The sequence below is a fragment of the Mytilus edulis genome, chromosome 14 (genome assembly GCF_963676685.1).
Source record: "Mytilus edulis chromosome 14, xbMytEdul2.2, whole genome shotgun sequence".
Taxonomy (NCBI): Eukaryota; Metazoa; Mollusca; class Bivalvia; order Mytilida; family Mytilidae; genus Mytilus; species Mytilus edulis.
Window position 1 is genome coordinate 41,808,089 of NC_092357.1, and position 72,089 is coordinate 41,880,177.

General features: G+C 33.7%; 2 protein-coding genes across 2 annotated transcripts; both read left to right on the forward strand.

Moving 5' to 3' along the window:
• Positions 1 to 21,447: 21,447 nt before the first annotated feature.
• Positions 21,448 to 37,447, forward strand: LOC139502589 (trimethylamine monooxygenase-like). Its single transcript, XM_071292117.1, has 6 exons — positions 21,448 to 21,627; positions 25,393 to 25,643; positions 29,073 to 29,211; positions 30,538 to 30,674; positions 34,898 to 35,075; positions 35,996 to 37,447. The coding sequence occupies exons 1-6, from the start codon at positions 21,568 to 21,570 to the stop codon at positions 36,668 to 36,670; spliced, it is 1,440 nt and encodes a 479-aa protein (XP_071148218.1). The 5' UTR covers positions 21,448 to 21,567; the 3' UTR covers positions 36,671 to 37,447.
• A 12,444-nt stretch (positions 37,448 to 49,891) lies between these two features.
• LOC139502593 (4-galactosyl-N-acetylglucosaminide 3-alpha-L-fucosyltransferase 9-like) lies at positions 49,892 to 62,451 on the forward strand. Its single transcript, XM_071292129.1, has 2 exons — positions 49,892 to 49,978; positions 61,168 to 62,451. Exon 2 carries the CDS (start codon positions 61,178 to 61,180, stop codon positions 62,324 to 62,326), a length of 1,149 nt encoding a protein of 382 aa, XP_071148230.1. The 5' UTR covers positions 49,892 to 49,978; positions 61,168 to 61,177; the 3' UTR covers positions 62,327 to 62,451.
• Positions 62,452 to 72,089: the final 9,638 nt, after the last annotated feature.

Here is a 72,089-nt window from a genome sequence, read left to right on the forward strand (position 1 = left end):
ATATGAAAAAGAAGATATGCATTTGTAACGTGTGTGCTCATTGCAAAACATAATGTTGTTGAATGTTAAGAGTTTTATCAGAAATTACAATGGAAGGGCTTAATGGAGTGATAATTCCGGTTTCTCTAAATGTGGTCGAAGTGCTCAAACCAGATTTTTGCGTCAATCAATGTATTTGCAAAACATCAGGACAAAGGAGTAGGTCCGGTAAGGGCCGATTTTGGCCTCAAATTTCAAGTTCATCTAACGAAAGTTTTTGGACAATTTTTAAACACTTAAATGTCTATTTCAGTTGATTCGATTAATGTATGTGAAAGATTTTAACTGGTTAAATTTAGTCATTAAAAACGCTCTGATTCCAGCTTAAATATGAAAAATCTATCAAATATGCCAAAAAACGTCACTTTTCAGATATTTTTTGTCAAAAATGAAAGTGGCCGCATCCGTGTTCATCCTCAACCTTTATATATGTTTTGTATTATCATCAAATACAACTTACGTTTCAATATCATGAATGAACACGAATGCGGCCACTTTCATTTTAGACGGAAACCGTCTAAAAATTAACCAAAATGCTAAAATTTTGAAGATTTCAGTAATTTAGCAAAAACAGCTCATATTTATGTAGCAGAAGCATTTTACTTTCCAAAATATAACTTAAAGATTACATTTTCACAATTTTCTAAAACTGCTATATTTTGGGGCCAAAATGGGGTCTTACTGAACCTACTCCTTTTGTGACCAGTTCTGTCATCCAAACATTTTGAGAAAATATAAATAATTGTTGGGTTTAGCTTGTGTTAACTAAGAATAATTCAGTAAAATTTATTCTTGATTATTCAAACTCTTCTGTTTTATTTCAGTAGTTAGACCTATCATCAACAAAACTGCTCCGGTGTTCAACGCTTTCAATTGTTGTTTTTTTTTTGTACATTTCATTCTATTAATTAATTTCAGGCACTTTGTAAAATGGCTTTTAAAATATAACTTTTTCGTTATGTATAATGAATGAATCTTGCAGGCACTTTTATATAATGCCTAAAGTTTTCACGCATTTTACAAAATGCCTAAATTTAGAAAATCCCTGTAACATATACGAGTTCGCCTATCAATAGACGTGAAGTATTTTGGTGTACCATTTTCTTTTATTTCTGCAAGCTTACAAAGAGAAAACAACAAAAAAATAAAACAAGACAATTATGTGACCAAATTTAATCAGACTTGTATAGAGTAATTGATTTGGTGGAAGAAAATTCTCGTTTGATCTTTAACATTTTCCTGAACTTTAACCGTAATATGTGTCGATAAGATATTTTTTATGCATTGAGCACAAAAGAACTCGAGTATGAAATGAAACGAAATTCTGTATTCCTAATTAAAGAACTATATTACAATAGATGTATCAATACAAACTAACAAATTGAAATAAATACGAACTGGTGCAAACCAGTACAAAGAAGGATAACTCTATTTGTTTAAATCTAACTTTTATCTTTTTCCCCCAGTCTTTTCTGAAATATTTTTATTTAAGACTGAATAATGTATGAAAACTCAAATCTTCTTTTGTAATAAGCCAGAAATAGATTCATATATTGCAGTAATTCCGAACATATTTATGGACCCATTTCCCATGTAATAACAGGAGATCTTTACATCGTTCAAGACCGAGAGTTAAAATCATTCCTCAGTAAAGGACCTAAATATCGTCCCCCGTCAATTATTAATTGGAATGAGTGTCGTAATATCATCCACGACTCACTCCATACTTACTGTATGAAATGGATAAAACGGGAAAAAGCTGACAAAAAATCTTTGGACTCTTTTTTTAATTCAGTAATGAAGATAGTTGATATACGTATTCAACATTTTAAAGAACATTTTACTATTAACAATAACCACAATAAACCTATTTCTCGTATCAAACATAAACTAAAAGAACTAGCCAAGGAATTTGTTTTTGTCCCGGCCGATAAAGCTGCTAATAAATTATTATTGTTTGACGTAAATTTTACATTGAGGTTCTGAAAAAGGAAATCACCAATTCACCAACATTCCAACTGACTCCATTTTCAGAAATCGAAATCTGTAACAAACATAAACTTTTAGTCACCGCTTTACAAGCAGAGCCAAATACAATGAAAGTCCCAACTATGTATTGGCTTCCGAAGCTACACAAAACCCCTTTCAAATATAGATTTATTTCGTCTTCAAGCCATTGTTCAACTACTAAATTGTCTATTCTTCTTACCAGCACACTTGGTACAATTAAAAACCTGATAATAAATTGTTCAAATAAGGCCTTCGAAAATAGTGGAATAAATTACTTTTGGAGTGTCAAGAACTCGTTGGAAGTACTTGATAAATTGCATGCTTATATTGGTGATTTTGAATCTGTTCAAAGTTAAATTTTGATTTTTCTACCCTGTATACCACATTGCCTCACATTCTCATTAAGAAAAAATTCACACATCTAATTAAATGGGCATTCAAAAAATCAGAATGTGAATATATATGTTCAAACTCTTATAGGTCATTTTTTAGTAGCAATAAACAAAAAAACTATGTTAATTGGACATACTTTGATACTAAATATGCCCTTGAATTTTTACTAGATAACATTTTTGTTCGCTTTGGGGATTCCGTATATCGTCAGATTATCGGAATTCCAATGGGGACTAACTGTGCACCACTTATTGCGGACCTGTTTTTGTATTGTTATGAGTTACAATTTATGACAAAAATAAGCAAAGACCCATCGAAACAACATCTGATAAACAAATTTAATAATACTTTTAGATATTTGGATGATATTTTGGCTCTCAAAAATGACGACTTCAGTATGTATATTAATGAAATTTATCCTGTTGAACTTACTTTAAATAACGCCAATAATAACAATGACCACTGCCCTTTTCTCGATCTTGATATCTATATCACTAATGGAAAGCTGAATACTAAAATTTATGATAAAAGGGATGATTTTTTATTTCCTATCGTTAATTATCCGTTTTTAGATGGTGACGTTCCCTTGTCACCATCTTACGGTGTTTATATATCTCAGCTTGTACGATTCGCTCGTGTATGTAACAATGTTTTAGATTTTAACGAGAGAAATTTATGTATTACTGAAAAATTATTACACCAGGGTTTTCGATATCACAAACTAGTCAAAACATTTACTAAATTTTATCATCGGTATAAAGACATCATTCGTAAATATAGCTCAACATGCAGACTTCTAATACGTTCAGGTATTTCACATCCAATTTTTTATGGAAATATTCTTTATAAAGCACAAAGGTGTCAGTATTCACCTCAGAAACTTACAAAACCTTTGAATAGACTTATTAAGAAGGGATATAATTACGATACTGTTGTCAAGTCATTAAAGATTGAATATTTTGGCGTTAATATTGAGTCACTGATAAGGTCTTTGCATCGGAACTAAACACATTTATTCTAAAAACAGTTGTTGGCATGACACGGGTTATGTTCTTCTCATATATGTTATGATGGCATGATACTAAACCCCTAACGGGAAGGATTGTGTCTGATGTTCATATGATGAAATCATAATCTTTCAGTCAGTTTAATTGAAGTCTGGAGCTGGCATGTCAGTTAACTGCTAGTAGTCTGTTGTTATTTATGTATTATTGTCATTTTGTTTATTTTCTTTGGTTACATCTTCTGACATCAGACACGGACTTCTCTTGAACTGAATTTTAATGTGCGTATTGTTATGCGTTTACTTTTCTACATTTGTTAGAGGTATAGGGGGAGGGTTGAGATCTCATAAACATGTTTAACCCCACCGCATTTTTGCGCCTGTCCCAAGTCAGGAGCCTCTGGCCTTTGTTAGTCTTGTATTATTTTAATTTTAGTTTCTTGTGTACAATTTGAAAATTAGTATGGTGTTCATTATCACTGGACTAGTATATATTTGTTTAGGGGCCAGCTGAAGGACTCCTCCATGTGCGGGAATTTCTCGCTACATTGAAGATCTGTTGGTGACCCTCTGCTGTTGTTTTTTATTTGGTCGGGTTGTTGTCTCTTTGACACATTCCCCATTTCCATTCTCAATTTTATTGATGTTCCTCAGGTTTGGTAATTTTTTGAATAATTGCAATGTTTAAAAAAAACTAATCTTGGTAAATTATTAAGAAGGCATTCTAGAACAGCATGCGTTTGACTTTCTTTAAGTTTGGTGACCAGTTTTGACAAAGCCTTATACATGTTTCACATCTGGGCATGTACCAGCTGTACCATGAAGCTGCCCTAAAGTTTCTTATCTGAATTTGTGGTAACTCGGTCTAAATTACGTTAAATTGTGAAATTGAAATATGTGTTGGATTCCCAGTATCATGTAAAAATCAGTTTCTCAGAATTGAAAATTACTTTTACTAAGTTATTTGCAAAAAGTATTTTTCAATTCAGAATAGGTTACTCGTATTATGAATTAATTAGCTGAATATTGTTTTAATTATATTCGTTCATTAGCTCTACTCAACGCGCCAGACGAGGGGGATTTGCAGGTCTATACCAGTACAATAGCTTTAACAATAATAGTATAATAGGTACATGTATTTCTAAAGTTCTAAAGTTAAAGCTATGTTTGTACAGAGTAAAGAAACATCTAAAATGTGTTTTGAATTTTGATTTTTTTCTACAGTATTCCATTATATTGTTGCCACAATTTTAATATGCAGAAAACTGGTTTATATTGCGCGTAGGTATCTGCTGATAACATTGGCGAGTTTTATTGGTCTCTTCTGTACATCTCTACAGAATGTCTTCTGGTGAATCGCCCAAAAAAAAAGATTCTGATATCTTCTGGAGATATTCATTAGAAGAAGAAGCAACTACTCACAAAAATCAATGTGACTTAAAATAAAGCAGAATTGTTATATTGGATGCCAAAACTAAAGATGATTTATCATAAAAGACACGGGGGGGGGGGGGGGGGGGGGGGGAGATATTGATAGAACCGTAAAAAAATGTATAAAAATTGAAGAGTAAATAATGAAGGACCCCATCCAGACCTTCATATACATCTAACTTGCACAGGTAGAAACATATTAGTGATCATATAATGTCCATGAAATTAAGTTGACTGGAAACTATATCACCATTCTAACAACAATTTAGATAAATATACCAGTATTCCCCGTACGATTAAATTGAGCCAGGGGAAAAATTAGTTGCATTGAAAACTATCATAAACATGCAACAGCGATGCAAGTTGCAGGTTTAAATTATGTAGCTATAAAACCAGGTTTAACCCACCATTTTAAGAAAATCTAAAGTTTGATTGTGTCAGTTAAAATCGACTTCACCCTTTACCTTGGAGTTCAGTCTTCATGTCAATACTTTTGTGTAACCTGTTACGATAGTAAATCCCTTCAATAATATATTTTTGTACTTGGGGAATTTTTCCTTTGTCCTATAATGGCAGTCGCAAATTTTATCCAGCATCAATTAGTATTTACATTCCATATAGTTGTTCTGCTGTACTATTTTTTTCTCGTTTTTGTGTCAAGAAAATTCTAGAACCAGCCAGCAAGACGCCGAAGCAACCCATACAACCGATTGAAAACACGTCCACAATATAATAATAACATGACATATGCGTACAGTTTGACAACTATTTTTACCATCAAATTTATACTACTACTTGTAAAATTGTTTATTTAACAAAATGTTTCTCGGTTCTCGTTTTTTATTGAGATTAGACCGTTGTATTTTATGTTTGAATAGTTTTAAACTAGTAATTTTGTGGGCCCTGTATAGCTTGTTGCCCGGTGTGAACCAAACCCCCGTGTTGAAGACCTTACTTTGACCTATAATGGTTTACTTTTACAAATTGTGAATTGGAGGGAGAGTTTTCTCATAGGCCCTCATACCACATCTTCTTATATCTATATTAAAAATAGAGAGGCGAAATATACCAGAGGAACAGTCAAACGCATAGATCGACAAACTGACTGTTTATGACGTCTTTACACAAAATCCATTGGATGTGTACGGATTGATAATTTAGTCTTAGATGCATGATTTTTTTATTAGTTGTTAGTGGCTTTGAACTAAATGTAGCTGTCAGTTTACTGCGAGTACTCTCAGATTTGTTCCTAGTGTCTTTTTGTTGTTGGGATGTACAAGTACCCGGCCATATTCACTTGTATTTTTTTTTTCATCTGATGAGTTAAGTCCTTTTCAACTGATGTTTATAGTTCGTTCTTATGTTGTACTGTTATATCACTGTCCTAAATTAGGGGGAGGGTTGGGACCCCGCTAACATGTTTAACCTCGCCACATTATGTATGTATGTGCCTTTCCCAAGTCAGGAGCCTGTAATTCAGTGGTTGTCGTTTGTTTATGTGTTACCTATTTGTTTTTCGTTCATTTTTTTTTTATATATAAATAAGGCCGTTAGATTTCTCGTTTAAATTGTTTTACATTGTCATTTCCGGGCCCTTTATAGCCGACTATGCGGTATGGGCTTTGCTCATTGTTGAAGGCCATACGTTGACCATGCAATAGTTGTTAATTTCTGTGTCATTTTGGTCTCTTGTGGAAAGTTGTCTCATTGGCAATCATACCACATCTTCTTTTATATATTGACAACACCATGGCTCACAAAGAAAAAGTAAAACAGACAAATAATAGTACACAGGACACAACATAGAAAACTAAACACCTAGTTCAACATTTTTGCTACATAGAAATGGAAAGTTCACAATTGGGAAGCTGAAAACATATCTGGGGGTGATCTCAGGTGCTCCTGAAGGGTAAGCATATACTGATATCCTGCTTCACAAATGCCACCCGTCGTGTTGCTCATGTTATTACAAACCCGGTAAATAATCTAATTCGGTAGGTCACATTGTAGGTACGACACAAGGAACATTAAAACGTTTAATCCCGCTGCAATTGTTTGCACCTGTCCTAAGAAAGGAATCTGATGTTCAGTGGTTGTCGCCTGTTAATGTGGTTCATAAGTGTTTCTCGTTTTTGTATAGATTAGACTGTTGGTTTTCCCGTTTGAATGGTTTCAGACTAGTAATTTTTGAGGCCCTTTATAGCTTGCTTTTCGATGTGATCCAAAGCTCCGTGTTGAAGGCCGTACATTGACCTATAATGGTTTACTTTTATAAATTGTTACTTGGATGGAGAGTTGTCTCATTGGCACTCATACCACATCTTCCTATATCTATATATCCGATATCATCTGTGGAACGGTTATTCCATAACTCGTGATGGCGTCCGTAACATTTACGAAGGGATGATTTCAACTTTACCATTTGGAAATCTTGGTGTAATAGCTTCCTTGTGAGCAGCAACCTTCTATCAAGGAAATCATTATAGGAAATACAATTCCGGGAATATCGTATCGATTTGGAGATATATACTCCGTATGTGGGCGCTGATGAAATTTTGCTACATAGAAATGGAAAGTTCACAATTGGGAAGCTGAAAACATATCTTTTGTCGTAAAGTTTTGTTTTCAACCGACCCTTATTGTCAATTTCTAGATGTAAGTCAAGATATGAGACAGACTTAAATGTATCTGTTGTATTCTTTATCTCTTTGATGGGATAGGTGAGTTAAATAGAGTCACCACATTTTGAATTATTATTTAATGAGAGGAAATCATCAATAGCGGAAAGTAAAGTTCAAGAATATTGCAAACTTCTTATCTTTCTTCTTAAGAAGTTCCTGTTTTAAGTTAGCCTCATAATAATAAAGGAACAAGTCGGCAAGAACAGGGACACAATTGGTTCCCATTGGAATGCCGACAGTCTGTTGAAAAACACGTCCTACAAACGTAACAAATATATTGTCAATCAAGAAATGAAACATCTTGATAATGTCAGTTTCATATATTCTTTTGTTTGAACCAGAGTAATTCTTTACAAAATAGTATTTATCTCACCCTAAGATAAGATTCTTGTATCTACGTTGGCCATTCTTTTTAAAATTCTCATTGTCATTCTCAAAGTATCGTGTGTGTTTTTTTTTAGATTTTCACCCAAATTTGATATATATATATATATATATACATGTACATATAATGAATGAAGATGTGATGTAAATGACAATGCTTCAACCTTCCACTAGATCACCCCCCCCCCCCCCGGGGACCTCCCCAAGAAACACGAGACAAAACAACTACAAGTAACCATACGGCCTTCATCAATGAGTAAATCCCATCACATATCTAATCAGTTATAACACGGCCCCGAAATGAAAAATGTCAAACAATTCAAACGACAACACTTCTTCAGATTATTTTTGATGTATTTTTTTCAAATGCACTTTTATAGATCATACATGTAATTTAAAAAGGTGACAAACTAGAAACGAATTTTGTGATCGTACGATACGATGTACTTTTCTATTATACTGTACCATTCAATGCAATGTTCTTCAGGTTAATTTCATATGTTTAATAGATAGCTAAATCACATAAGCAAACACATATCCATACACAATTCTAAATTTAGAAGATTGGATTAAACAAGTAGGGTCAAAATAAGATGCATCGAACACTAATTTCTAGATTAAAATCTTCTCGTTCGTCATATATGCTGGTACTGAGATGAGGCTTGTTTAGGGGGGGTATCAATATCCCATATCCCATTAAGTTTTTATCCCAATATCCCGTATCCCTATAATGTTTACCCCTAATATCCCAATAAATATTTTTTACAAATATCCCATATCTCTAAAACTATTTTGAAATATCCCAAAAAATCATTATAAATTCATTCCCAAGCCCATTTTTTCCTCATCATCACAACGTCAACAATTTTGACTGGGAAAACAAACTGTGCAAAAGAAAATTTACAGTGCATACTTCCAGTGTTAAATAAGAATATATGTGTCCAAAAGATGAAATGTTCTATCTTAGAGCCTTGTATAACAATCTCTTTTTATGTGATCTTAAACGATAAATTTAGTGTAAGGGGTCTAATTTCAGACTTTTTTTTAATTGTTCAAACCGTGATGCATAGATGACTGTAAAATTTCATTTTGATAGCATTCTTCTTTCATTGATAAGAAACTTCATCCTACACGTTAACCTATGTTGGAAAGAACAGAAGGACTCAACCCTGTCTCTTGTCCGAGATTGCTCTGACATGCAACGGCTGTTTTGCCAGACAAGCTGAGACTGTGGGACGTCAGAGCACGTCCATATCAAAAAGTGGATATTTAGCATGCAAGTTCAATAACTCAAAATTTAACACAAGAAAGCTTTCTGCTAATGTACATACATTACACTTATCTGTTGCAATATTTTTACAGCAGGCAACATTTGCACAGCCCTTGGTTTGCAAAGAAATAACTCAACATTTGACTCTGTGATCTTGAACTTTATTAATTACATAGATCCCAATATTTTTGTTACTTTTTTTTAATTTCCTACCTCACAACAACAGTAATAGAAAGAAAATATATTAATTTACATTGGCTATTTAGTTATTATTCGTTATTAACATAGTTTATACGGCGAAATATCTACTTTTTGATATGGGACGTGCTCTGACGTCCCTCGGCCCCAGCTTGTCTGGCAAACCAGCCGTTGCACATCAGAACAATCTGTGAAACGTGGAAACCTCTGAAGATCCTCGCCACGTAAAAAATAAGAGGTAAAACACTAGAAAATATCATGTAATCATATAAAGCATCAAAACAAATAAAAACATTGACAACAATAAAGCTTAACTCATCAAATGGATACATCTATTTGATCTATGATTATTTCAAGAAAATTATCAAGGCATATGCGCATATCATATAAAAAAAGATGAAGTATGATTGCCAATGAGACAACTCTTCACAAGAGACCATGTGACACAGAAATTAACAACTATAGGTCACCGTACGACCTTCAACAATGAGCAAAGCTCATACCGCATAGTTAGCTATAAAAGGTCCTGAAATGACAAATGTAGAACAATTCAAACGAGAAAACTAACGGCCTAATTTATGTATAAAAAATGAACAAAAAACAAATATGTAACACAGCAACAAACGACAACCACTGAATTAAAGACTCCTGCATGACTTTGGACAGGCACATACATACAGAATGTGGCGAGGTTAAACATGTTAGCGGGATCCCAACCCTCCCCTTAACCTGGGACAGTGGTGTAACAGTACAACATAACAATGGCGGATCCAGAAATGTTCATAAGTGGGGGCCCACGGACTGCCTAAGAGGGGCCCGCACCAGTCATGCTTCAGTGATTCCCTATATAATCAACCATTTTTTTTTTCAGAAAAGGGGGGCCTGGGCCCCCTGAAAAACCCTCTAAATCCGCCTCTGCATAAGAACGAACTATACAAATCAGTTGAAAAAGGCTTAACTCATCAGATGGATACAAATAGAAATACATCTAACAAAAACAGAGAGTGGACGTGACCGAGTACTTGTACATCCAATCAACAAAAAGACACTAAATACAGATCTGAGAGTACTCGCAGTTACTGACAGCTAGTTCAAAGCCAATTACAAATAATAAAAAGTAATGCATCTGAGACTAAATTATCAATCATTACACATCCAGCATCCAATGGCACGGTAAACAACATCTCTGTAAAAATTAGGATGTGCTATCCCATTTGAAATAAGTTTCTACAGGTAGAACCAAACTTCAAAACCAAATCTAGAATTTAGTAAAGATTTAAAGTGATTTGTGGAAACGAAATCCCCGACTTAATAATTTACCAGTAATACATAGATTTCTTTCAATAAAATCCAAAACGTTACAACAGACACGGGCATAGCGGAGGTGTTGTGATATACAAACACCGTAAGATAGTGCCAAAGGAACATCACCATCCAAAAAAGGAAAATTAACAATAAGGAACGAAGTATGGAAAGCAAAACAAATACTTTTAAAAATATCAGTACATATGAGCATATAATATCGAAAATAGATCAATACTTTTCGCTTGGGTTTGGATGACTTTTAAATAAAACGACCATAAACTCAATTAAAATCAACAAAGCACTCATGCTAGGATGAAAAATTTTGTCCTGCATTTTTTTTAGCTGTAATCTCTGTCCTGCCTTTTTATTTTTCACTTTGTTTGGTCCTGTTTTTTTTTTTTAGTTTATTCTGACTTTTTTTTACCTAAATTGTCGTCCTGACTTTTTTTTTTTGGCAATTGTCTCATCCTGCTTTTTTTTTTACTCAAAACTCCTATCCTGCCTATTTTTTTCAAATTTCATCCTGGCCCCCCCCCATAAAAATCAAATGGTAGCTCCCTTAATCAATAAATATCAACTCTATCAGTAACAGTTCTTATCTGCAGCTACTGTACTCGTAAAAACTAAAACAGATGTTTTTATCCTCATTGTTTTCAACACTTAAAATAACCAAGTTTATAAATTTATGTGATTGACACCTTGTAATTGGTCATCCACAACTCATAACTGCAGCAAGATGACAGAAAATCAGCACGAGGGAAGCAGGTATGTCGCTGTGACAATTGCACGTATTGTTGGTCATCATCATTCCACTATAAGTCGTTTTGAGAATAAAAATCAGGCAAGAAACGATGTTAAAGACCTTCCGAGGCCAAGAAGACCCCCTATAACATCTGCTAGGAAAAATCAAGCATAATGAAGGTTGGTCAGAAGGAAACCCATTGCAAACAATACAATCCTAAAAAGAGAGTGATGACCATACAGGAGCCTTTAAATAAGAACTGTTCGAGATCGGCTCATCGCTACTGGTTATCGTGCGATAATACCATTTCGGGGACCTTTGCCTACGAACAGACACACAAATGCGCGTATCCAATATAGTGCAGAGCTCACCAAAGTTGGAAATTAGCGTCGAGGAGGAAGATCCATTGTTCCAATGGAATTCTGTTTATCTTCCTTGGCCCAATCGTAGCCCGGTTTTGAATCATATCGAGCATATATGGGACACTAACGGGCGTAAAGTGCACGAATGGCCACCCCAGTTCAAAAACGTCATGACATAAACAATATCCTTCGTCAAGAATGGTTGCTGCTACCTTAGCAACAAATTAGTCGACTTATGGCAGGAATCAGAAGACGTTAAGATGCGGTTATCCGTTTGAATGGAGGCTACGTACAAAGTACTAATTCTTTGGCGTATAACGATCAACCATGATGTGAACAATCATCTAAAGATTAATTTTGGAATGTCTGACATTGTAAAGTTCGACTACAGTAAAAGTTGTAAAATGCATTTTTTTGTATAAAAAACACTTCATTTTGTTCTATATTTTTGTTAGAGGGTCAAAGTAAATAAATTGTCCAAATTTTATGAAAATTAAACGAGCCAAATTAATTTTAGTGAAAGTGTTGGGTACCACCTTAAGGTAGCACAATACAAAGATTTTTTACTTCCAATCACTAACCTTTAAAATGCTGTAACTTTCTTATAAATGAATAAAAAATAATAAAAGAGGTATTTATAGATAGATAAAAGATTAATCTTTTAAATTAATGCAATATTTTTATTATGCAATCATTATGTAATCAATTATTATGTAATTAGTGGCAAAATCTGGGTAAGTTCACTTAAATGAATTTAGCTCTATCATCTCTTTAACTAAACAGAAAATTTTAACGAAATCTTAATCAACACATCATGGGCTTCAAAGGGTGTCTCAGATTGTCTCTATGGTATTTCATTCTCTCAAAAATCTCTAATTAGTGTAAACATCCTAACCACATAAAAGAAGAATTAGGTGTAAAATTTGTTCTGTACCTTCTATCTGAAATCTGAGACACTCTTTTGTAGATAATGGCTATAGAAACAACATATAATAAAATAAACCCTCTAGGGATACCTATGCAGAAGCTAATTTCATTTGAAAGCGGAAATTTGGTGAAAAATATTTTAGACACAGTTAACATTATAATTGGTTACATAATTGTTGCATGATACTAACATTGCATTAATTTGAAAGAGTAATCTGTTAGCTATCCAAAACTACCACTTTTATAAATTTTCAAGCATTATTAAGAAAGTTACAGCATTTTAAAACTTGGGAGTTGGAGTTATAAAATCTTTGTATTGTGCTACCTTAATGCCAATGATATCATTAACTACGTTTCAATATTATTTTACAAATATTTTATCATATTCCATCCAAAATTAGAGACTGATTTTTCAAGTTTAAAAAAATCAAGGTGTTGCAATACTTTTTTCCATGTGTATATATGAATGTGATGTAAAAGGATCTGGCTCCGTTGATATTTTTGTTATTGACAAGTGTCTGAAGGAACTCTGATTCATATAAAAATGAGAAGAGGTCGGCAAGCAGTAGCGCACAGTTCGTTCCCATAGGAATCCCGACAATATGTTGAAAAAGTCTACTCCTAAATTAAATAAATATGTTGTCAATAAGAAACTACAGCATACTGATCACTTGTTCCTCTATGAATGATGCTTTGCCTTTTTGTTCACTAGTAACAACATTTGCCTTTAAATACCAATATGACGATTTTTGAATTCGACATGGGGAATGGTGGTACAAAAGGTTAAAAAGTCAACGGTTATGATAAAATTAATTTTAGAGAAAGATTGAGAGTTAGGATCATTCATATAGTGTATTACTTATTGTGTATTTCACTAATGTTTATATAAATAAATCATTGTATTATAATGTTTTTGTATCTTGCCCGACAAGGGCCCATGATTGGTATAATAAAATAATGTCAAAATGTCTAATGTCTATAATAAGTTTTTTAAAGTTTTTCAGAATCCTCATATGAGTACTACAACTACTCGAGTAAACAGTTTGATAGTATTTCGGAAGACACATTTCTTTCAAGAACATGCGCAGCAGATGAGACGAAAAATTAAGATAGATGTGTTTCGTGTGAATTTTTGTAAAAATGTGTTAATGGATTTGCAAATGAGAGTTTTGCACAATTAAATACTTAAGTGATTTTGTAGTTATTTTAATCACAGAATTTATTGTTTATTTTTTTTGGTACTTATATTATGCATACCTTTTCCACAAACAATTATATGTATAAAGTACATATCTGACATATTGTTTATCTTATTATCATAACAATAACCTGTATATATCTCAAACATAATAAATCAAAACTGTTTAGAATATTTGGCCTACATAATAAACATCGAGTTCAAAACTGGACCAGGTGAAAAACTAAGTCTATTCCTGATTAAGCAATGTACTTATATCGTATGTTATGATGTCATTGAATTTTTTTTCTTTTTGCAGGTAGACAGTTTGAATAACTTTTCTTACGTAATTAAATTCTGAATACAAAAATTAAAAAAATACAGACGAGAGCATACTGTGCAGTGTAAAATCAAGTAAATCAGGTATTCTTGAGTCATATGACACGAGTTAAATTTCATATAATTATAATGTTAAATAAATCATTGAACAACTGCATGCATGCATACATATTTAGATTTTACAGCTGACAATGCGGGATAGGTTTTGCTCAATGCTGGAGGCCATGCCGTATGACCTGTAAATGTTAATTTAGTGTATATGTCATTTAGCCTCTGACTGTATACGACGAAGAGTTGTCTCCTTGACAAATCTACCACATCTTCTAATTTGTATTGGTTCATGTGTGTCCGATGCTAGTCGATAGCTGCATAATTATATTTCACACATGACGAGCTGACCCCTTAAGGAAATTGATCGAAATTAGGTTTTAGTTTCTGGTGTATGCGTGTTGTAGTTTAAAATCTAAATACTATATATTCAATTGAGCAATCAACTAGAACTTACTACCAATTACTTATATGTCATTTAAAAATAACTTCAATGAATAGCATAATGCCTTCAAACAAAAGACGAGTTACCTACGCCACCACTTAAACAAAACAAGAATAATAATAGTTTAATAAGTATATTTTGTTTAATTTGGAATAACAATACTAACAAATTAACAATGCCTGGATCATGATATCAAAACTAGAGTATAAACAATCAAGTACATTGTTTTTAGTATGCCCCAGTAAAATTTCCACCCACGTTTAATCTTAAAACCAAAATACCAGCATATTGAACTCAAGACTACGGAAAAAATTCTCACTGACAATTCTCAGAAGTTTTATTTGTTTTTTATCGTCAAAACAAGAAATAAAATTGGATTGATAGCAGTACCTTTACCTTTAATTATTAAATTTTCATAGATTGTGACTTAAACGGAGAGTTGTCTTATTTTCACTAATATCAGTCACATCTTTATCTTTACTATGACTTGGATGGAAAGTTGTCTTCTTGTATCAGTCACTTCTTTATCTTTACTATGACTTGGATGGAAATTTGTCTTCTTGTATCAGTCACTTCTTTATCTTTACTATGACTTGGATGGAAAGTTGTCTTCTTGTATCAGTCACATCTTTTATCAATATGAACAATTTTCTCGTGATAACTAAAAATCATTATTAGCAAAATTAAAAAAATATTTGAATACATAATCAATATATACAGGGACTTTCTATGCTAACTATTAGTATAGAAAGTCCCTGATATATATATAGGATCCTTTACTATAGATAATTTAGCTGATCTGTAACAATAACATCTTCATGCATTATATATCATGTACTGTAGTACGCCGCTAGATTAAAACTGACGAGGAAAGGTAACACACGGCCAGCGAAAGCTCTTTTTTTTTAGAGCCCAGGTGGTCGTGTGGTCTAGCGGGACGGCTGCAGTGCAGGCGATTTGGTGTCACGATATCACAGTAGCATGGGTTCGAATCCCGGCGAGGGAAGAACCAAAAATTTGTGAAAGCACATTTACAGATCTAACATTGTTGGGTTGATGTTTAGACGAGTTGTATATTTTCGAACCCATGCTACTGTGATATCGTGACACCAAATCGCCTGCACTGCAGACGTACTTATGTATATATCATTTTAACTGTTTCTGTTTGTTTCATTGAGGTAATGGTTTTCGTTTGTTCTTCCTGTTTGGCGTCTGACATCAAAACAACCATATCTAATTGTTAATGATCAATTGCTTTGTATTCAGTACACAAAACCTCTTTTAGCCAGTATTTCAGTGCTATTGAGAACAATCAACTATTCGGCAAACGAGGTGATTTCGTTTTCCGATTGTAAACCTCACTTGCATTTTCCAATTGAAAACCTGACTTGCATATCCGGATTGAAAACCCATTTTCCGATTCTTAACCTGACTTTCAATTCCCATTTTACACCTGACTTTCATTTTCCAATTGTAAACCTGACTTTCATTCTCCGATAGAAAACCTGACTTTCATTTCCCGATTGTAAACCTGACTTTCAATTCCCGATTTTACACCTAACTTTTATTTTCCGATTGAAAAACCTGACTTTCATTTTCCGATTGTAAACCTGACTTTCATTTCTCGATTGTGCACCTGAATTTCATTTTCCGGTTGTAAACCTGACTTTTATTATCCAATTGTAAACCTGACTTTCGTTTTCCAATTGTAAACCTGACTTTCATTTTCCGATTGTAAACCTGACTTTCATTTTCCGATTGTATACCTGACTTTCAATTTCCGGATTGTAAACCTGACTTTCAATTTCCGATTTTACACCTGACTTTAATTCTCCGATTGTAAACCTGACTTTCATTTTCCGATTGTATACCTGACTTTCAATTTACGGATTGTTAACCTGACTTTCAATTTCCGATTTTACACCTGACTTTAATTCTCCGATTGTAAACCTGACTTTCATTTTCCAATTGTAAACCTGACTTTCATTTTCGTAAACCTGACTTTCATTTCTCGATTGTACACCAGAATTTCGTTTTCCGATTGTAAACCTAACTTTCATTTCCCGATTGTAAACCTGACTTTCATTTTCCGATTGTACACCTGACTTTAATTCTCCGATTGAAAACCTGACTTTCATTTTCCGATTCTACACCTGACTTTTAATTCCTGATTTTACACCTGACTTTCATTTATCCGATTGAAACCTGACTTTCATTTTCCGATTGAAAACCTGACTTTCATTTTCCGATTGTAAACCTGACTTTCATTTCTCAATTGTGCACCTGAATTTCGTTTTCCGGTTGTAAACCTGACTTTTATTTTCCGATTGTAAACCTGACTTTCGTTTTCCAATTGTTAACCTGACTTTTATTTTCCGATTGTAAACCTGACTTTAATTTTCCGATTGTACACCTGACTTTCAATTTCCGATTGTACACCTGACTTTCAATTTCCGTTTGTAAACCTGACTTTCATTTTCGTAAATCTGACTTTCATTTTTCGTAAACCTGACTTTCATTTCTCGATAGTACACCTGAATTTCGTTTTCCGATTGTAAACCTAACTTTCATTTTCCGATTGTATACCTGTTTTTCATTCTCCGATTGAAAACCTGACTTTCATTTTCCGATTCTACACCTGACTTTCAATTCCTGATTTTACACCTGACTTTCATTTATCCGATTGAAACCTGACTTTCATTTTCCGATTGTAAACCTGACTTTCATTTCTTGATTGTACACCTGAATTTCGTTTTCCGATTATAAACCTGACTTTCATTTCCCAATTGTAAACCTGACTTTCATTCTCCGATTGAAAACCTGACTTTCATTTTCCGACTCTAAACCTGACTTTCAATTCCCGATTTTACACCTGACTTTCATTTTCCGATTGAAACCTGACTTTCATTTTCCGATTGTAAACCTGACTTTCATTTCTCGATTTTACAACTGAATTTCGTTTTCCGATTGTACACCTGAATTTCGTTTTCCGATTGTACACCTGACTTTCATTCTCCGATTGTAAACCTGATCTTGGACAGGCTCTGTCACATACAGAATGATTAGGGGTTTGTGAGCCCCCTTATACCCTGGAACAGTGGTGTAACAGCAGAACAGAATAACAAACTGTAAACATCAGTTGCATTTGGATACATCAAAAGATTGGAACGAGACACACAAATACAGGAGACAGATCGCACCGAAATAAGTGTACTTAAAGTCACGGAAAGCTAGTTCAAATCAAGTAACAACAAAGTGTTGATTTTAGGATAATGTTCGTTAATTATAGTGAATTTTTTAAAACCAATTACCGGGGGGGGGGGGGGGGGGAGGGGAGTGTAAATTTTCCATAGTTTTATTAGCCATGGTATATTGAAATTCCTCCTACAACCTCAAATAATAAAAAAAAAAAACCTTGGCGTGATCAATTTTCGTAGTGCTGAATGAAAATTCATAGACAACGAAAATTCATAGACATTCCACTACAAAATTAACGCATGATAAAAATAAATGCTGCATTATAGGAGGAGAGTGAAAGTAATAAACATGATAACACTAAAATGAAACAAGTGAACAACATAGGCAAATTAAATCAGAAAATGTCATGATCAGTTAAGTGAGTAATTGTCAGTAATGGATATTACAGTTATATTAATCTTGTAGTAAAGTTCCAAATTTATGGATATATCGAACGCATATAGCTTGGAATGTATCTAATTGGTCGGTTTCTAGTGGAAAATTGTCCGATCGAATTGCAAGAAAGTAAGTAATCAAATAGTTCTTCATCAGACATGTTTGCTAGGAGGATATAGATTGATGTTTATAATTTCACACCAAAAGTTATCACGTGTTTCGTCAAGATAGTCACATGAAGCAATATCGTGAACTAATGGATCCAAAGACATTTTAACACATCTGTCACAGAGAATGTATTGCCCATTGTCATTGTCTTTTACTAAACAGCAAACAGAAGTTAAATATTGAGCTTGTTTTCGTAGGTTTGGATGCTCCAATGCTATAGTCCATGCAGGGTGAGGTACATATTCTTTTTTGATCATTTTAAAAGCAACAAAATCATCATCAATGTTAATACGTCTTGTCCAATTAACAATCTCGAAAGCGGCCACTGTTGTTTTCACAATACGCTTCCATATTAGAGGTGTTGGAAAAAGTCCTGTTTCACAGAAATCGTTAAAATAGGTTGATAACTCATACTTCCTCAAAATGTTTATAATGTCAACAGTGAATCCCAAATTTGAATGCATGGCTTCCGTCGTTGTATTTAAAGTCGTTAACTCTACGAATTAATATACGGAAAGATATACACTTTCGCACGGAAGATTACATATCCGTCCTAGGAATAGAAGTTTCTTCTCGTCCACATAACTTTCAATGCTAAACCAACCGATCATCTTATTCGTAACACCTGTTTCACTTTTAATATTAAAATAAAGCATTATTAAACACCTGTCACAATTATATGTTAAAGAATTTGATAATAAGATGTATCATATGTGTCACAGTTCATCTATCTACAAGACAAGAAAGAAGCAACGGTAAGTATACTTATAGATTTACACCCCCTTTTTAGCTCACCTGGCCTAAAAGGCCATGTGAGCTTTTCTCATCACTTGGCGTCCGTCGTCGTCGTCGTCGTCGACGTCGTCATCGTCGTCGTCGTGGTCTGTCGTCGTTAACAATTTTTCAAACATCTTCTCCTCTGAAACTACTGAATGGATTTTAATGAAACTTAAAATGATTGTTCCTTAGATTATCCTGCACAAAGTGTGTGCTTCGATTTTTGATCCGTCAAAAAACATGGCCGCCGTTACTTAAAATAGAACATAGGGGTCAAATGCAGTTTTTGGCTTATATCTCAAAAACGGAAGCATTTAGAGCAAATCTGACATGGGTTAAAAATGTTCATTAGGTCAAGATCTATCAGCCCAGAAATTTTCAGATGAATCAAACAAACCATTGTTGGGTTGCTGCCACTTAATTGGTAATTTTAAGGAAATTTTGCAGTTTTTGGTCATTATCTTGAATATTATTATAGATGAAGATAAACTGTAAACAGCAAAAATGATCAGCAAAGTAAGATCTACAAATAGGTTAATATGACCAAAATTGTCAATTGACCCCTTAAGGGGTAAATGTCCTTTAATGACAATTTTTCACAATTTGTTCATCATATTTGCTAACTTTAAAAAATCTTCTCCTCTGAAACTACTGAATGGATTTGGATGAAACTTAGCATGATAGTTCCTTAGATTATCCTGCACAAAGTGTGTGCTTCGATTTTTGATCCGTCAAAAAACATGGCCGCCCTTACTTTAAATAGAACATAGGGGTCAAATGCAGTTTTTGGCTTATATCTCAAAAACGAAAGCATTTAGAGCAAATCTGACATGGGGTAAACATGTTTATTAGGTCAAGATCTATCAGCCCTGAAATTTTCAGACGACTCAAACAAACCATTGTTGTTTAGTTTTGGTCTATTTTTTTAATACTTTATGCATTAGGTCAACTATATTTGGTGTATGAAAATATTTTATGATCTATATGTCGGTTACGCAGGTTTTATTTGAACTTGACCTCATTTTCACAGTCCATTGCTAAGTTTTAAGTGTTTGTGTTTTGGTCTCATTTTCTTTATTTATAAACAGTAAGTCATATATATTTGTAATATTGAAGAATTGTTAGCTGTACATGTTTGCCTGGCATGGTTCAATATGTTCAATAAAGCATTGTTTACCAGGTGAGCGATTCAGGCTCTTGAGAGCTTCTTGTTTAATTTAACTTTCATTTTTTTCCTCGAAAAGATATTGACATATAATTATAGTGTTGCACAAGAGTTAAGCAAGTAAAATAAATATTAATTAGATATAAGGCAGCAACCATTTGATTTTCTGGGGGGGGGGGGGGGGGGGGGCTGGGGTTATGGTTTTTTTTTCTGTACAAACTTTTTTTTTTTGCCTTCGGCGAAGAACAATCTATTTTTTTTAGCAAACCGAAAAGTTTTTTCTTTCAATTTTAGCATTACATATAGTGGCAGCTGAGCGTGAAACAAACAATTTTTTTTTCTCAGGGTCCAAAACAAATTATTTTTTTCACCAAAAACTGGAAACAAACTTTTTTTTCCAAAAAAAAAATCATAGCCCCCCCCCCTCCCCCCAGAAAATCAAATGGTTGCTGCCTAAGAAGATGTGGTATGCGTGCCAATGAGACGGTTAACTCTCTCATCAAAGTCGTGCACAATTTTAAAGTTAACCATTTATATAAGCATACTATATGGTATAACAACATTCTATAAAACAGTATAAAATCTATGAATTAGTATGATGATAACCTTTTCATTAATTTAATAATGGTAGTGATAATAGTACAAATGATATATGTACACAATGTACATTTTACACTCCTTTTTACGAGCTAATCGTTAACAATTCTTGAGCATGGGAAATAGTAAATCAATGCTAGTCAGTGTTATGTCTAGGTGCAAATGTATGTTCGTCTAAGTGGCCTAGCTTCTGGACAACAAACAGATTGAGGTCATTCAGTTGGATCGATAAATCATATTACATTTTAACAAAAATAGCATGACCTCAAGTCTAAGCTAGTCTAAGTTAGAGATCTCTTATTTGACCCCTATATTAATTAACTAGGATGAACATTTGAAGTTATACTCCTCCCCTTTTTTATATTCTTCAGAAAATCACGCTGCCTGTGCGTGGTGAACATTTCGCCTTAATCCGGTGGTGCTAATATATTTCATTTTTAGCAGGCTATTAGCGAAACACGCTGCGTAGAGAAATGGCTTCTATAATTATGACCGGGAGAATTTTGTGTATTAAGCCCTTACAGTCAGTTGTTGTGAGTATTGCATTTTTCTTTTTATATATTTAATAAATTCGTAATAAATACATCGTTAATATAATAAATGTATCACCACTTGCAAATTAGTTTATTGATTATTTGTTTTTTTTTCTGTTATTAAAATTGTAATTTCTATTCTTTTGTTATTTAAAATGTATTTTCTGTTCTTTATTAACATATATGTTTAGTGTTGTACATTGAATTTCAGTTTGGTGTTTCCTAAATATTTTTTTTCATAATGAACTTGGAAATATGATGAATAAAACATCTGCACACAAAACAAAATCATACGTTTTAACATGTAAAATCAATATGTCAAATGTACATTTTGTTCTTCCTTTTTCCTCCTATTTGGTCATTTCCTGAACGTTATTTCCGAAAGGTTGAATTTTACAGTGAAATTAAATTAATCTTTACAATTGACTTGTGTCTGGAAATTATAACTTCTTCCAAATAATTTCTGATGGTGTGTTTCTATTTGATATGACCAATAAAGAAAACCTTGTATATATTGCTATCATTAGGCGCCTTTCGTCGTTGTATGTCATTCGTCGTCGAAAACTTTTAAAACAAAACTTTTTTTAAGTCAAATGTTACAAAACTTTTCCCATATTTTTTTGTGATTGTAGCTGTTCAAATTGTATCTAAAGATTTGATTCATGAACAAACATGACCACTGTTACTAAACATAGAACATAAGGGGGACATGCCCCTGCTCCCCGCCCCCCCCCCCCCCCCCTAAATCCGCCTCTGAACACAGATGAAGTTCAAATTTGTTTGGCGTCATGTATTTTCACCTTGATCGAGTTATATTCCTTTATAGATAAAACAAAAATGGATAATTTGCCGTTTCCTTACTTCACTTTGCCTCAACCAAATGGAATGAAACTTATGCACAATGCGTATTGCCACTATACACAGATGCAGATTATTTTGAACTTGGGTGGTGTCACTTTCACCGTTCTCTTGTTACCCATTACTGATTGTGACTAGTATTAAACACTTATGGCATTGACACTCCTGAGAAATATCTAATGCCAATACATAGAAACAGTTCTTTCAGTCTTAAAATTGCGTATACTTTCATTCCTTTATATGTTACATAAAGGTACATATAGGTACAAAAGAAAGTTTGAGACAAGTGCATGTGTTTTTGACCATACTTAAAAATAAGGAGATTGTCAAATTAATGTGGCAGCTATCCACCAAAGTTCAAAAGCAATTCGCCGTTTCAGAATCTAATGCATTCTGGGTAATATTTTCAAAAGTGTACACCAAAACGTCGAGATTGATTATAAACGTCCTAAACAATGGAAATTCAACCAATGACGTGACGGTATTTTCATTTTGGGGTACAAACAATGAAATTACCCATAGTCCTTTAGATTCTGAAACGGCCAATTATAATATATAGATGAGAAAACTCATTCCGTAATACTATGATTGGTAGCTCTACACCCTCAGTCAAACTTGTCTAGTAATATATACTAGTACGAAACCAACATATCAATTCCCGTAGAAATTGCAGCGACATTTTATTGATTTGTTCTTCTGAATGTTTTTTTTGTCTCACATAGATATTGGACACTATTTGCAGACGAGGTAACAATAACTTAATCCCATTAAAGTTATTGAAAATAAACAGCAATTTAGAATGATTAAGCAAAGTAAAGAATTGATACATGTATGCATGAAATATTTGTCACTGGAAAGTTGGTTTTACAAAGAAAAACCAATTCTTCGTCTTAATAATGGAAAACTGTTTATAAGGTTAACATGTTTATGTGTATGTATAAACGTGTCCACATCTTGTAATGACGATTGATTTTAAAACTTTATGGTAAATGAAAAATAAATCCATCGGTGTCATAAATTATTTCTATTTAGTAGTAATATATATGTAATATTTTGCAATGATTCGAAAATATTCATAAGAGTACTGAGGAATAAACTATACAATTAATCTAAAAAGGGACATATATAATAATATTATTTAAATACAGTCCATGGGTACTCGTTTTATTTTTGAACATATTCCAACACAAGCATTGACTTAATTAAAAATTTAATATATAAGTAAGTAAGTAAGTAAGTAAGTATTTTTTTTTATTATATTGACATGTGTAATCACGTATATATGTGTATATAAATACTGTTTATATGATTATCGATTATATGAGTCTAGCAGATTGTAGCAGAGCTTTGAGTTCACATGCACTGACCATTTGACAACGCGAGGTGAGGAAGAGGTCATGATATTGAGATGTGAGAATTTAGGTGGTTAAAAGTGTAGATGTCACGTGGGTAAAAGCAGTCAAAAATACGTCTTCTTGCGTGCTATATTTGTTTAACGCTATCCAAAACACATATCCATTTATCAATTTAATCGACACATATTTTGAACTGTAACAGTAACCTATATAAATTTATTTCTATAGAGATTTGGTACAGTGACCGTTTTCAAAAACTTAACATTAAAGTTCGTATCTATGAGGATCAAGTTGGGATTTACTGAACAGACTGAGAATAATGGGTTTTGTTTGGTTTGTGGAAAGGAGGGGGGGGGGGGGGGTAGAAAAGAGAGAAAGGGAACAAAAAGTAAACAGAAGAAAAATGGAGTGGTAAAATGTATTGAATAGAGGATAATGGGCTACAAATGTATGAACATTAAAATCGAGAAAGGAAAGATGACATGGATGTTGAAAGAATACAGAAATTATGACCCCCTTTTCAGTCTAGGCCCTCATCTATGCAACTGTCTGAATGTGATATGAGTCAGATAACCCTGTGTATTTATACAAACGAAGTCTTTTCATATGTCAAATGCTCAAACAAAAATGATTAAAGAAATAAAATAAGATGTTTTGAACACCAGGAATCTGTTAAATCTTTACAAATCCTTTTTAAAGACCCAATTGCATGCAATATGTTTGTGTTCTCTGTGTCATTTTTGAAGGCATTTTAAACGTCACCTTGACAAATACATGAAACTGTTTAAAAAGCTAAAAACATCTTCGCCTAGCCAAGGCCTACGACCCACTCCCCTTATCTCCGCCGGAGTTGAGTTGATCGTAACCATTGACTTGCGAAGATAACCTAAAAAGCACTTTTCTACAATTTATAAACAATACAATTTAGAATATAGTTGAAAGTTTATGTATAATAACAAAAAAACAAACAATTTATTTGAAAAAAATAGAAAAGATGTAGTTACAACGAAATTGTAGTGTCGGAGTTTTCAGAAATTTTTCTTAATATATTACAATAGCGTATAACAGAATTGAGAATGGAAATGGGGAATGTACTATAGTAATTTTGGGGCCCTTTTTAACTTATTGTTCGGTGTTAGCCAAGGCTCCATGTTGAAGACCGTACATTGACCTATAATTGTTTACATTTTTTAAATTGTTATTTGGATGCAGAGTTGTCTCATTGGCACTCACACCACATCTTCCTATATCTATATAGAGACGAAACCCCGACCAAAAGACAAAAAGGAGTCTTGTTCCATTTAAGGGAGCGCCCAGCACTTATTTAACTTAGAAAAGGGGGGAGGGGGTCACAGTCAAGACTTTTTTCCTTAATCCCCCCTCCCCTTGAAGTTAAATGGTCTTTCTCTAAGGGTTATCTATTATTATATGAAAATATTGTTCAGTATTTAAAGAAATATATATGTAATGACGTATCGCTGTTGAAAGATTATTGTTATTCGTCTTATTAATAATTCAAAAGTACAATTACTTGAAATCATTTTTAATTCAGAAATCATTAAGATATGCTACAACAGCAAGTTTTTCAAGAACTGCAGACGCACCGGAGAAAAAAGTGGCGGTCATCGGAACTGGCGTATCTGGAATTTCTGCATTGAAAAATTTGACCTCGCCGTTTGGTAACATTAAACCAGTTGCCTTTGAGAGAAGTGCTTCTTTTGGTGGACACTGGTCGTTCACCAGCAACAAAACACGTGATGAGTTTGGGTACCCGCCTTCATCAGCAATATACTGCGGACTAAGGTAACAGACATTTATTCAAGCTGGTTCCTTGTCTAGGCATTCGATAACCTTGTACATTTTGCTGTTGTATATTTCAGACTCAAACTGATTAAAAAATACCCTTGCCGAAAACGAAGAGTTGACACAGGCTGTATTAAAACAGATCATCATTGCTTCAAACCTTAAGTCCAATACCCTTTCCATTTTCACGATTGTGACCTACCGAATTAGACTATTTAACGGATTTGTAATAACATAAGCAACACGACGGGTGCCACATGTGGAGCAGGATCTGCTTACCCTTCCGGAGCACCTGAGATCACCCCAAGTTTTTGGTGGGGGTTCGTGTTGCTTAGTCTTTAGTTTTCTATGTTGTGTCTTCTGTACTATTATTGATCTGTTTGTCTTTATATTTTTAGCCATGGCTTTGTCAGTTTATTTTAAAGCTATGACTCTCTTTCGTCCCTCATTTGTTTTATTATTTTCGGCAATGTCAATTTTATTACACATTATTCTGATCTATGGACCATAATTTGAAATATTCAAATGTTCGTTAATAATAGAAATACATGTATTATTACAGTATATATTTTTGAACTAACAAAAATTAAGAAAAATAAAAACTCAGTCCCTAAAATGCCCTTCTTCCAATTGACATAACACAATTTGCCAATCGTTTGTCAATGTTTGTTTGTTTCTTTTTACCATATATTTATGTTTAGTTTGGCAAGACAACCTATTGTTTGTTATCAAAAGAATCTAAGTTCAAAAGTTTGACACATGTCCAGCATGTAGAACAGCCTAGTGAATTATTTCCCCCCCTTTTTTCGCAATTGCAAAGATTTCCTAAAATTATTTGTCTTTTTACCAGGTTTCACTTAAATATGATTTTGAATGTTAAAATGGAGTATTAATACTATGATATAAAACTTAATGTATGATGGTCTAGTAAAAGAACCCTAAAAGGACGACAAAAGATATTTTGACTGTAACAGGTTACCGTACGTCACTCAAAAGTTTTGTAAGTCCATTGTAATTTTTAAATCAGGTACAAATAAGAGGGTCTGAATGGGGGACCCTTCAATTATTTATTCTTTATTTTTTTTTAACCATTTCTTTCTAAATTTTTTTTTATATTTTATCACCCCATTACTCTCTCTCTCTTTTTGTTCTCTCAGTTTTTCGGGCCTACTGTTCCCCATGGTTTTTTGGACCCTTCCTTCTGCACGTTTTGCTCTCAGTGTCTATTCTGTAAACCCCATCCATCTTGGTTGTTATTCAGTACTTATACACTTCATACTATTAATCTTAAGTTCTTTATGGGTCATAACATTTTGTAAATAGATACGCCGAGAGTGATATATTTTACAATGCAAATCTGATAAATTAAATTATAATACATAAGTACTCTAGGCACAGATCCAAACCATAATTATACTACATACCATACTACATATGAGATTAAAACTGTCATTTTCTTTTTAAAAAATTGGATATAGCTGTTTATACAAAAAGCAATACATATTTGTTCTTTTAAAGGGATTGAAAATGATTAAGTTATTTATCCGTTAAAAAAATTAAGAATGGAAATGGGGAATGTGCCAAAGAGACACCAACCCGACCATAGAACAGACAACAGCAGAAGGTCAACAATAGGTCTTCAATGCAGCGAGAAATTCCCGTATCCGGAGGCGTACTTCAGCTGGCCCCTACACGAATATATATACTAGTTCAGTGATAATAAACGGATCTTGTAAAAGTACACATTTTTACATTGCACAAAATCTTGAAGTTTAAGTCAGTTTTTGCACTGGATTATCTTCCCTTGAATCAGAGGAAGATTGAATCAGAGGTGTATTATGTATTTTTAATGACCAACTGAGTTTTTTTTATTGATTAATTGAAGAAAATTAAAAATATATTCTGAATATTCAAACACAGACAAATCCTGGTATAAATCTTTTCTCAATACATAGATTTTTTGGTGATTTAAACAAATACAATATTAAACCTCTATCATTGTAGGTTTCGAAATATACAATATCGAATTTTTAAGATCTTTATAATTTTTAAAAGCTTAAGTATTTTATTGTTGATGTTTTATTGTTTGATAATGGTTTTGAACTTAAATGAACAAACGACCCTCTTGTCAGCAAATTACACAATATCATACACTTAGGTCACTTATGAGTCGAACTATGACCTTCCTCCAATATAACCTCCTTGTAGGACAGTATTTAAACTTCAACATGGATTTCTTCTCGTCTCGAGCAAAGCTGCGTTTTTTGCTAATCTTTTCCTGCATAAGCATGTTACATAGTGTTCAAAAATATCTTGTCCGGCAGTTGGCCTGTTGCGTGGATTTATTTCTATCTCTACCAACATGCCCTCTTTTTAAGTGGCAATTTAGATTTCCGTTCCTCCATACAGGTGAACCGACTTGACAGAACCTGTTGGAATTCTTAGTATAATATATTTGTTTAGGGGCCAGATGAAGGACGCCTCCGGGTGCGGGAATTTCTCGCTACATTGAAGACCTGTTGGTGACCTTCTGCTGTTGTGTTTTTTTCTATGGTCGGATTGTTGTCTCTTTGGCATATTCCTCATTTCCATTCTCAATTTTATTGTCCAGAATATGAATGAAATAGTTCCACTGGACTTTAGCAATACATACTAAATCAATTAAAACGGTATATTTCTTCTTTAAAAAGATAATAGAACGTATTGTTTGCTAAACCGTACCAACAAGCAACTTACATACAAGTGGGAGGTTTTGACAGCTATAAAATCAAGTTTCTTCGGGAAATTCCGGTAAAGTCCGGAATGTGACAATTGTAATCCATTCGTTCCGTTGGTTGATAAAGTCTAACCGTTTGATTTTGTCACAATTAATGGCTTTCATTCTTTTTGAATATACAATAGAGTTCGTTTTATTTATATAGTCCTAACAAATATTGATTTTATTTTCCCTTGTCCGTCCGAACGTCCCAAAGTTGGTTTCTGTTCTCTATATTTTAAAACTTTAGTTTGTCTGAACCAAATGTATGAAACTTATACATACACAATGCTTATTACCACAAAACAAAGATCAAGTTTAAATTTTTGTGGCGTCATTTTACTCGTTCTCGAGTTATGCCCCTTAATGCCACATTGGATTATGGATGTTCCGTTTTGAATTTCCCTCCGAGTTCAGTATTATTGTTTTTTACAAATTGAAAAAAAAAATCAAAACTCAGATCAAGTACAAACCTTGGTAGCGCCACTTTTACCTTTCTTCAGTAAATTTATATCATCCTTTATAACTTTATATGATAGGCAAGCGGGTGCATCATCTGTGTCCCTTGAACACATTCAACATTTAATTTATACGAACCTCATAAATTACATTTTGAAATAAGAAAGAATAGCCATTATTTGCATGATTGCATTTATTTTAATTTATCTTTTTAGAACAAATTTACCAAGAGAGTTGATGTCATTTCCTGGATTTGAGCATGACGACAATTTACCAACCTTTCCTAAGCAGAGCGACATATACGAGTACCTGCAGAGATATGTAGATTATTGTGACCTTGAAAAATACATAAAGGTAATGAGATGAATTCGAACAAACATTCGGAATGTCTTAGCACAATTTTTTTTTTTCGAGTACAACACCAACACCAACAAAGAAAATTTCTTAAATTTCGAGTACAACTAAAACAGCAACAACAACAACTAAAACAGCAAATACCAAACAAAAAATAATACTAGCAATAATAATAGTAACAGCTATTCATGTATAATGTTGAAGTGCAATATTTCAATCTACACTGTTGAAGGGGTTTTTGGGATAACGTTTTTATACTTTTGTTTTGTCTTTTTGCCTTTTACCACTTTTAATGTTTGTCCATTAAACCAACTATCTTGGCATACGATTCTTCTTAAAATTGGATAATATATAGTTCAGGGAGCTACCATTTGATTTTAAGGTGGGGAAAAGGGGGGGGGGGGGCTAGGATGAAATTTGAAAAAAGGCAGGACAGGAGTTTTGAGTAAAAAAAAAGGCAAGATGAGAAACTTTGCAACAACAAAAAAAAAAGGCAGGATGACAATTTGTGTAAAATAAGTCAGTATAAACTAAGAAAAAAAAGGCAGGACCGAAAAGAGTGAAAAATGTAGGACAAAATTTTTCATCCTAGCCCCCCATAAAAATCAAATTGTAGCTCCCTAATAAAGAGAGCGTACATATATACAACGTAATACATACCTCTTATAGCTTTCCAATTATCGATCATACTCGCTTCCGTTCACCCTGTCGACGTATTGGGTGTTGCACCCTCAGATTTTATCTTTCGAAAACACCGATCATACAAGCTTTTGCTCACCCTGTAGACGCACTCGGTGTTGCGCCCTCAGTGATTGTTTTACTATGAATTGATATATAATCCGAAACGATGAACGAGATTTTTGCATTTGTACAATCCATACCGTTGCCTCATCTTGCTACAGCCGTAGACATCAATGCTGATTGGTTACCGAATAAGAAATCTATAAATTTAAACGCTTTTATTCGAATTTCCTTATTGTAAACTTTCCATTCTTAAGTTGATATATATACCACATTTTCTGTAACACGAATTTGATGCGGCGTGCAAGAGTTTAACTGATCAGGTTAAGTGCTGGGCAATGGTTATTACTTGTTTATGTTTTTATGCACAAAATGTATCCCCTGAATGGGTCACTTAAATGTGCGTAAATACCGTAAACATATGTTATATACAATTGAGATTTGTTTTTAAAAGTTTATCGGTTTTATGTAATTGAGCTCTTTCAAAAAAATATATTGAACTGAAATTGAATTAAAGCAGTGTTGTGGTCACATAAAACACTGTTCATCCATAAATGCATGTTCTAATAATACATTTTGTTTTAGTTTAATACAATTGTAACTAATGCTGTTCCAAGGAGCCCGGGCGATGCCAAAACGAAATGGGAAGTGACGTATTGTGACGTCAGCGATCCCACTAAATCATCCACAGAAGAGTTTGACGCAGTTATAATTTGTAATGGGTATGTTTCAAATCGGCAAAGTGCGGTCATAGTTTGTGTTGTGTCAATTTTACAAATGTGTCACGTTTTGATTGGTTGTAAAGATTTAAGTGTATCATTATATTCATTTTTCGTTTAACATGGGATTGTGTCCGTTGTATCGGAAAAGTCACTGTCTGTAGTGTTTGTAATTTAGAAGCACCTATTGTTAAGTTTCAGAAGACGTCGTGAGCTTGAGTTCGATATATTGTCATGAAAAAGACGAAAGACCTTTTATCATTGTTCATATCAATTCAGGAGTCTCTAAAGAATAATCACAAAAAAATAAATTCCAGCACTTTTTAGTTTTAGGTAATGATCATTGACATTGTTAACTTACAGTCTTGTAGCCAGTTGGAGTTAACTGCTTCTTTTCTTTCGCAATTGTTTTATTCTTTGGAAAGCATTTTAAGTCATATAATCGACCCTTTTAATATTTCCCGTGTATTATGCGAAACAAGAGCTATATTTCCCCTTGTTTTAGGTCTTCCAGTTGTCATCTTTGTATCCTCCCCAGTTCAATAACTCTTCATCAATTGATATACTCATGGAATTCCGTTCCCATTCATACAATCGTTTAAACGGGCATTTTGTATACTTGAAAGTCCTGAATTATTTACAACTGCAAGGAATTACACCTGGTCTAAAAATAGCAGAAGTTGGGACTCACGTTTCCTGTTGATATTTAGTAAATCGAATATTTGTTTTAACAAGAACTGTATTAACCAGACCCGGGCCAAAATTCCTTGAACTAAATGCACTTAATAGTTGTCTAAAATATATGTACAGTGAAACCTGACTAAACCGAACCCTTTCGGGACTTGAGATTTCGTTCGGTTTTGGCAGGTATTCGGTTTCATCAGGTTCACAATGCATAAAATGTGATATGATTGGTCTTCAGAACAAGTTTGGATGAGACAGGTTTCAGGTTTATTCAGGGTTCGGTTTAATCAGGTTTCACTGTACTCGTATTTTTTATATTGGTTTACAGCATCATTTTTACACCTGACATCAATTCATTGGATTACTTATCATTTAGCATTGATGAATATTTGTTGAATTATTTATCATTGTAATTTTGATGATTACTGATACTTGATATAAAAAATTCCAAGCGCATACGTTGTAGGATCATAATCATGAAATTCGCCATTTTACAAAACTGATGAATCTTGGGTAATTTTTACACAAAAACGCCATTGAATTTAAAAATTGAACAATCTTGATATGACCTCGGTTTCTGGCTTAAATTGAAATAATTTTCGACAACTAATATCCTCAAAATTAATTTTATAAACGTCATCTTCCAAACTTTTGATGTAGTTACAGAGACATAGATACTTTTCTTTGAGTTTTAGTATACTTTATCGATTCATTGTCGTTCAGAAATTTGAAGTTTGCATTGGGCAAATACATGTGCATCTACTGATCCATTTATTAAAGGCTCTATGCTGAGACAGGATGGGGAAAAGAACCCTAAAGAAAGGAAGATCAATAAATGAAATGAATGTTTGTTTCAATTCATTATTAAAGATATCAAGCTTATAATTTTGTTCGCAAGATGCACGTTTCGTCTACAATTACTCATAGCGACGCTCGAAAAAAAATAATTAAAAGCCCAAATAAGGCATAAAGCACAAAGTTAAAAAAAATTGAAGATCATTGAGGACATCCGATAACCATTCAGATTAATTTATATAAACATAGCTCTTTTTATTCTGTTGATGTTTTTTACCCAATCATGTCCCCAATTTTCCGTTTCTGCTGATTAAGAAGAATTAACAAAAACCATTTAAAGCACACGAACAATTTTTGGTTATGATTAATCTTTTGGCCTTGCACAGTTAAAATTAGTCCATCATTTTGAATACCGTAGGTTAACATTCCCAATCTTATAAAATACCCATAATGCATCAGATTTTGAAATGGCGAATTCCAAGGTTTCACAAGAAGTCCATTTTGAATCGAATATAATGTTTATTTATTTTCTATTCCCTTTATTTGTGTCAAGGTCGATGTAGTAGAAAATATCCTCGAATGCAATGCATGATGGGAACGATGCACTGTTAAAACAACGCATCTAGAGTATACATTAAAGGTTCACGGAAAAGGTTACAGAGTCAAATATATGGTTATACTATATATATGAAGGACTGAGAAAAAAACTCATCTTTATACATGAAAAAATGATATAAAAATGTAAGTATAGGAAAAGAAAACTGACAAGGCTATATAGATAAAATCACACAAGGATTGGTAAGGTGGTATATTTTTTAACTAAAATATTATATTGTCGGATATTAAAACATTGACATTTAAAATTCATTTTCTGTCTTTAATAATCAACTTTGGAATCCGGGCCGTAGACGCCACGAACTTCACCGTGATTGTTATGTTGGTCCTTGCTTGGAAGTTGTTCTTTTATACCATCTAGTTCTAAATTAGAATGCACTGAAACCAATGAGAATATAAAACTCTACTAAACGAAGGCTCCTGTACATTATTTGCATATCAATTGAGAATTTTTCAACTGTCTAAATCTAAAATTACGCTCAAAAATGAAGTTTAACATGTCAGCGATTTATATCTATATGATAATTGTAATCTAATGGAAAGTTCATGCATGTGATATATTGTCTTACAAAATAAGTTTAATTGTTCGCAATGACTTGCTTTTGAATATTTTATGTCATCATCTTCAATAGTTATTACAAAACTTCTATCTTTCCTTATACTTAAAAAGACAACCTTCCACATTTTGGTAATGGTATAAAATCATTTTATGCGCTATCATTGCTAGAAAAGATTTTAGAGTAAAACTCGGCAGGCAATCTGAAAAGTGCACCACTTCCGGTAAAATCCAATATGTCGGATATTATACTTTTAAGATCGGTAATCGTCCTTCCTTTCCTTACTTTTATTATGTAAGATCATTGAACTATAAGTGCTAACAAGGGCATGAATCCCCTTTTACAGATCAGTTTCAATTATACTTTTCTTTATTACATCAGCGCATTTTTCTTAATTCAAAGTGACCTTGAAAATCCAACCTAATCTTAAACTGGAAACATTATGTGTGCTTCCCCTTCTCGTCCGGAAATATTGAAAATAATGATATCGTATCATTTCTCGAATCCTGTATATTTTCAGCAACATATTTCCGATCATCACACTTATCTATCAAATTACCGAATGTACCCGGGGTATTGAGTCTACAAATCACCTAACATTTTGAGGGGATGCGCAATCTTTTTTTCTTGAAAAACAGATTTTACCTAAACCTTTTCAGGGGCGGATGCAGGAATTTTCGAAAGGGGGGGTGCTAACCCAGGGCAAAGGGGGGTGCAGGGGGGGTGCAAAACATATGTCCCGATACAAATGCATTGATCGGCAAAAATAAAGGGGGGGGGTGCGCACCCCCGGACCCCCCCCCCCCCCCCCCCCCCCCCCCCCCTGGATCCGCCACTGCTTTTACATGAAAATGTAATAAATAAAGAACCTTTAGAATAAGTAAGGGTCGGTGGCATATGATGTTTCAACTGTTTGCATGCGATAAAATTTGATAAAATGTCGTATTTTGTCCAATTTTTGAACAACAAAAATATAAGATATTTATTCTTTATCAATATCAAGAATGAATACTAAGACGGTCGAGTAGCTTGTGTACATACAAACTCCGAAACAGCGGTTCGTCTTTGCTACGCTACATTGACTTGAAGTTTAGCAAAGCAACCATTCGTCACAACTCGGCCGATTCCGTACCTTCATCTATCTAGAAGGAGAGTATCGGATTCACCCGAGGATTGCCGAATGGCAAAGCAACGTCACCGCTGTTTCGGAGTTTGATGCACGTATCACATGTATGAAAATTTCAGAAACGACTCGGCACGTTTCAAAGAGTTTTCCATCTCACATTTCATTAAAAATAAACTAAATCGAAAGTGAAATTATTTTGAAAGCGACGAATATATATTTAATCATATAATAATGCAATATAGTATATTATCACTGAAAAAAAAAGAAAAAAGTCGAACTGTTTAGAAAACAAGATTAAAACTTTTAAATTTTTTTTAATTTAATTCTAAATAGTAATAGAAATGTGAGAGTATAATTTTAAAGAAACGTACCAAAAGTTAATCATTGTGGTCGTATTGGTTACGATTCTTATGCACGTGTTTCATCATTTTTGAAATGTACATTTACAGGAACTGTGTATTTCCTAATGTCCCGCCCTTTCCTGGAATCGATGCGTTCCAAGGGAGACTACTCCATAGTAGAGACTATCGACAAGCCGAAGAGTTCAAAGGGCAAAATGTTGCTGTTGTTGGTTCCTCCTACTCTGGAAAAGATGTGGCTAGACAGCTTTCAGATTTTGCAGACAAGGTAAAGATATTGACAAACTAATGAAGGGTCTGAATGGGGTCATCTTCGCTAGCAAAGGATTACGATCAGCTCCCCTCTTCTCCACCCTTGGCGGATTAAGAGAGAATTTCGGATCCACATTGTAAAGATTTCATTGGTTGCAGTCGTATCTGACTGAATCCAATCAAAAAGCGCCTATAACATGATCACGTGTAAATGTAGAAAATGTTTTTACCTCTACTCTGTTCAAAGAGAGTTCAAGTGTTGCCATTGGTCAAGAATAATGTATTCGTGTTGTCTTGACTTAAATCAACCGATAGATGGCTAACATTGGTATTACACATATTGGCTTAATATCAGGCTAAGAGTGAGTGTGTGTGTGGGGGGGGGGGGGGGGGGGGGGAGGAGGTTCAAGAGTGAAGAGGAGGGTAGTGGATCGTTACCCTTGGCTAACAAAGATGAAATGGGGTTAACAGTTACAAAATAGAGAATAAATGGGGAAAAAATAAGATTAGAGAAAATAAATATAAATAAAATAAGCAAATCAACTTCAGAACAACAAAAATAGGCAGCAAACCATAGAAATATAAAGGATAGACACACATGGAAAAAAATTCAAAGAATAGAGCTTAAACAAACATACAAAATAGAGAAATATTGTCAAAATTCATGAATGAATATTATCGGTACTCAAATTGCATATGGAGGCGGATATAAAAGAAGGGATAGTCGAGGTTAATCAAAAAAGGACAGAGAAAGCTACATTTGTAGAAGACAACTTGAAGGCTCAGCGTTTAACAGAGAAAGCTACATTTGTAGAAGACGAGGCTCATCGTTTAACCCACATAGTGAAATAGAAAATTTAATCGACAACTGCGAACAGTATGTATATATACATGTGTTTCTTAATCTTCTTAAAATACTCATTATTATTTTTATAGGTTTATTTAACTCACATAGATGAACCAATCAAAACAGTTTATGAAAATGGAAATGTCATAGAGAAAAATTTTGGCATCCGTGAAATTAAAGAATCATCAATAGTTTTAGAAAATGGTAAAGAGGTTCACCTTGATGCAATAGTAATGTGCACGGGTTACAAATACCAATTTCCGTTTTTGTCAGAAGATATAATCAGTATTCAAAATGAGCACGTGACACCGCTGTATAAACATGTGCTACATTTGGATTACAACTCACTGTTTGTGATAACATTGCTGAGAAACGTGGCAACATATCCAATCTCGTTTAACCAAGCAAGATTTGCAAGATCTGTCATAGATGGCACTGCAAATCTCCCATCTAAAGCGGAAATGGCCGAAGACATTGCGCGCGAAGTAAAATGGAGAAGTGAAAACAATATGACCGGACCAATGTGGCATTATATGGATACACTTCAATGGAATTATGACAGCCATCTTGCTGACATGGGAAAGTTCGAACCATTGTCAGAAATGCTGCAAATCTATTGGAATTTTGTAGAAAACCACAGAGAAAAAGACTTTTGCAATTATTGGAAGTACGACTACGTAATGAATGGAAAGAAAACAATTGAAGCAATCAAACGTGACGAACATCAAGAAGAAGAACATCTACCATATAGACTGGTTGTATGATTTCGTTTGATATTAGCTAGCATAGACAAAGTCGTTTTCGTAGTTATTTTACGGTAAACATCATTGATATAAAATTGACAACGATGTTTTTGAACTTCGCAATATTTGTTCATTCATCATTCATCGATTTATTTGGGATACAAGATTCACAAGTGAGACTCTGGAAACGCATCCATTATTCCAAGTGAAAAGTTTTAAAACTTCAACTATTCTATCATAGATAGAACATTTGTCATTCTGATAACTTTTGAAACTTGTGAACATGTAAATAGCGTATTCCTTTTAAATGTTTTCGAATCTCAGTTTCCATTCACCATTGTTATAAATCAAAGATGCTTCATTAAAACATGTTTCGTCATCTGTTAAAAGTCAAATAATCATAAATTACTGTAATATGTATTTTAATTTACAAATATCTACATCATTGCAAAGAAATTAGCATTTCATAGTTATTTGAAGTTGCTAAAAAGTTTTTTAAACGTTTTTTTTTAGGGCGGGGGGGGGGGGGGGGGGGGGGGATGGGAGGGACTGGATTCAAGTTAAGAATGGAGTAATAATGTTTGTTAAAACACAGTTGTTTTCAGAGATTATTCATATGAAAAACGAACCGCAGCTGGAAATTCCATTAAAGAGAAAAAAGTCACTAGTTTTTGTGTACAGCACAGAAAGATTTTGTTTAATGCATTCATTATTGAAGCATTTGTGATAAAGTGTTTTTTTTTATTAAATTCAGTGCATCCTGTAATTTGTAAAAAAAATAAATGTTTTTTGGTTTTTTTTTTATACTTGTTTAATGATATGAATAAAAGAATATTATATTTTTATGGTTTTAAATGAGATCATCCCAACAGACAAATAAAAGAGATATCCTGCAATCGGCAATCCTCGGGTGACTCCGCTACTCTCCTTCTATCCGTTAGATGAGGAACGGAATCAGACGAGTTGTGACGAATGATATATCCTGCAATCGGCAATCCTCGGGTGACTCCGCTACTCTCCTTCTATCCGTTAGATGAGGTACGGAATCGGCCGAGTTGTGACGAATGATATATCCTGCAATCGGCAATCCTCGGGTGACTCCGCTACTCTCCTTCTATCCGTTAGATGAGGTACGGAATCGGCCGAGTTGTGACGAATGATATATCCTGCAATCGGCAATCCTCGGGTGACTCCGCTACTCTCCATCTATCCGTTAGATGAGGTACGGAATCGGCCGAGTTGTGACGAATGATATATCCTGCAATCGGCAATCCTCGGGTGACTTCGCTACTCTCCATCTATCCGTTAGATGAGGTACGGAATCAGACGAGTTGTGACGAATGAGATATCCTGCAATCGGCAATCCTCGGGTGACTCCGCTACTCTCCATCTATCCGTTAGATGAGGTACGGAATCAGACGAGTTGTGACGAATGAGATATCCTGCAATCGGCAATCCTCGGGTGACTCCGCTACTCTCCATCTATCCGTTAGATAAGGTACGGAATCAGACGAGTTGTGACGAATGATATATCCTGCAATCGGCAATCCTCGGGTGACTCCGCTACTCTCCTTCTATCCGTTAGATGAGGTACGGAATCGGCCGAGTTGTGACGAATGATATATCCTGCAATCGGCAATCATCGGGTGACTCCGCTACTCTCCTTCTATCCGTTAGATGAGGTACGGAATCAGACGAGTTGTGACGAATGATATATCCTGAGGTCAACATTAGATTGGTTTTCTGTCATTTATTTGTTTGGCTCTGAGAGACAACAAGCTTAGGATGACTGAGATACCCGTTTGTTGCAAGGGAGATAACCCGCCTTTTTATGTTGTTTATTGATATAAATCAAAAAATATTCTGGTCATCCCAAAAAACAATTGTGCCTGTCCTAAGTCAGGAATCTGTAATCGATTGGTTGCCGTTTGTTGCTGTCACTATATTTGTTTTTGTTTAATGTTTGGAACAGTTTGTTCATGTGTTGTTCTGTTTCACCATTATACGAGTTTTAGGGAAGAGTTTGGCGCCAGCTAACAGGTTTAAACCCGCCTAGTTCTGTATATGTCTTCCCAATGTCAGGAGCCTGTAATTCAGTGGTTTTCGTCTGTTGCTGTATTTCATATTTGTTTTCTGTTTGTTGTTTGTACATAAATCGTTAGGTTTTTGTCTCGCTTGACGGAATCAAAAAGCGAGACAAGTATGCTGTTTCCAGCGTCGGCGGCGGCGTGAAAAATGTATTAGTTTATGAATAGGTCTAGTTTATGGTGAACCACTAGTGGTAAGGTAAAGATATTTGGTATGCAGTTGTATAAGCATTGGCACATCTCATTACCATGGAGATTATTTGGCCCCGCCCCCTCCATCATGGTCTATTGACTTTGAAATTTTTGCTTAATTTTTATGCATTAGTTTGTGATAAGGTCGGTTTATGGGAACCACTGGTGGTAGGTCTTAAATATATTTGGTATGCAGTTGTATTAGCATTGGTACATCTCATTACAATGGAGAATATTTGACCCTGCCACCTCAGTTATGGTTTATTAACTTTGAAATGTTGCTTAATTTACATGTATTTAGTTTGTGTTTATGTTTGTTATACTTATGATAAGTCAATGGTATGTGGTATGCAGTTGAATAAGCATTGGCACATCTCATTTCCATGGAGATTATTCAGCCATGTTCCTTCAGTCATGGTTCATTAACTGAATATTTGCAAAACTTACATGGAAAAGTGTTGCTATTTTAATTTCAACATTTGCATTATAGAAATTACCAAAAAAGCAAGACATATCTCTGTGATAACAGTTTATGTTTAAATTATTTTCATTTTTTCATTTCGGAGCTAATTATAGCTTGCTGTGCGTTATTGGTTTCTGCTCATTGTTGAAGGCCATACGGTGACCTATAATTGCTTAGTCCAACGTCATTTGACCCCACTAACAATCAATCCACATCTTATTTTTATAAAACATAAACGATATCGTGAGGTCACCATACGGTCTACAATAGACAAGTGTCGCCTAATGGCTGAAGTAGTTTATCTACTAGCCTATCAACGCTTTCCTCTGTAAATAAAGGACACCAAATGCTTAAATGTAACTATAGACAGTCACTGACCAGATCCCTGACTTGGGACAGATGCATAAAAATATGTTATCCTTGTTTTTTCCGCATGAAACAATCCCTATGTTAAAATATATCAGTGGGAAACAAAACATATCGTCTGCAATCCTACAATATATATATATATATATATATATATAAAAATCGAACTCCAAGGGAAATTCAACGGTTAGCCCCTTATCAAACGGCAAAATTAAAAACTAAAACACATCAAACAAATGGAACCACTGTCATATTCCTAACTTGGTACAGGGATTTTCTTATGTAGAAAATGGTGGATCAACCCTTGTTTTATAGCTAGCCAGACCTCTCACTTTATTTCACTAAGCTGCATTTTATAAAGCACTTATAACTGGTGAATATCGGCATTATAAATATAAACAAGAACACATGCACAAGTAAAAGGAAGGTGAATAATACCTTACTTAAATATATGTGGTCGCTATTCCGGAAAAAAAAGATCTGCGTACTCCTGATCACGTGAGATCAACCCCGACTTTTGGTAGGATTCGAGTTGTCATCTCCGTCCTTAGTTTTCTAGGTAGTGTGTTGTGGACTTGTTTGTATACTATTTTCGCAATCTCCGGCGCAGAGTTCATATCCGTTCCATACATGCTCCGCAATACTGCACTTAATATTAAGTGCAGTATTACAAAGTATTGAACGGAACGGATATGTGATCTCTGCGCCGGAGATTGCTATTTTCGTGGTTTTCTGCCATAGTTATATAAAAATGAGATGATGTGTTATGATTGCCAATGAGACAACTATCCAACAAAGTTCAAATGAAGTGGATGTAATCAATTATATGCTACCGTATCGTTTTTGATGTCTTAAAACAAAAACAGTAAAACGAATATGTTTTAAAGATCACAAATGAATTTTAGTATAAATTTAAACTCTTAGAAGTTCGGGGCATATAAATGTTTTTACGAAACTTCATAGTAAAAGTGGCACAGTTTTAGCCGTAAAAGGAGTTCCTATGGGAAATTGCATTGTCTATATTTACAGAAGTGCAACTTTAAAGGTCTGGTTAGCTTTTGAGGTGAATAACGACATTTGTGTACTTTGTATAGAATATTACCATAAAATATTAGATGTAAAACACCGGTACCAGAACGTTAAAGTTGACGTCCTTGTACCGATGATAAAATTTAGTAAAAGTTTTGACAAGATGTGTGCTATCGAAAACCCTGGTGTAATTATTTTTCAATAATACATGTGTACAGATATTTCTATCGTTAAAATCAAATACGTTGTTACATACACAAGCGAATCAAACAAATTGAAATATATAAACACTATAAGATGATGCCAAGAGAATGTCACCATCTTAAAATGGATAATTGATAATAGGGAAGGAAAAATGATCTCTTTTATCGTAAATTTTAGTATTATGCTTCCCGTTAAAGATATAAATATAAAGATCCAGGAAAGGGCAATGTACATTGTTAGTATAAGCTTTATTTGAAGTAAGTTCAAAATGATATACATTAATAAGGGAGGTTACAATGATAACTAGCCCGACCGTTAGAGAATGTATGGAAAGCGGTAGTATTTATTCTTCCATTGGCGACAATTCTAACATTTTCTAAACTTACCAGTTTTTATAATAAAAACCTGGACAAAATAATTATGTGTGGTATAGGTGCTTTATTATTCTGTTTTAGAAATGTTAAACAAAAAAGAAAAGTCAAATGGTAGCATGACCAGGGGCGGATCCAGCCATTTTAAAAGGGGGTTCCAACTATATGTTCCCATTCAAATGCATTGATCGTTCCAAAAAAAAGGGGGATTACAACCCCCGGAACTCTCCCCCTGGATCCGCCACTGATGATCACTTCGAACGGAGCTTGTTAATAGTATCCATGCCCACCGTCATTTTACATCAAATTTATGAAAATTTGGAAGCCTGTTCGAATAATTCTCAAGAAATTTGCTGGGTTCGTTGTGGAATAATTTGGTAAGCAAAATTCTTTGTTGGTGTCTTTTCCCTCATCCCCATCGGTTTTGGATTTTATGGCTACATAAAAGGTCCTTTTGTTTCCGTGTAAGCAATCAGTGGTGACTGAAAAACTTATGAAGTGTCGATTTCAATAGTTCTTCTTAATACCTTTGTTCGAGCAGTTTTTGTGCATGGAGCACAACCCTGTTAATAAATTCCATGGAGTGTGAACATGTACGAGCGCACCGTATTAATTGAGATATGTAAGCGTCATACGACAGGCGCGGATCCAGAGGGGGGGGGGGGGGGGGTTTCGGGGGTTGGAACCCCCCTTTTTTTTGGACGATCAATGCATTTGAATGGGGACATGTAATTGGTACCCCCTTTGTCCTGGGTTAGGAACCCCCCCTTTTTAAAATGGCTGGATCCGCCCCTGTACGATGGCACAGAGGCTATATTCACTGTGTCTAAACCACACCGGCAAAAAATGTCATATGATATCTAATATCCGACACGGTGAGGGAACATTAATAGACAAAGAAAAGGTTTATGACTGTTTATTTATTTGTTATTTTTATAATATCGAAGAATATGTAGAAAATATTACACCTCACAATAGAAAATAGTTATATATGTGTAGACATTCTTCGACATCATAAAAATAATAAATAAATCTGTTCTCTGTCGATTAATGTTCCGTAACCGTGCCGGATATTAGATACCATCGAGTCCATAAAAAAATTGCCGGATTTTACTGCTGATGATTCGGAACATGTGGAATTTCACAATTGGAAAGTTGAAATCATCACATTTGTCGTTGATTCTAACTGAAAGTCGTTCATCCTTTTCAATATCGAGGAAAAAATTCCGATATCAAGCACTCCAAAGTTTTGCTCATTGTTGAAGGCCGTACGGTGACCTATAGTTGTTAATTTCTGTGTCATTTTGTGTCTTGTGGACAGTTGTCTCATTGGCAATCATACCACATCTTCTTATTTTTATACCTTCTATTTTTGGTAGTATTCTTAAGCTTAATACCAAGCTCACTGGGATACAACTCGGCCGATTCCGTACCCTCATCTAGCGGATTCTACAGAGGATTGCCGAATGAGTTTGTGTGCAATCAACAGTTTTTTTTTCTATGACGTCACATTTTGAAGGACCATGCATAAGTGACCCTTGGTGTCGGACTGATTAATAAAGATACTTCAGGCCTCTACAATTACTTTTTTTTCAACTTGTCCAGTAGGACAAGTACATACCAAAACTTACTTGTCCGAATGAAATTGTAACTTGTCCAAAAAAAATCTTAATATTAACCTTTTTTGCATTTCAAGTTGATTCAAGGAACAACATGAATTGAAAAAAAATGAACAGAATTTGATTTATATCCTTGAAATACTTTTAAAAGATATCAGCCATGAACAACTGAATTTAGTTGTGTCACAGGACTTAGGTTCTAGTTTTTATCAATGCTAAAGTCTCATCATACTTTGCACATGAGGCACCATCTGATTGGCCTCTAATATACACTCATTGGATTTGTATCCTATTTTTTTAAAAGTTGAAAAAAGTTTATTCAAATGCAATCAGTAAAAAGAATATGAGGTATGATTGTCAATGAGACAAAAGACCAAATGACACAGAAATTAACAACTATAATAAATCACTGTATTGCAAGTATGTTTTTTTCTACATAAAGATCAAACATGATTTGATGATTTTTATGGTAAATAATTTCCTCATTCTTATTTAAAAAATATGTTATGGACATTGGTATTAATTATTATAAAGCAACAAAATAAGTTAGGAAAAGAAGTTCTGATTTGTCTTGGTCCAGAAATGTCTACTGCCTTGCCAAACTGTATATTAATCATGTCTATGAAATATGTCTCCTACAGCGCCCAACTGTCTATTAAACTTGGAGCCGAATCATTTCTGAGCTGGTGACAAACTGTCTTTAAAGTTACCTTAAGTATCTAAAAAGCACTTGGTTGAATGGGATCGGTAAGACTGGTTTCTGAGAAAAGTGCGCTTTTTACCTGTTAAAAGTACTTGACAAAGAACCAGTTTTAAATTATGATCGATTGCAAGTCTGAGGGGTCTTGAGAAATAAAAAGTTTCAATTAGTTTCAGTTTAAAAAAGAAAGATGTCAAACAAATCTTCTTTTCTTGTTTTTTTGTTAATAATTATACTTTGTTCATCAGTTTGATTAACATTTATTTTCTGCAAAATGATTCTACTTGTCCCATCGGACAAGCTTGGTATAGCTTTTACTTGTTCGACCATTTTTACCTCTGGTACCGGACAATCGGACAAGCGTTATTGTCGAGGCCTGTAACTTGTATAAAACTAGATATCACTGGAATCAGAATGTTCTCTAGTTTATAATGAAATAAGAATAATGTGTACTTTTCATATATTAAAAATATTCCATCCAATGAACATGGGAAAACAAAAAGGTCTAATTTGAAAATAAAAAACTTGAAACCAGGTCATGTGCACACCCATTAAGAGATAATCCATGCACATTTTACATAATCAAAACTGTATGAAATTTGTAGGTTTTTACCTGGCCTTTCAAAAAAATCTTGTTTCAGGGCACGGTTTCCTGCTCCGAAAAGAGCTACAGTAGCTGCAAATAAGTTTTCAATTTTCACTGCCAAAAAAACAGGGTGTTTACAGTGTTGTCTTCCCTCAAAACATGTAAAGTTAATATAATTTTAAAATTATTTCAATCATTCAACCTGTTTTAATTGAAAAGCTAATTAACTAATTTTTACAATCAAATACAAAACACATGATACTTTTTCACCAATTGAGTAAATAAACAGGGGTTTCCCTCCATGTTTATTTTTAGTCGAGGAATAACCCCTAGTTTTTTTTTATACGAAACTGTTTATAGCACCCTTTGGCGAATCAAAGTTTAGCGAGGCAACGTCACCACTGAGATGCATTCAGCTAACGAACCAAGTTTTGGTTCATCTGGGTCCGTTGAAAAATGTGTTGTTCGGTTGTTGTTGACTACTCTATGATCGGGTTGTTGTCGCTTTGACACATTCCCCATTTCCTTTCTCAATTTTATTGTTCTAACAAACAATATGATCATTCTTAATAGATAGAGGAAGATGTGGTATGAGTACCAATGAGACAACTCTCCATCCAAATAACAATTTATAAAAGTAAACCATTATAGGTCAATGTACGGCCTTCAACACGGAGCCTTGTCGCACACCGTACAACAAGCTATAAGGGACCCCAAATTACTTGTGTAAAACCATCAAACCGGGAAAACCAACGGTCTTATCTATATAAAAAAAACCCGAGAAAACGAGAAACACGTATAAATTACATAAACAAACGACAACTACATTTTGTAATGTACATCAGATTTCTGACATAGGACAGGTGCAAACATTTGCAGCGGGATTAAACGTTTTAATGGTACCAAAACTTCTCCCTTTTTCTGAAACAATTTAACATCATAACATAGAAAAACATACGATAACATATCCATTGGAAGGCTTAACTCAATTAAAAACGTAAATTAAGTAATATGAACAAAACGAGCGAAACGATACTCAGTCTATGGAAGAAGCGAATCGATAAAAACTTTTCTTATATCAACGAGCGATATTGTCTTATACCAACGAGTTGCATTGTGGGAAATTTCAGACGAATGTTAGCATTTATACGAAGAAAGGCAGATTTCTCGGTATAAAGTAATGACTCTTTTCTTAAAACAGGGTGACATTTAACACGACATACGTCTGATGTATAACTTCCATGAATTATTTTATGTAATAACAAGCAATGTGTATTTAAACGATAAAATTGAGTTGTTGAATAAATGAAACATAAATGCACGATTTATCATTTGTAGATGTAAACATTCAATAAATATCACGTAGCAAATTCAGTGGAATGCAATTGAGATATATTCAATTGTTTGCTAAGCCAAAATCACCTATAAGTCAAAGATACTGCAATATTTTATTATATCAATGCGATGTTTGTCTTATATCATAGCGATGCTTTTAAAATATCAAAAATTTATGAATGCGATACTTTTCTAATATAACTGCTATAGTTTTCTAATATAAAATGAATACGATATGACACGTCACAATGCTTGTCAAGAAAACCGCAAACATAATTCACAAACTTAGTTCATGACAACAGACCGGCTTAATGTTTGAGGATCAATATCACTTGATAGTTGAAAGTGTTAACAACCCTTTTTTGGCCGATCATTGCATTTGAATGGGGACATATTGTTGGAACCCCCTTTATCCAATACAGCTCCAAAATAACAATGAATATTCAAATGGTAAAATAAATATTCTAAACATGTACAAATGCTGATGTCCCGAACTTTGAAGATCTATACCTACTGAGTAGCCTCAGGCTATAAATTGAACGACTTCAGATACAACGAAAATCAAAAATCTTGTCAAACAGAAAATGTGTTTATTATTAACATAGAAAAAAAATATTGACAAGGAAAACAGTTCTTTTTGGATATGAAAGACTTTTCCCGTTGGTAAATCGATATCTCTATGAACATAATCAGCTAGCCGCATGGACCGCGAGGGCATTCTAATGTATTGTTGCCACAGATATTTGACTTTTGTTTTTGACTAGTAACCGATTGTATAAATACCCGAACATTTATTTCTAAGTGCAAAATAACAATCCGTATCTATTCTATATTTATAAATTTAGATCGTTCAGTGCTGTTTATTTGGTAATTGTATTGACGTAATCGTTCTTGTACCATCATAACTGTCGTTCCTGTTAAAGCTTTAGAAGTGTGCTAGTTCATATTGCACTTTACAAAAGATTCAGCACCGAAAAGACGTTTTTGGAGGACTAGAAAGCAGTTATTTATAAGGGGAAATTTTTAAAGATTTATAGATATAAGAAGATGGTGCATGAGTTCGAATGAGACAACTTTCCATCAAAGTAAAAATTTGTTTCAAGTAAACCATTATAGATTAGAGTAGGGCCTTAAACACGGAGCCTTGGCTCACATCGAACACCACGCTATATAAGCACAAAAATAGTTCTAGTGTTAAACCATTCAAACAGGAAAACCAACGGTCTAATTTGTATAAAAAAGGAGATTCAAAAGAACAGGTCAGATTTTTGTCGAATCAATCTGAACGAGGACAATATGATTCATCTTTGTCACAAGTTAGTTTCATTGTTATCAATAAAGAAAGTCTTCCATGCGTGCGCGTTGCGAGCATATCAGATATATATTATTTTGGTGCGTTCATTATAAAATTTGCTAAATTTTATATATGTGAACAATAATTTTGATACTTAGCTATTTGATTACGACATTGTTTATTAAACCCAAACGGTACAGCTGGCATTTTTAAATTTTTAGAATGGTGGATTGAACCTGGTTTTATAGTGCTAAACCTCTCACGTGTATGCCAGTCTTATCAAATTCTGTCATATTTACAACGATACGTGAACAAAACAGACATAATAGGTAAAATTGTTAAAATATAGGTACAGCAGTCAAATATTAATACTAATAAGTACTAATATTGATATAACAAAAACACCGCTATGATATTTTAAAAGTATCGCATTGATATTAGAAACAATAGCATTTGTATATTTATGTATATGAGAAAAACACAGCACTTCAAATTTTACACGGACATAAACGTTTGCTTCGAACTAACTTTTGAATGTATATTTAGACTCAATTGTTGTTTTTATTTGAACAATAAGTTTTAAAGTTAGTATTTTCTTAATTTTTCGTTGCCGAAAACAACATTTTCCGCATTGAATGTCTGCATATTTACAATTGATATTAGACAATATCGCTATGTGATATAAGACAAGTTTTTATCGATTCGCTTCTTCCATAGACTGATACTTATGATTTTTGATTGCAAAAAAATATTTAAAGATGAGGTTGTCTTTCTTTAAACAAATCTGACATCACATGAAATATAAGTATCCTGAAATTTTTTAGGTTTAGCATCTATTGAAAAAACAAAACAATTTCTAAACCTGTTTAAGGATGTTCGCTACTCTGTTTTAATATAAGTTTTTAAAATAGATATAGGAAGATGTGGTATGAGTGCCAATGAGACAACTCTCCATCCAAATAACAATTTATAAAAGTAAACCATTATAGGTCAATGTACTGCCTTCAACACGGAGCCTTGGCTCACACCGTACAAAAATCAAGGATTATAGGATTTTCAATTATGGCCTTTTAAGCTACATGTAATAAAATTATAAAACAAGAAAAGCAAAGGTAAGCTTTTAGAACTAGCACACAGTTAATGATATTTACGTCCAATGTCAAATATGGACTTTTATACAGATCAGAAACCTGGAGAGAAACAGCTGCATCTATAAAAATCAATTCAAACTTTTGTCAATAAATGTTTGAGGAACATCCTCAACATCAGATGGCCAAACAAAATATCCAACAATGAGAAAAAAAAGACACAGACATCAACAAGCATGCCCTTGAATGGAACCCCCAAGGACATCGAAAAAGGGGAAGGCCAAAAAACTGTAGTCAACCTATGCCCCCCCTTGGGACGAAGTGGATTAAGTCAAGTAAGTCATTACGATCATACATATATGAATTCACAGGGTGCTTTCTCAAACGGTCTTTCAAACCGAGTATAGGGGACTCATAATCTTTTCAATTTCATTTCATGTTGTACATTTGTTTTTACAGCCAGTAATTGTTTAATTTTGGATGTAACACGTCTTCTGATTGGCTGAAAGGTTTTTGTCTATCAGCGAATATACATATAGTATCATGTGACCGTGACGTCATCAACGTTTTTGTCATGATTTACTCCTAAAATATGGAATTTATAATTTAATTATTAAGGAATAACGGTAATATCTTTTCTGTCTATTCGAAATAACCTAAACAAATGTGTTACACACTTTTAAATAAGCCGCTACGCGCGTCACCCACTGTGCACCACATTTTCTATGTTATTTCTTCATAGACAGAAAAAAATATTACAGCCATTCCTTAAATATTAAGGAAGCCAACTCCTGAGGAAAAACAGGGTAAGACAAAACTAATGAATAGCAGTGAAAAATCAGAATTTTTTTCCATAAACACAAATATTCTACTAAAAGGGGTCTCCAAAACGATTACAAAAGAAAACCACGTATATACTAAATTTAGTCCTGGTATCTATGATGAGTTTATTTAATACGCCCATGGACTATTTCTCAATGACATTTACATTTAAATTGAATGGAATATCCAATACAAAATTAAAACAGCACTTGATTTCATCAGTCCGAAGCACTTTTCCGGATTTATCTACATCCGTAACGCTCAAAGCTGAATATTTGAAAGCCGAGGATATATAAGAATCGAAACAGCTAAAGAGCTATCGAACTCCGAAACAGCGGTTACGTGCTCTATACTACGCTACGTTGACTTTTAGCGAAGTAACGTCACCACTGTTTCGGAGTTTGAAGAGCTACATCACCAAAAGGGACATAAAAATAGCAAAATCCATCTATTATCAACTTTGCCTGAGTGAGCTGAAACATCAGTTTCTTTATAATTTTTTCTTTATAATTGGACAATTTCAGATAATTGGTAGATGGTTGCTTAACTTCAAGTGGCACATATTTCATGCGGATCAGGGCGAGAACAAATTAACATTAAATACAATAGGTAGGTCCTGTAGTAGAGGCATTTCGGAATAAAGGTCGGGAAATTAAGACTTACACTGGAAAAAGGTGGTATATTAGATAGGGACAGAAATTTTGCCTTGTAACACAGGCCATCTATTGACGCCTCAAATATTTGTTGCAAGTTCTTGGTGTGTAGAGAGTGTGGCACTGTCTCTTCGCGCCCGACTCTGACTGGAAGTGGCTGTGTACTTGTACTTTGCTCAGAGTTGATTGTCGTACGATAGCTCACAAAAGTGCAATTAACAAATACTCAACTAGTATCCTTTAATTCAAAAAACGAATATTCCGTTTCCTTTTTTTCGCTATTATACTCGCTATTAAAACATGTAGTTATAGTTATTGACCAAGCAAGTCGGTATATTGGATTTAATCTGCACAGCTTGTGTGACCCTGATTAACCCGAAAGTAGGAGTACAAACCAATATACCGATAACACATGACGCCATCAATTTACGTGAACGTTTTAGAAATATCCACGACTCCTATGAAAGATTCTTGTATAGTGAAGAAAGGGGGAAACGAGGCTTTATGTAGTAAAGGGTTGGTAAGTTTTAATAATATTTGTTTTTATATTCAGGCTTCTTCCTAAATTGTTACATTGTTAAATTTATTAAAAAAAAATCTAATCAGTGACGATTCAAATGGTGTTATTGAGTAAAGATTAATTTCTGCTCTTTCCTTAATGATATGTTTGATATGTTTAGAGAAAGATGAACCGAGGAAGATGTTAGAACATATTTAAAATGTTAAATAAACAAAAATAATGATTCTCATTCCAATCTTTAACACACACCTCTTTCCGACCCCAAATAATTCGATACCCAAAGAGTCCCTTTATATGAATTAATATGCCCAAAAATCGTAATGAATTTCATTGAGTCTAAAACTTATTTAAATCAGATTTAATTTATTTAAATATTTTTAAATACATGATATTTTTTTTGGCAGAAACTAGAAAAAAAATGTTATTGTCTGTTCTGACTTTAAAACACTGATTTAAGATTTACATTGTGTACACACGAAATAAAAGAAATGTCCCAGTTTAGATAATAAAAAAGGAAGGAGAAACCTTTCTAAGTTCATCAGGGGCCTGGTTTGCCAAGACGCCTAAGTAGTTTTTTTTTTTTTTTACTGTAATCACTAGTTAACACTGAGGGTTTGAGGGCGAACTCCCCCGTGCGGGAGTTTTCAACTCCAATTTCAATTGATTGGGACTGTCAGTATTCCTATCAAAGGTGTGTGGTTTTCCCCGGGCACTTCGGCTCCCTTAACCAATAAAAACTGGGCGCCACGAAATAGCCGAAATGTTGCTCTTAAAAGTTACGTTAAAAACACAAAAAATCAATCCATCATTTTTTTTTCTTATTTTTAAACTACGATATTTGTACAAAGTGTTTAAGGTCAAGTAACAGTAAATGAACGCCGTCTAGCGGATTCCGTGAAATATTGCGACGTTTTGTGAATTACGTCCCTTTGACCGGATTTTGCAATGTTAAAATTTCAACCGGCGACTTTTCAATGGGACAACGGTAAATCTGACGGAAAGTATTATCTTCTAGGAGAATGAACTTGCTTGCTAAAATTGAAGAAATGCTACAGGATTTTGAAAATGAATATGAAAACAGACAATATTTTTAAGTTGAATCAATGCAGACAAGATCATTAGCTAATGCTCATCAGCTAGTAGATACATTTGTCTTTTAAAATATAACTGACATATAACGATCGATCGTAATGGTGCTATGTGGATAAATTTATCGGTTTTCAAGATCAAAATTGGCAGAGCGTCATCCCTACAATGGCTTCCATTTCTACGATTGTGAGCATGAACTGGCGTAATGGGGAGATAATTTTGAAGAAGTAGAATCCTGACTGTATGAATAACATTTCTGTATATATATACAAATTGACAACGTTCCGCCTTGTGATACGCTTTTCGTACAATACTATTTTAAGGATCTACTGTGATACGCTTTTCGTACAATACTATTTTAAGGATCTACTTTGCTGGAGCTCACCTTCACTAGTTTATTCGAATGATATTTTCAAAATATTTCTGTTATTTTATTTGCACGACAAAATGAAAGACGATATAATATCAATGGGTGTACATGCAATTTTTTGGCATTTTTAAAAATGTGTATTTATTATATGTCATTAAAAGGAATCCCAGAAACAAAAAAAAATCTTCTGTCGAGCAGTTGAAGGCTGTGCACCGCATTTTTTTCATTATGCTTGTAAGGTGTCATTTTATCGCGCTTTTGTAGCATGTTTTCCCTTCCTGTTCATTTGCATGTCTTTTGGCATATTCATTTTAAAAATTGAACCCTCTACTGTAAAAAAGATACATATGGTAATCTTTGCATTTGAAGCACGTCTTATTTTCTTCTACCTATAGGATAAAACTCTCATACTAATATGTGTATACCAACACGATTAATCATTTGATACAAAAAGATAGTTATGTAAATACGGATATTTCTTAGAATTGAGGGTCATCCTTTAAAAGTTACGGTCATCATTTACAAATAACGGTCATCTTAAAAGCAGTTACGGTCAGCCTTGTTATGAATCGCTGATTCTGTTACGGTCATCTCGATTGCGATTTACGGTCATCTTGGCGATTTTTTCAAATCGAATTTCCCGTTTCATGCACATTTCTCAGAAGTAATTAGTGATTTCCGAGTGATTCTTTTATAAATTTACATCGTTTCAATGTATGATTTGTAAAGAAAATGATATAGAAACACTTTAACAGACAATACAGAAACTGACCTAATTTTTCATCCGACATCTTGGGATGACCGTGAATGCAGTTATGGTCATCAGCTTTACCCCAGTGAACTTAACATACAACAAGCGAGAATTTTCCATGTCTATTTTTTTACTGACAAGTCCCACATCAAATATATCAGTTCATAGCTTTTGGCCCATACTATAATTTTATGATAGACAATTTATGGGGAGAATACAACATCAAAAATGTCCAACTCTTACACTTAACAGCAACTATTAAATATACATGCCCCACGTCAAGAACCGTTTAAAAAGTGCATGCATTTTACACTTATTTTATGTTTTTTTAGCCAAAAAAGGTCCCAAAATTTGTTCGCCTCGCTCCGCTCGGCGAATTTAAAAAAAACTTTGCCCCACTTTGCAAAATCCTGGATCCACCCCTGTATTCTATATGTAGTATGTCAAAACTGTCCATACAAAAACCCTATATTCACTGGGAAAAGACATCGTGTAGCAGGAAATAAGCAGAATGGGGTGCAAGTTTGGGACATTCAAGCATGTCAAAAATTTGCTTTCGAGTAACATGAGTAATGCTTAATCATGTCGTAGTTGTTTTCAAGAAGACACATTTGGTTTCCAGATAATAACTTTAGTATGAGTGAATGGATCTCTATGAAATTGTGCTAGAAGGTTCAATACTCGAAAGGAAAGGAAAAGAATTGATTTTCGGGTTATGATACAACATTTTTTTTACAAAACTTGTGTTTTTCTTCAAAAATTTACCATTTTGCATTGATTATTACTCATCTAGTTTATATAGATGCAACAAATACTGATTTGGCAGGAGATGCACACAAAATAGGGTGTTTTAATTATTTTATCTGTAATTTGTGCATTTATCCTACGATGTGTACTCCTTGATAATGTCGACTTCAGTATCATGATAAACGAATATATTTGGTAAGTATATTCACAATTGACATGCGCCAGTGCGCGGCAAAAGGATTTTCTTTCCCTTTTTTTTTTAAATTCCAAAAATTGCACATGATTTTTTCTTTCTCACAGAAACACATGAGTTATTTGGTAAATAAAACTTTCAGTAATCAAAATTTAGTTTAGCCTTTTTGAATATTTCACTGATTGTGTAAAATTTTGAACAGAAAATGTACAAAACAATTGATATAAAAATTGCATTATCTGCAGAATTATTGATAACTTTCCTTACTATTCACAAGGACATATATATATCTAACATATTGTCCATGCTATTTTCATCTGAGTTTTTATTCATATATATACTGGCATGGCTGGTGCTGTTCCTAGTTGTCTTCTTTTTCTGCTTCTTGAGAAGTATTTGTTTAACCTGTTCAGTCACTATAAGTGTTACAATTTTTATTTAGACGCAACACATAAATTTATAGTGACCAAAAAGGTACCACTTTCACATGAGAGAAGCTAGAAAAGAAAAAAAAATCAACACATTTTCAATATTTTTGTAGGACTATCATATAGAATTAAGGAGATATGTAGTTAGTGACTGCTGCTGAATAGAAATGTTTGGGTTCACCTGATCCCTGTTTTCAAATTAGTCCATATTGAAGTTTGAAGAGTCCAAAATTAAAATATGCTTGATTTCAACTGATTTTTGGTGTTTTTTATATGATAAATATACATCTGTGGTCATATCAGGCTGTGTATGGCAAAGCATTTTATTGCCTTTAGGTTTGTACTTTTTTTTTATTTTGGTCATAAAAATTTTGTATTTATGAAGTTGCTAACATTAGAGTACCCAAACTGCACCTATATTGTCAGTTTTTTACCAACTTTTTTTTGTGAACTAGACAAAAGTCCATTCTGTGCTTATTTTGTAGACTATATCCTTGTTTATAATATAGTTAAACCAATTTAATTTTCAGTCCATGTATGTAGAGTCATAGAGAAATGGGTTTGAACTGACCTACAAACAATCCATGATTCTGAAATGAGGTCAGACTGAGTACCTAATTCCATACATCATTACATGTTTAATTTCAAATCCTTAAAACTGAAATATAAACAGATGTTTTGTTTTATTTCTTCAAATATTTGAACAATTTCACATTATTCCATACTTCAACTCTTTTTTTTTTGAAGAAAATGACACTTGTAACAAATTTAATTTGCTCATTTTAAAAATATGATAATTAGATAACTCCACATGGTGAAAGAAAACTTGTAAGATTTCTGCAGCTTTTTTTGTTGACTACATGTAGGTGCAATTTCGTTACTGAGAGCAATTTTGGTACTGTGATGTTATATAACCATAAGTGTGTATTGCTAGATAGGTTGAAATGTGAACCTGATAGTGATATAGTGATAAAGTACACATGTACTTGGTAGAGTGAAAATGTTTTGATCAGGTTTAAACTGATGCATAATATATACAGGCGACTGCTGCAGCTTGAATTTTAAAGGATGTAGCCAACATACTTCCAACTTCTTGGAAGTTCAAAGTAACATGCCCTGTATATACCCATCAAAATCATGGTATTCTCCTGGGTTATCATAATAACTCCATCTTCCCATAAAATCCAACTTTGGACAATATGGGAGCATACAATGGTATCTAGATGATTCGTTCCAACAAATTCGTCCCAAGTTGCTTGGTGAGTTCGTTCCAACTTTTCCAAAAACTGGTCAGTTCGTTCCAACTTATTCAAGAACAGCATTAAACAATATTAACCATTTAAATAGCCTTATTATTTTAATTTTTAATGCTGTACTTATAAAAATGAATATAAATACGTATCTAAAAAATTCTATGGTTTATTAATTGGGAAGAACGATATATTGAGCATGATATACATTGATAATTATTAATTATTAAGGTAAGTATTTCATGACAAATTTACTATTTTATATATGAATAAACTAACTAGTGATATTTTCAAAGAAATAGTTATCATTATAATTGGTTATTGTATTTCTTTGATGTGCGCATAACAGTTGTTAATGCATTCATCAAAAGAATAATATCGTACTTATCTTGGGTCATAAACGCTTGTCAATAATAATTGAAGGCTGACATACCACATTTGCTATGTTTTTCTTACGTGCATCGTTACTACTCATTAGCGCTGGTTGTGTACGTATTTTTTATTAAATAAAAATGTACTTAGTGTCCTTGTACGAAACCGAAAAAAAGGTAAGCAGCCACAAACAGATCACAGTCCAAGATGATGGAGCGTTGGGACAGCTATAGAAGACAGCAAATTACAGTTACCCAGCTGATGACATCTGTTGCACTTATCATTGTGCCATCCGTTTACCAGCAACATGAAATATGTGAAATACTGAAAGACTATTGAACAATTGTCTATGAACTGTTAGGATGAACATATGTTATTGAATAATGATCTTTTATATGAAATATATAGAAAAAATGGACAAGGAATTGCCGATTTTTGCCGTGCACTGTAGGTTGATTTACACAAATACAGTGATATACGGACATATAATTGTAAGTCTGATTTAATAATGAACTTAATCAGGTGGAACACATTGTTAATTCTGATTAATAATGAAATAAAGCAGTTGGAACGAATTGACCTGCTTTCGTTCTAAGCCAGTTCGTTCCAGATTTGGACAATTCGTACCAAGTCAATTGTCAATTCGTTCCAACTGCTTTATTTCATTATTAATCAGAATTAACAATGTGTTCCACCTGATTAAGTTCATCATTAAATCAGACTTACAATTACATGTCCGTATATCACTGTATTTGTGTAAATCAAGCGGAACGAATCGGACTTGGAACGAATTGACTAGCATTCGCATACAATATATACAGTACTAAATGAACTACTCAGACTCAAGTCTCCTTTTATGATTAAACTTAGAGAGAGAGAAAAAAAGTTTCCATCTCCTGGGACTCTATAAGGTAGATATCTGATATCTGACATAATCAATGAAAAGATTTATTGAGAGTTTGCCAAAGGAAGTACAGAATTAGAAGATCACTGAAGCATGACTGGAGCTCCCCCTTTACTTGAGGTCAGTCAGCCCCCCCCCCTATATGAAAAGTTCTGGCTACATGAATAACCGTGATCGCATTCAACATTATAACCAACGACATTATCACTGTTCCTTGATGTGGGGAATTATGTGGCAGTTGATCATAAGAAGTCATTGTCAACCAGTGCACATGGCTGGACGGATCTTTTACGCTAAATATGTTATCGTTAATTATGATTTTGTGACTTTTAAATGAAGTACCTGTGATTAATTAGGTAATTTGTTTTGACTTCACTGATAATGGAAAGTTGAAGCAGACGAAACATGGCGTCAGATGTTGTTGTCCTAACTTCGGTGATTTCCGTGGTACAATAAAATTTAAATAAGCTTCACAAGTTACCAAAATTTCTGAATTCTTGTTTTTGTAAACAAATAAAAATTCATGTCGTATTTAACCTCGAAATTATTCTGATCTGTCCCGTTTTTATAAGTTCGCGTTGAAACGTTAAAATCGGCCGCCATTAAAAAAAATAGTCGTACGAGATTTAATGAGAGTGACGAAACTTTTCTGATGGGTCGTGTAGAGAAAGTTATCGTTCTTTGTTCCAAAACGATGCTTCTACCATAAGTGCCAGCTAAAGCTGGCATATAAGAAGGTAAGGCTTTCATAGTTCTACAAACAGAAATTCTTAGGCAAGTCTTGGAGTATTTTAAAATTAGTTATTTGTTTATCCTTTTTAAATATATAGCTAAAACACAACTTTCAAATTATAGTTCTTAATAAGTATTGTGTTTTTCTGTCATCTCAAAATTACGTACCATATGAAACAAATTCATTGGTTTTGAAGTTAAAAAAAAACAGACCGAAGATGCCAAAGTAAGGGAGAATCAAAATATCATAAGCAGCAGAAAAAAATAGACAACAGTATGGCACTCACCGCCATGTTTGCTATAGCAAGTTTAAATTCAATATCCGGCAAATAGTTCAGTTCCTTTCCGAACGTACTCTGCCATGCTCTAGTTTAAATATATAAATAAAAATTAAACTAAAATTGTACTTCGGACTTCGTTTAAGTCTTTGTTCAGAATCCAACTCGAAACTCAATTACACAAACGAATATATGGGGTATACGTCAATCGTCTTAACTCGGCCGATCCCCTTTCTCAATACAAGGAGATTATCGGATTCACTCGAAGATTGCTGATTGGGGTATACGTCACTCGACTAAACTCTGCCGATCACCTTCCTCGATACAAGGAGAGAACCGATTTCACTCGACGATTGCTGATTTGGGTATACGTTACTCGTCTAAACTCTGCCAATCCCCTTCCTCGATACAAGGAGAGAACCGATTTCACTCGAGGATTGCTGATTGGGGTATACGTCACTCGTCAAAAGTCTGCCGATCCCCTTCTTCAATACAAGGAGAGTATCGGATTTACTCGAGGATTGCTAATTGGAGTAAACGTCACTCGGCTAAACTCGGCTGATTCCGTTCCTCGGTCGAAGGAGAGTATCTGATTCACTCGAGGATTGCTGCTTGGGATAAACTTCATTCGGCTAAACTCGGCTGATTCCGTTCCTCGGTCGAAGGAGAGTATCTGATTCACTCGAGGATTGCTGCTTGGGATAAACTTCATTCGGCTTAACTCGGCCAATTCCGTTCCTCGTTCGAAGGAGAGTATATGATATTCATCAATGAGACAACAAACAAATGTTTAGGGTAACATGTAGTCTTCAATAGTAGACAGTTTTCAACATAGTATGCAAAGCCTTAATGGACTAATTTGGAGAACTCGATTCTCTGAAAAAGAAGAAAATCTTGAAATAATTGAAAGCGCAAAATTCAAGTTTCTTTGTCCAATTTGTAAATTTTGATAGGGAAAATATCTCATTTCTTAAACACTCCTCTATATAAGGGTCTGGATAGGGGTGTCTTCATTTCTGTATTATTTGATTTTTTATACTATTTTATACCATTTTTCTCTTTTCTTTATTAATTTTTAGTTCATTATTCTCTATTCTTTATGTTTTTGCCTTTTTTTCTGTTTTTTTTGGCTCTGGTTTCTATTCTGTTTGTCCTTCATATCATTTCCAGACTCTCCTTTATTTTATTAAATTAAATAGAATAATAAAACTCTGGTTTCCTGAGTCCACGTTATATATTTTGCTATGAAAATATGTGTACTAAATTATTCAGGTTACAATATGAGTATTTGAAGAATATTTCATCATTTTTTAAATCATTGAAATCTCTCCTACCTTAATATAATACCATTTATTTACTGAAGCGCCATCACGAGTTGGTTGATCGTTATGGAATAACCGTTTCACAAATGATATCGGATATGTTCCTTACGTCGTAACTACAATCCCCTTCCCTTTCATGAATGTGACCTACCGAATTAGACTGTTGACCGGATTTGTTATCACATAAGCAACACGACGGGTTCCACATGTGGAGCAGGATCTACTTACCCTTCCGGAGCACCTGAGATCACCCCCAGTTTTTTGGTGGGGTTCGTGTTGTTTATTCTTTAGTTTTCTATGTTGTGTCGTGTGTGCTGTTGTTTGTTTGTCTTTTTCATTTTTAGCCAGTTTGTTTTAGATTTATGAGTTTGACTGTCCCTTTGGTATCTTTCGTCCCTCTTTTGTTCCAATTAAAACTTATTATGAGGCTTATCAGGGATGGGCTCGATTACTGACAAATGTAATCGATTAATAATCAATTACTTGAATAATTTCTAGATAATCGATTAATAATCGATTACTCAGCTGTTTGTGTGTAATTATGTTGCTCAGCGTATTTGTAAAAGAGATTTAGAACTTTACTCAAATGTCATATGAAACATAGTTTCCTAATATTATGTTGAAATCTGTTTCCTAGATGGAAACTCTTTAATACAAAGGATCCAAAATATTTAAAAATTCTTGAAATATTGGTTTGTGAACATGAGTGAGTGGTGATAAAGTTCTTGCAATGACATGGACAATTGCATCAATCACTTCTTTATATTTAAGATCATTCGCTCTAGGTTATTATGATATTATCTGGTTAGCATAATATCATTATTCCGTTGATATTTTTTGTCACTTTTTTAAGACACATGTCGATATCATTCGTCACAACTCGGCCGATTAAGTACCGGATTAACCCGAAGATTGCCGATTGATGTCGATATATGACAACCATAAAAGATGGTCTGGATGGGGGCTCCTTCATTTAAGAAATAATTCATGGAAGCCATAGATTTTTTTGAAAACTTACACATGGCCTGGACCGTGATATTCGAATTTTATCTTTCAAGAGCGTTAGCTTCCATGAATTATTTCGATTCTAATAGGACAAATAAGTTCATTCAAATACTAAAGCGAGGGTGGGTATGCCGTGTGTGTAGCTGTTCCTTTTCACTCCTTGTTAGATAAAGCTCAAATATTCTCATAAATCTTTAGCTTGTATTGATTATTTCGTTAATAACCGCTAGAAAAAATATGTTTAATTCTCAAACCCAATATTTGCTATTTTTAATTTACATGTTTTCTCGTAAGCTTCCGTCAAATCCAAAATTGACATTTCGTAATAAAGGAGCTGCCATGTTGACTCGCTGAAATCAGTCAATATGCGAATAATGCAAAAGAATAGAAAATAAAACAAAACCTACCTCAGAATTACATTTTAATACAATATTATATGAACTTCGATGGTTACAAAAAAGTTTATATTTTTGTGGCATTGACTAAATATTGTTTTTATACTGCAATTTAAATTAGTATATATTGATAGCTTTTTAAATCGTAACATAAATATCAAGCTTATTTGCATCCCTTAATGAACCCCTGATTGTGGAGAAAGTGTTCCATGATGAAATTGACTTGCACAAACTATAGCTGTGTTAATATATAAAGGAAATAAACACAACTAGTTGCAGTATATTAATTCTTTTTATTATGCATCCGAATAAGAATAAAAGTTCTTTTGTCTTTTGTTTTATTACAATTCCTAATACAAAACGACAAAAAGCGTTTGCAAATCGGTTCAAATACATGTGGATTTACGTGGGAGGTATATTGTAACATCCATTATTATGTATATATCTGATTCTGCGTTTAGTATAGATATATCGAGAATTTTCATACTGTGTTGTTAACAAAGCGAAAGAAGCACGTCATATTAGAATAATGTATTCTGCATATTTTGGCTTTAATATTGATTCACGTATAGGGTCTTTGCATCGGAACTAAACATATTTATTTAAAAAAAACAGTTGTTGGCATGACACGGGTTATGTTCTTCTCATATATTTCATGATAGTACGATACTAAACCCCTAACGGGAGGGATTGTGCCTGATATTCATATGATGAAGACATAATCTTTCAATCAGTTTAATTGAGATCTCATAAACATGTTTAACCCAGCCGCAATTTTGCGCCTGTCCAAAGTCAGGAGCCTCTGGCTTTGTTAGTCTTGTATGATTTTTAATTTTAGTTTCTTGTGAATAATTCGAAGTTTAGTATGACGTCCATTATCACTGAACTAGTATACATATTTTTTAAGGGGCCAGCTGAAGGACGCCTCTAGGTGCGGGAGTTTCTCGCTACATTGAAGACCCATTACTGTTCTTTGGCTGTTGTCTGCTCTATGGTCGGGTTGTTGCCGCTTTGACACATTCCCCATTTCCTTTCTCAATTTTATTAATTTTTTATGTAATTATTTCTCTAATTTTTATATTCTAACACCCCGTCATTCTCTTTTCTTAATTTGTTGTCCTATTTTTCTTTAAGTTATTCTTTATTTTTGGACCCATTATTTTTTTTAGTATTGATTCATTATTCTTTACTTTGTAAATCCAATCCAAACCATCATATATCTTTTAAATATTGTGTACTTCACATCAATGTTATATTGATGGCATAACATTTAAAAAAATAATTTTATTGCATTGTATCAAAATTAATTGCATTTCTCGTATAATGAATATCTAAGACTTTGATATATTCCAGGTCAAACAAGATGCACTTTGTCAGATTTCAACCATCTATGTTTTATGGACTTTTAGCATTGATGTCAACGGGTATTCTGTTCATTACTTGTTATCTCGGTAACATAACTCATGAAACGTATACAATGTGTTCTCCGAGACAGAGGGTACAAACAAAGTCAACAGGTATTTCAGATCAAAATATATACACGAAAGTATATTCAATTACATGGATTAAACGCCCTAACGACACACCAAAAAATTTGCTTACATTCAAGTTTAGGAATTGTGAGTTCAGGAATTGCAAGATTGGTATAGCATCGGATGAAACTTCACTTGGTAAAAGCGATGCTGTGTTATTTTATCATACTAGCCTTGATAGTAAGGTTCCAAATAAGTCATCGAATCAGAAATGGGTATTCATCTCTATTGAATCTGAAACATATACAAACAAAAACTTTTTGAAAAAAGAATGGGTAAATCAATTTGATTGGGTATTTAGCTATAGACCAGATGCTGATATATCTTATCCGTACGGGGAACTGGCAAGAACAAAAATACAAACAGAGAAAAACTACACAAGGATATTCCTTCAAAAGTCCAAAAATGTTGCTTGGGTAGTTAGCCATTGTACTGCTTTATCAAAAAGGAACGAGTACATTCAGGAGATGAAAAAAAACATAGAATTTGACGTATTTGGAAAATGCGGTAAAAAGTGTGGTTCTCAACCTTTTAACTGGAATGATGACTCCTGTTTAAAAGATTTAAGTGAAGTATACAAATTTTACTTGTCGTTTGAAAATACTCTTTGTGAAGACTATGTTACTGAAAAGGCATTCCGGTTCTATCAGGACGGTTTTGACATAATCCCAGTGTACCGAGGAGCCCTGAATATACGAAACATTTTACCAAAAGGTACATTTATATCAACCTTAGATTTTTTATCGCCTAAAGAATTAGCTTTACATCTAAAACACGTGGGAAGTGATGAAAGTTTGTACACTAGTTATTTGAAAGCAAAAGATCATTTTGTGTCAAGCTCGTGGTCACAACAGGAGATGTTGCAATCTCTTCATTGTTCTGTTTGTGCAAAACTTAACACAGGGTATAAACGAAGCACTAAACTGAATTTAACACACTGGATATTAGAAAAGAAATGCCTTATCCCTACAGACATTTAACAACTTTACATGCAATAACGTAGCTTACATTTACACATAGAAAAAGGGACAACTGCCGCACTAAATGTTTTACTGAGAAAAGTGAGCGAGGAAACTAGAGAAAGAAAGATATGATGTACACCTTGTTTTCTGTAATAGTCCTTATTTTTGGACTTCCCTCCCCTTTACACAATTATACTTGGTTCTAAACTTTATTAGATATCTTGAAGTTAGAATAAATAGTAAAACGGCTTGCCATAATAAACTGTTGCAGAGGTATATCGAAGCAAAAAAGTTCAAAGGGGCGTAACTTCTAGAAAAAAATTGAATTGTAATGTCTTGTCTATATGCAAATCTACTTAGTATGTCCTTATTATCATGAAATTCTGTTCTGTGGTTTGAGAGGAGTTGCGATGACAAGAAACAAGACCGACTGACTGACGTACGGACGGAACGACAGACAGACAGACGGACGGGTCAAAACATTACACCTTCCGCAACTTCGTTGCGTGGGGTATAATTAGTGTAAGCATATAAGAGATAATTGCCTCTTTCATGCAAATGGCGATATGGCAAGATCTTTTCTCTGACAAGTCAGAGGGAGAGGGCGTCAATTTGTTTAAAAGTGGGAGCATTAGGAAGGGGGGTTTGAGATTTAAAAAAAAAAAACACTAGCCTTTGTTAGTCTTGCCGTATGATTTTTAATTTTTGTTTCTTGTGTATAATTCGGAGTTCAGTATGACGTCCGGTATCACTGAACTAGTATACATATTTGTTTATGGGCCAGCTGAAGGACTCCTCCGGGTGCGGGAGTTTCTCTTTGCATTGAAGACCCATTGGTGGCCTTCGGTTGTTGTCTGCTCTATGGTCGGGTTGTCTCTTTGACACATTCCCCATCTCCATTCTCAAATTTATGTAGGTGACGCGTGTAGTAAAGAATAAACAGTTTCATAGTTTAACGATCATGGTCATTAAAAAATATATAGAGGGGACACCTCCTAGTATATTTCGATCTTGTACCATGCATGATCATTTTAGATCTGTATCTGTAGGAGAACGTTGTGGATACAAAGACCGGCTTTAATACAACGGTAGAGAGAGCGCCGTTGATGTATTGACGATATTCGAGAGTAGATTCTGAACGGCTGTCAACGCTCGGTGTACGCACTACGCTTCTTCAATGTGGTTCTATTCGAATACTGTTTTTACGAAAAATGAGTTAGAATATTGTTGTATTTTACTCGTTGAGATCTCAAAACATTTCTTGACTGATAATTGTTAAATCGGGCCCTTGACAGCAATTAAGTGTTCTTTTTGGACGAGCTTTTTTTTTTACATTGTCTGGTTCTATAGCACTGCGACCACCTCGTACAGAAATATTAGCTTCTGACTTGAGCGTCTTGTCTGTATGTCTTGTAGTTTCAGTTTGGTGAGCGTGTTTGAGACGCAACCAACTTCTCTGGATTTGTACTCTCCTGTTATAAATCTCACAGTTTGTCGCTGTATTCTTTCAAGGTTATTGATGTTTGTACCCAGGTAGCACAAAAACATTTTATTGATATTTTAAAATATATTGCAAAATGTCACCAAAATATCATTCAAAAACATGTTTTTGACGTGATATGTCTGGCTTTACTCATGTGAATAGCATATTTTCTGGAAATATTTGTTTTGAATGTTTAAAGAGCATTATTTTTAAATATCTTGATTTTATATTGAAATAACATAATTTTGATATTATCCAGGTGTCAATTGAAAATATCCAGACAACATCTTTCAAACATCTGGACAAAATATTCTTCTCAAGTCTAGGATATGTTTTATGGATGTCTACCAAATGTTTTTTAAATACAGTCTGTCAACCATATACCCATTTTAATGAAATGTTGATGCATTTAATAGAATGATTATAAGACAACTCATCAAATTTACTGGTAGATATTATATTATATATATTCAGTAATTTCACAACTGTCAAGAAAATGCACTCCTGTCATTAGAAATAAGATGAAAAAAATGAAAGTATATTCAAATTGTATTTGTTGTTTTGGGCTGGTTTTAAATATTTTATGTTTGTGCATAAAATTATTCAATCATTTAGGTAAATAATGTAAATGACTACACAGATTTGAAAATGTTAGATAAAAAGAATGAAGAGCACATTTTTTGTTAGAACGTTGGAATAATATAAAAAAATTTTTTTTCAATTATATGGTATAAAGGGGGGGAGATAAGTACCTAATAAGTTGGCATATTGTTGGCACAATGTTGGCTTATATTTCTTTATTGGCATGAAATATCTTTTTTTTTATAAACACTGTTTTAAAAACTTTGAATTAGGCAAAATACAAAGAATTTTCTAGTTCTAGGCACAGATTATCGTAGTCCTATTTGGTATGACTTTATCATTTGAATTTTTACTGAGTCCTCAATGCTCTTCAAATACAATCGCTATTCGCTAGATAAATTTGCTTTTGACTTAATTGGAAGTTTTCTACCAAAAATGAGGAGACATTCATGTTAATCTGATTAAAAAATTATATAAAAAAGTATTTCCTTTTTCATATCAAATATGGGCTTCACACAAATATCACTTACAAACATTAGAAAAACATTTGTCGTACATCTTACAAATATCAATTAGAAATATTATGTAAAAATGTTTATAAAATATTTCTTTTTTCATATCAAACATGTGCTTCACTCAAATAATACTAACAAACATTTGGAAAACATTTCTATCAAACATCTTACACATATATATTAATCATATTATCTTAAAATGTTGATGAAACAGTCTTTAACTAATGTTTTCTAAATAAAATCGAACAAATATGTTGTTATGATGTTATTGAAATATTCATTAGATATTACCATTTTTATATTTTTAATTAGGAAAAGAAAACTATATTGATGTTACATCAAAAAGATATTTTATTATACATCAAAAAGATATTTTATTATACATCAAACCTATGCTTTACATAGATATTAATCAAAAATGTTTTATAAATATTTCTTTTACACATCTAAAAAATATGTATATATTAAATGTAATATTAAAATGTACATCAGATATTGATTGAATATTGCAAAGAAATATCTGCTAGACATACAATTGTTCTCATTTATAAAACTGTCTATTTGACGTTTTAAAAACATCAGCAAAGAATATTTATTTATTTATTATAAAAAAATATTTACAAAAAATGTTTTTATATTAGCAATCAAACATTGGGATGAAATATTATTGTTAAAATATCTTTTATGTATAATTTTTGATGTAAAAAAATGTCTATAAAATATTTTTTGGTAAATATTTTGTGACTAACATACATATAACCAGTCAATAATATCATGAAAATATTATGTGTTAGCTGGGTAGATGTGAACTGGTCCCATACTATTGATGATATGATATCCCATTATTGACCTGACTATTAAAATATATGCGGTTTTCTCGCATTCCGGTTGACAATATCTCAAATTTTAGGGCCTCGATTAGTTTTCTGGTTCCTTTAGATTTTATTACAAAATAGTGCATATTCAACACAGTTTTGATATATAGTATACATTAACTAAGTGACTCCTTTAAAACAATTTTTCATTCAATTTGTTTTGCAAAGTACTTTTTTATAGATATAGGAAGATGTTGTATGAGCGCCAATGAGACAACTCTCCATCCAAATAACAATTTATAAAAGTTACCCATTATAGGTCAAGATATGGCCTTCAACACGGAGCCTTGGCTCACACTGAGCAACAAGCTATAAAGGGCCCCAAAATTACTAGTGTAAAACCATTCAAACGGGAAAACCAACAGTCTAACTATAATTAAAAAAAACAAGAAACGAGAAACACGTATAAATTACATAAACAAACGACAACTACTGTACATCAGATTCCTGATTTATGTTCATTTATACTCAGGAGCCAAATAAATAAAGTCTATTTGTTTCTTGTATTTAAACATATCATTAGATAATTACATTCTTTTCTGAAATTGTAATGTTGAGATTATAATATTAATGAATGATGGTTGTCAAACCATTTCTGCCATTATACATTGAGTCCAAAATTTGCGGGCCAAGGACAATATTAGTATTTTTCCAGCACCGTCTTATATTTCATGTTTTTAGTCTTGTTTTGTCCCGGTTAAATATTAAGTAGAATTTTTTTCCCAAGTGACAGTAATATATTTGCGAAGTTGATAAGGAAGCCCGTTCCAGCGACACATCTATATACCTTAATAAAGGAAGTGACACACCTCATTGCAGGTTTGGTGACCAGTACAGTAAACAAACATGTTTTTTTGAGGTTACATCCATATAAAACCGAGTCCCTTTTATACATACCCGCCATATAAAACAAACAATTTATTTATCAATTTGTTATCTTTTATATGTATGCGCTGTACATAATTGATTTAAACTCCTTTGGTATAAATTCCATATGGCGGTGCTCCTACTTACAGGAGGCTTATACACAGAAGAAGAAGCTGAGCGCCATCTGTCGTCATAATGATCGTTAGCATAATACAACGATGACATTTAACACTTCGACATTTCACACATCGACAATTCACATGTTACATGTTACAAAACATCAATATACAAAAAGACAATTAACCAATAAAGAATTTTGAAATCTGCAAGTTACAAATTGACAATTTACGAATGAAGCATTATGAAATTGCACTGTTACAAGTAACAAACTGACAATTTACCGATTAAGAATGTTGAAACTACAAAGGTGCAAGTTACAAATTGACAATTTACGATTTACGCATTATGAATTTCACAGTAACAAGTTACAAATTAACAATTTACGAATTAACAATTTAGAAATTACACAGTTACAAGTTACAAATTAACAAGTTACGAATTAAGAATTTTGACCCCGTTGGCTTTCCATATATATGAAGTGCAGCTATACTTTCTGATATGCAAATATACGAGGAGACCTGTTTTCCAGATCAAATCATCAATTTAGCTCTCTATACTAAGGATACTGTTTTGATATCCTCCCTAATGATTATTTATGCTGGGTTCGTTGTGGAATAATTCGGTAATCAAAATTTTTTGCGGTGTTTTTTCCTCCTCACCATCGGTTTCGGATTTTATGCCTACTTAAAAAAAAGAGAAATCTACAAATATCGCCTTTCCGGATCCTTTTGTTTCCGTATTAGCAATCAAAATTATGATGGTGACTTCTTCATACCTTTTTTTCGGGCAGTTTTAGTGCATGGAGCACAACCCTTTTAATGAATTCCATGCAGTGTAAACATGCTCGAGCGCACCGTATTTATTAAGATATTTAAATATCATACGATGGCGCAATGGGTATGTTACTGCTGAAGATTTAGAAGTTGATAATTGGAAAGTGGAAATCATCTCGTTTGTCATAGAGTTCTAGCCGTACATCCCATTCGGCAATCCTTGGTAGAATCCGCTACTCTCCTACTATCTATAGATGAGGGTACGGAATCGGCCGAGTTGAGACGAATGCCGTCCATCCGTGGTGTCAATATAGAGGAAAAGATCACGATAGCAAGCAGACTTTCTAATTTCTGTAGTATCCTTATTCACACAGGTATAATCAGATACTAACACTGACTGATATGTGGGTAAATAAGTAACAGGACATCGTCGATATATCTGAAAGGGAAGTTTGAAAGTCGAAAAGATGCGTTTTCTTTTGTCTGAAGGAAGGTTCTGTAAGAACTCTGTTTCATATGAATACAAAACAGTTCTAACCCAAAGGAGTGCACAAAAAGCATCTACTAGAATATCTGTATATACCGATTGTGTGCTGAAATATCAATATATGATTACAGTGGCGGATGCAGGAATTTTCGAAAGGGGGGGTGCTAGCCCAGAGCAAAGGGGGGGTGCAGGGGGGGTGCAAACATATGTCCCGATTCAAATGCATTGATCGGCCAAAATAAAGGGGGGGTGCGGACCCCCGGAACCCCCCCTCTGGATCCGCCACTGTGATTACCAAACTCAACAAGTATGTTGTCGATCTAAAAAGTCCAATAATTTTATGGTATCTTCTTCAGTGTATTTATTGTGGTTCTCCATGAACTAAGATTTTTCATTACCTAAAACAAGAAAGTTTGTATTTAAGAATCCCATTTTTATATAACAAAAAAGGCAATAGTAGTATACCGTTGTTCAAAGTCATGAATAGATTTAACTAAAACAAATCCGGGTCACAAACAAAAACTGAGGGAAACTACAAAATGTATGAGGGAAAAAAAACAGTAAAAAAAAAGGAAACACTGAATTGCTACAAAAACAAATGTAAACATATAGAAAAAACCCTCTGTTTGATGAGACGATGTAGTTGATCTTTAAAGTCATAAGAAACGAGTGACCGGTGAAAAATAATGTTCTTCCAATTCTTGAACCAATGCATACAAACATCACAAACTTAGTCTTCTGTGCACGAATTTATCATTTTTTTCGTGTAGATTTCGTATAATCGTCATTTTTTTTTCAATCGGTCAGTGTTGTTGTGAAAATATGGCAGGTAATTAAAGTTCGTGTTATGAAGCCGAAGTTTAACGATTGTCACCTGTTTGTCAACAATCGACAAAAAATCAACAAAAAACATGGAAATTGAGCACGTGTTTAACATGGAATATATGAAAGCTCCAACGTCATCTATATTTGTCATGCGAGAAATGCTATTAATTTTGATACAATGCAATAAAAACGATTTTTTTAAAAATGTTATGCAATCAATATTATATTGGTGTGAAGTACACAATATTTAGAAGATATATGATGGTTTGGATGGGATTTACAAAGTAGAGAATAATGAACCAATACTGAAAAAAGTGGTCCAAAAATGATGAATACGGAAAATAGGACAACAAATAAAGAAAAGAGAATAATGGGGTGTTAGAATATAAAAAAATAGAGAAAAAATTCATTATAAATGAAAGAATACATGGTCGTCATATATCGACATCAATCGGCAATATCGGGTGAATCCGGTACGGAATCGGCCGAGTTGTAACGAATGATATCGACACGTGTCTTAAAAAAGTGATAAAGAATATCAACGGAATAATGATATAATGTAAACCAGATAATATCATAATAATATAGAGCGAAAGATCTAAAATATAAAGAAGTGATTGATGCAATTGTCCATGTCATTGCAAGAACTTTATCACCCCTCACTCATGAAAACCAATCTTTCAAGAACTTTTAAATAATTGGATCCTTGGTATTAAAGAGTTTCCATCTAGGAAACAGATTTCAACATAACATTAGGAAACTATGGTTTGTATAACATTTGTACTAAAGTTCAAAAATCTCCTATATAAACATAAATTATTGTGTTTAACTTTTCTTATTTTTTTTTATAATTTTGTAGCATGTTATTGACAGTAATCGAAAAGTAATGCAATTACTTTTCATGAAGTCATCGATTGCAATCGATTACACACAAACATCTTAGTAATCGATTATTAATCGATCATACAGAAATCATTCAAGTAATTGATTATTAATCAATTACATTTGTCAGTAATCGAACCCATCCCTGAAAAGGCTTATATTAAGTTTAATTTATACTAAAGCTTCAGTAAATAAATGGTATTATAAGGAAGAATTTTTAATAATTTATGAAACAAGGAAAAATTATTCAAAAAATCATATTGCAACCTAAAGTAATATATATAGTAGACACATTTTCATAGCAAAATATATAACGTGGACTCAGGAAGCCAGAGTTTTATTATTCTATTCAATTTGATAAAATAAAAGAGAGTCTGGAAGCGATATAAAGGACAAACAGAAAAGAATAAAGAGCAAAAAAAAAAAAAAAAAAAACAACAGAAAAAAGGCAAAAAACAACGAGATAAACTAGCTGCTGAAAATATAAAGAATAGAGAATAATGGACTAAAAATTAATAAAGAAAAGAGAAAAATATAAAAAAAAAGTATAAAAAAAATAAAAAAATACAGAAATGAAGACATCCCTATCCATATCCTCATATAGAAGAGTGATAATTAAATTTTTCCCTAGCAAAATTTACAAAATGGACTAGCTATAGGAAACTTGAAGTTTTCGCTTTCAATTATTTCAAGATTTTCTTCTTTTTCACAGAATCAAGTTCTCCAAATTAGTCCATTTAGAGATTTACATACTATGTAGACAACTGTCTACGTTTGAAGACTACATGTTACCCTAAACATTTGTTTGTTGTCTCATTTACGAATATCATATACTCTCCTTCGAACGAGGAACGGAATTGGCCGAGTTAAGCCGAATGAAGTTTATCCCAAGCAGCAATCCTTGAGTGATATCGATACTCTCCTTCGACCAAGGAACGGAATCGACAGAGTTTAGCCGATTGACGTTTACCCCAATCAGCCATCTTCGAGTGAAATCGATACTCTCCTTGTATCGTGGAAAGGACCTTTCAAGGTTTAGGCCAGTGATATTTACCCCAATCAGTTATCCTTGAGTGAAACCGATATTTTCTTTCGAGTTTTATAGCCGAGTGACGTTTACCCCAATCAGCAATCCTCGAGTGAATCAGATATCAGATACTCTACTTCGACCGAGGAACGGAATTGGCTGAGTTTAGCTGAGTGACGGTTACCCCAATCAGCAATCCTCGAGTGAAATCGATACTCTCCTTGTATCGTGGAAAGGACATTTCAAGGTTTAGGCCAGTGATAGTTATCCCAATCAGCAATCCTTGCTCGAAATTGATATTCTCCTTCGATTGAGGAACGGAATCGGCCGATCCAGTTTTATAGTGGAGTGACGTTTACCCCAATCAGCAATCCTCGAGTGAATCAGATACTCTCCTTCGACCGAGGAAGATGATTGACAGAGTTTAAACAAGTGACGTATACTCCATTCAGCAATCCTCGAGTGAAATCTTTACTCTCCTTGAATCAGCAGTGTTTAGGCGAGTGATGTTTATCCCAATCCGCAATTATCGACTGAATTCGATGGTGATCGGATGAGTGTAGACGAGTGACATATACCCCATATATTCTTTTGAGTAATTAAGCTTCGAGTAAGATTCTGAATAAAGACTGAAACGAAGTCCGATGTAAAAATTTAGTTTGATATTATTTTTATATATTTCAAATAGAGTATTGTAGAGTACGTTCGGAAAGGAACTGAACTCTCTGCCGGATATTTAATTTAAACTTTCTATAGCAAAAATGGTGAATGCCATGCTGATGTCTATTTTTTGAAAATATAAAGGCCTTACTTTCTTATGTATACTAAAAGGACGTTTTTAGTCGAAATGACACAGTCTTTCAATTGTTTATAAATTAATCTGGTTGTTATTTTTGTAATAACTGTTGTGAAGTTGGCATATCCGTCGAAAAGACATATCCATCTGATTTCGATGGATTGATTTAACCATAATTTATGCAGAACTTACTTGTCGACTTTGTTATATATGCTCTAAATGTGGCTAATAATAATTTATGTCTCTATATTTAGCTTAGATACCTCCACGAGGGGCTTCAATAATAGTAGATGTTTCAATAGCGAGTATTATAGTGAATAAAAGGAAGAGGGATATTCGTTTTTTGAATTAAGGGAAACTAGTTCAGTATTTGTTATTTGCTCTTTTGTGAGCTATCGTACGACAATTAACTCTGAGCAAAGTACAAGTACAGAGCCCATCCGGTTAAAATGAGGCGTGAATAGACAGTGGCACGCACACGCTTTACACACGAAGAACCCAATCGGCAATTCTCGGGTGAACCCGCTGCTCTCCGTCAAGGTACGAAAT

Coding starts and splice junctions, on each gene's coding strand:
- LOC139502593 (XM_071292129.1), top strand. CDS start 61,178: ATGCACTTTGTCAGATTTCAACCATCTATGTTTTATGGACTTTTAGCA.
- LOC139502589 (XM_071292117.1), top strand. CDS start 21,568: ATGGCTTCTATAATTATGACCGGGAGAATTTTGTGTATTAAGCCCTTA. Junction 30,675..34,897: donor GCAGTTATAATTTGTAATGG/GTATGTTTCAAA, acceptor GTACATTTACAG/GAACTGTGTATTTCCTAATG. Junction 35,076..35,995: donor TTTCAGATTTTGCAGACAAG/GTAAAGATATTG, acceptor TTATTTTTATAG/GTTTATTTAACTCACATAGA.